The sequence below is a fragment of the Panicum virgatum genome, chromosome 9N, assembly GCF_016808335.1.
Source record: "Panicum virgatum strain AP13 chromosome 9N, P.virgatum_v5, whole genome shotgun sequence".
NCBI lineage: Eukaryota > Viridiplantae > Streptophyta > Magnoliopsida > Poales > Poaceae > Panicum > Panicum virgatum.
In genome coordinates, this window is record NC_053153.1 from 74,594,292 (window position 1) to 74,656,814 (window position 62,523).

Genomic DNA, 62,523 nt, shown 5'->3' on the forward strand with positions numbered 1-62,523 from the left:
TTGAAACTTGAACTCACCACAGAAATGTACCCCGTCTCAGGGCGCATCTTGATCTTCCAGAGATCATCTGGGTTATCGGGGAAATCCGCCACCGCACTCTTCGCCCTCCGGGCAGCAACGTCACGGGGGAGCAGCACGCTTGACGTCCTCGAGCCCGCATACGGGGCCTCGGGGGTGAGGTCGAAAATTGGCAGGTTCCTCTCCGTGAGAGGAATCACCCTCTGCCGGAGAAAGTTTGCAATGACGGCCGCCGTGTCAGCCCCTTCCTCGCCAGACGCTGCAATGTGTTGGTGAGCACCTCGAGCCTGGCCTGGTGCGTTGGGGGCGACACCCCCCAGTTTCACTTCTCCGGCCTCTACCGGAGCACCTTGTTGGTGAACGCCGGGAGCCGGTTGCCGAAGTTGCGCAGGTAAAACCACCCCCGGGTCCACCCGGCGTTATTGGTGGTCATCTTGCGGGGGACGTACAGGGACGACCTGAACCCGCGCACATGAAGCATGAGGCCGCCAGCGCGAGCGTACCTCTTTGGCTGGCCCCGCACGTTCTTGACGAAGAGCTCGCCGCGGAACAGGTGGATCCACAGATCCCAGTGTGCTTCAATTCCCAGATACCCCTCGCAGACGGCGACGAAGACCACCGCCTGTGAGATGGAGTTGAGGCTGAAGTTGTGCAGCTCCACTCCGTAGTATTCGCACAGCGCCCACATGAATCTGCCGACGGGGACGCCGAATCCCCGCTCATGGAGCCACACGAGGCTCATGACGTAGCCGTAAGGGGGATTCGGCTCGTTCTCCTCCAGCCGCAGGGGAATCCACGCAGGCCGCTCTGAGTTGTTGTTCATCGGAAGTAGCCTCTCTGCGACTAGCTGCTCCAAAACTGCCACGGTGGCGGTGGACTTCCCCCACGGCAACGGCTCTTGGACATCTGACATCGCTTCAAATCGCCGGGGAACGCGGGGAAGAAAACTCGACGATGGCTAAGGTGCGCTCTAACTCTCTTCTTCTTCCTCCTCTCGCTCTCGGCTTTGGGCTCCGGATGCAGGGGAGGTGGACAAGGCAGGGGAGACGAAGGCAAAATGGCCAGGTGAGCCCAAACAGTCCCCCCTTCCTCGCTTTTATCCAACAAGACGGGCGGATTCGCCGCCGCAGCCCGAATCCACCGCATTGAATGCAGTAGATTTTGCTGTCATCGACAGCTGGGCCCCACGACCGTGAAGTCCCCCACGCGCGCACTTGGCAATAATTACGGCGCGATAACCGACGGGCGCGGTGCGACTGTAGCACTGTTCCATCCGTCAGCCGCCGCCCACGCCTCTTCGCCTACCCAAGGCAACCACCTGAAAAGGCACGCCCCGTACCGCGCTGCGCGTACTGGGCCACGTAGCCCACGACTAGCGGTAGACTGGCGCGCACAACTGGCGACTCCGCGCTGTTTTAGCGAACCGTTATGGAATATTCCCCTCGGGGATTCCTTACCGTCGAAGGAAATCAATTTCGAGGCCTTACTGATCAGGGGTTCGAAGCCTGGCCCGTCGAGGGTTCGACAGGCGCCCCAGATCACTAGAGTCAGGGACTGCATGGATGTGCTGTACAAGCTACCCTCAAACACGGAGTTCGAGACATCCTACATAGTGTTCAAGGCAAGTCGAGGGTGCCTAGCAGGGGGATCCTATCGAGGGAGAGCATCGAGCCTTCGGACCTATCGAATGGGTCCGAGCCCCGCTTAGCGAACCTTTGCGAGCGCTTTATGTAACGTGTCCACGGACCACAAGCCGACCCTTATTGAACAAGGCACGAACGTCTACTTGAACCACCCGATAACAGCTCACTGAAGCAGCCATAGCTCGCGGCCCGGGCATGGGTAGCATGGTGTGCTTCACCCCTCCTCCCTGTGTGTAACACCATAGGTGTTAATCACCTATAATTAAACTAATCACGGCCATTAGTTCCAGAAATCACGCAACAAATCATCAAACAATAACTTTGCTTCTCAGCCTGGGCCGGACCGGTCGGACCGGTAGGGGCGACCGGTCTGACCGGTTGAACTGGGCTGAACCGTTTTGAGGGGCCCCACAACATTTAAACCACACACTCTCTCTCCCTCACCAACTCACTCCTCCTCACCGTGCTCAGCTCGAGCTCGAGCTCTCTCCTTCTCATTTCCTCACTCAAACCCTAATCCCCAAATCCTTCCTTTTCATTGGATTCCAAGGCCAGGGAAGGACCAAATCAGCATGGGGGATCGTCTTCTCCTTGATTCCATCCTTGGGGAGCAGGAGATTCGAGTTCTTCGTGCAAGAAGGAGCTCACTCAAGGTATTAAGGCTTGTGTGGGTCGATCTCTCCTTTTAGATGATTTTAGGCGATTTTCTCTGGTCAAACACGTCTAAATGTATCCCTGAACTAGTGCCTAGAAGGGTTTAAGGACTTGTGGGCGATTTACGCCGCGCCAAGGATTCCAGCTTTTGGTCTGGGTTGGACCGGTCCGACCGGTCGGAGAGACCGGTCTGACCGGTAGGGGCCCGGACAGTCCGACCATTGGATCGGATACTCCGGGTTTGTGGTAGTCTGGACATTCCGGGTTTAGGTCCAGATTCTCCGGACTTGAGAGTCCGGATACTCCGGGAATACGTCCGGATAATCCGGATTTTTGGTCTCGAGTCGCACACAGGCCAGACCGGTCTGACCGGTTTGGTATACCGGTCTGACCGGTGCTAGCAGGGCTGAGAGGGTTAAATCAGGGTTTGTTAGTGAAAATAGATAGAAATTGATTTGGGTATTGGTTACTTGTAATTTTTATAAATCATGCATGCATTCTCTCATGTCATATGCATATCCATACGTGTAACAGCCACGGCGGAGGAAATTGTGTACGAGGTGGTTGCGGAGCCACAGTAGCCACAGGGGCAAGCCCTGCAGCAGGAGGATCGTGAGGAGCCGGCCCAAGGCCCAATTCACCCTAGTACTGAGCAGCAGGCGCAAGGCAAGCCCCGGTGCAGACACTGTAAGGATCACCGGGGTGTCCGACCCTAGAGGGGGAGAGGGTGAATAGGGTCGCTAATCGCTTTTTAACCTAGGGCTCAAACTACTTGCATAAGATAAACCTAACACGTCCTATACATGCTAGTTATGACTAAGGTTTATCTATGCTACTCTCTACTTACCCCATAAAGACTTGCAACCTAGCCAAACTTAATCAAACCAACTAGGAAAGTAAAGGTACGCAAGATAGAGTAAATGCGGAAACGTAATACGGTAAGTAAAGAGGTAAGTGCAAGAGGGATGCAAACTCCCGAGTAGACACGGTCATGTAACGTGGTTCGGCACAAACGCCTACGTCCACGGGACACCGAGGCTCTTCCGATCACCGTCTTGCACTACGCCACCAAGGCGATGCCGGCAAGCAAAGGCAAGTGCCCACAAGACACCGAGTCTCGTGCACCACCACCGTCTCTCTCGGTAACCCGGCCGAAATCCACTATGGAGCTTCTCCACCAAGGAGGGGGTCTCCTCTTCCCCGCACAAAGTGTCGTTACCACTCCACACCAAGTCGGAGGGTCACACGACGGATCACAAGGATTGCTTGCCGCAGCAAGACTTCTCTCAAGCTTGCTCTCTCAAGAACTAAGCCTAAACAAGCACTAAGCACTCTCACAAGTGTGCTTAAGCCTATATGATGTACAATGAAGTTTTATGGTGGTTGGAGATGATCTTTGGCTCTTGTATATTTCCTTGGTCTCCAGCTACCTCAAATGAGCCATGGGGTGGCATATATATAGCCCAACCCTCCAAACTAGCCGTTGGGAAAAAGGCTGACGAAATCCCTTAACGCCGGTTAAACCGACGCTCTAGTTTTTGTCATCACCGGTTTAACCGGTGAGTGTATTTTCCTAGCAACTAGCCGTTACTGCTCCAACGGCTATTTTGATCAATCGACCGACGCTCTCAAAACTAACATCGGTTCAACCGGTGTATGTAATCTTCAATCGACCGACGCTCTCAAAACTAACGTCGGTTCAACCGGTGCATGTAACCTCAGAAACCCCCAAAAATGGAGTCTCTGGACAACTGCACCGACGCTTCAGAAACCAACATCGGTTCAACCGGCGTACTCTACTGATTTTGCCTTCTCTGAGTCCGTTGCACCGGTGAGTACAATTTCTCTATCGTCGGTTTAACCGGTGATAGTAAATTGTCTCTGTTTTGATCTTTTCGACTTGGATTTCTTCACGGTCTCTTCAATTCTTGTCACTTGGACCTAAGAGCTTTCGGGCCTAGCTACGCCTATCTTTTCTTTGTCATCACTTGAACCTAAAAGCCTGGGAATGTTCATTTTAACAATCATATTAGTCCAAGTGTTGTGTGTCATCAATCGCCAAAACATTATATTGAAATATGGCATGAGAGGCCATTTTCGCTACAATCTCCCCCTTTTTGGTGATTGATGACAACACAACCAAAGCAAACAAGATGAATTGCAAGAATATGAAATTGATACTAATTTGAAAAGTTAGAAACTACTTAGCTTGCTTGGATGACATTTCAATGCTCATTTTAAAAGCCCTTGATACCAATTGTAGAAAAAATTGTAGAACAATGGCTTGTGTGAGGTTTGAACCAAATGAGCAATGAAAAATTTTGTACCTTAGTCCATGGGATCATTAAATTGCACTTCTCCCCCACATTGACTAAGTACCTCCTATCACCATGCATCCTTTTGCATTGCATTTTCCCCCTATCACCATGCATCCTTTTGCATTGCATTTTCCATTTCTCCCCCTTGCTAATGGCATCATTTACTCCAAACTATTTGCTTGCTTTTATGGTACATTTCTCCCCCTTTGTCATCAAACACCTAAAAGCTTCATCACCACTAGCAGCAAAGAGCATTAGTAGCAAAAAGAAATTCACTAGTGATAGAGTGTTATACCAACTAAATTTGGCATATCTCTCTTTGTTTGAACAAGCTCCCCCTTTTTCAAAGCTTGTGGCACCTCCTATCTTGACATCCATTGTGATACCAATTGTGACTTGTAGGGGTAGTGTTCAAAAGAAATTGAACTCATGGAGATAGCTCTAGGTGACTAGCCATGCCTCCCTATATCATTTATCTCTTTAACTTTTGGGAGTTATGGCTTGGTCTTCGGGCCTAGCTACGCCTATCTTCTCTTTGTCATCACTTGAACCTAAAAGCCTGGGAATGTTCATCTTAACAATAATATTAGTCCAAGTGTTGTGTGTGTCATCAATCGCCAAAACATTATATTGAAATATGGCATGAGAGGCCATTTTTGCTACAGACACCTATATATGTATCTATTACTTGTGCATTACGTTTAGGAGTTGTTTGGACCCTAGTTGCATGATCCCTAGGTTTCCTTGAGTTATACTAGCATGTATAGGACGATAGAAATGCTATGCTTAATAAGTTCACGATAGAAGTCGAGTGACTTCTTGTCACTCGCGAGATATAGGATATTTAGAAGTCGAGTAATTTCCGGTTACTCGCGAGATATAAGTTATCTATATTTATATTACAGTCCCTGAGTTATTGAATGTGATATGGAAATGTGAGACCGGACGGGGAGTGATGATGATGTATAGGTATGACAGCAGGACCGGGTTCCTGGTTGTCTTAGCCCCGTCTGAGTCGGTTAAGGACCGGTCGTTGTCGGCAGTGCTGATCGGGGATTGAATTGTACTAACCACATGCCGGGAGTAGGAGGTAGTCGAAACTGGTAAGCCGAGTACTGCCTTGTTTCGAAAGTACAGAACTTCTACCCACCCCTTAGGGCGAGTCGAGTGGCCGCGGAGAATTGGGATGCATATGTTTACTTTTGGGGGTCTCTCGTAGGGCTCGGCTGACTATATGCAGGTGGGGCGGTTCTGTAGTTCGAGATGGGGAGGGGAAGGGTTGGTGCGTGTGGTCCGACGGGGCATACGCGTGCCGTGTTGGTTAGGTCTGCCTTGCAAGGTTAAATCGAATCGATTCGCCGTGTCTCGCGGATATGAGGGCATTGATCTCTTTGCTGCATCGTAGCAAAATGTTAGAATGTAAGTTATTTATGGATATAGAATGTAAGTTATATATATATAATCTTGGACACATTGAGATATTTGGATTGCACCACCATGTTTGCTATAGTTGATCTCTGCAAATATTAGATTAGGGTTAATTGAATTCCTATATAATCTGAGGCTAAAATACGAAAAGTAAGGAATTACTTTAGTCGCTTTTCTGCAAAATAACCACCAGCCAAAAGCCTCGCATGTCTAGATATGTGGGCTAAGTTATACCCACTGGTCGGGTAAGTCTTGCTGAGTATTAGTTGCTCAGGGTTTGTTGCCACCAAATTATTTCAGGACCCCAGGACATCGACTTCTGCCCCTGTTGTGTCAAGTTCATCTGCCGGGATGCAGAGGGGTGGGAAGTGGTGGAGCGAGACCCCTAGACTAGAGTTTTGGCGGGTTAGACCCTTGGGGGCTGAGTGTGCAGCCCCTCTGTTTTGCTGGGACCGGTCTGGGCTGAGTGTGCAGCCCCTCTGTTTTGCTGGGACCGGTCTGACCGGTCGGAGGGACCGGTTTGACCGGTGTCTACGTGAGGAACCCATGCACACCGGTCTGACCGGTGGTGTCAGGCTGAACCTCTAGGGGTAGTGTAGTATAGTCTTTTCCTTGGCATAAGTTTCTAGTTTTAATAGTTGGAAGACTTGTATATCAAGTTTGTATTTAGACCCGGTTTGTAAAAATTTTGTATTTGAAGTTGGTTTGTAAAAGTATGTTTTATCCTATTATGTCACGTGTTGTATTTTCAAGTATTCGTTGTGCTTGTACCATCTGCGCCCGCCTTCGCGTGGGACTACCGGTGTTGTTTCGATCGGGCCGTGGGTTGAGAAAGGATCGCCAAATTAAGCCGTTAAGCTAATGCGCCCGATGTGTTCAAATGACGGTCATTACGCTTAATTAGAGTTTTAATTTGGCGGTTCCGTCACACTGTGGAAGGGCGACGAGGGTCGTAATAAAAGTCGAGGGTCCCCTGAACATCTTCACGCAGGCCAGGGCTCGGGGGCTCCTCGCACGCCGCGGTCTAGGCCGCACCCTCGAATGGATCGACAACCGTCGATTGTGAAGTTCCATGTGTTTAGCCAAAACCCCCACTCTTAACGCGCGCCAGCCAGATGGTTCAACAGGACCCCAAGTCACTGCGCCAGCACGAAAAACGCCGAGGCCGGCTGAAAGGAACGCCGATGCCGGCTGAAAAGGAAGCTGAGCAGTCTCCCCAATAAAGCAACCAAGCAGGGCGACGTTTATAGCCCTTGGACGAGTGCAAGCACTCCTCCAAGGCCTCGGGGGCTACACCAAAATCCTCTACAGGCCTGCTCGAATGCCTTCAGCAGCACGACGGCAACATCCCCAGCAGCTGCGCCATGGTGCTCGAAGTGGCTATGATCTGCATAGACAACTCGGAGTGGCCACCTCACTGCTTCTCCAGCAACGAACCCCGATCCTGGACCAGACTCCTCCAACAATGCTCCCCGGAGCACCGTTGCGCCCCCGCCGGGCAAACCAAGACCACCGCGGACAGTACCCGAGTCACGCCCTCGAAGGGTTGAGCCTCTGCAGGGCTGATGCTCACCCCTACAAAGGCTCGGGGGCTACTGTCGGGTACCATGATTAGGAGCACCCTAACCAGGGGACTAAAATCGACATAAAAATAAAAACACACGTTAGGCAACCGGGCCCACGAAGGCCTACAGCCTCCTTCTAATCTGGAAAAAAGAAAGGACTCAAAGAAGCCCAATACGCGGAGCAGTACACAGTGCGGCCCGTCCGCACCCCCCTCAAACCCGTGGAGCAATCTCCGCCTCGCTCGAGGGCCTCCCGCCAAGACCCTCGACCGCACCCCGCGTCTCTGCCTCGTTCGAGGGTAGCGAGCCTACCCTCGAGAGAGTGGATCGACTCCGCCTCGCTCGATGCCATCCCTCGATGGGAAGGACGAACGGCCCTTCCGCTCACTCGCCCGCCGTACGGAGGCATTAAATTCCAACCACTACTCCGCAACACCCGGGTCAGACGGTGTCCGGCAGCCACTCCGCGCTTGTTTAATGTTGAAAGTATAGATGGTGGGAGTACAGCAGAAACCACCATGTTGGGAAAAAAAACCTCGCTTGTTTAATGTTGAAAGTATAGATGGGATTCAGTCTTTCTCACAGCTAACGGACCACTACGTACGGATGAGACAGAGTTCCGAAAGAATCTTCTAGATCTGCATGAGAATGTTTTTTTTCCTAGTAGACACCTCGAACAGCGGATTGGAGGTCCCAACTCCCGATCCCTCCCAACCCCTTCAATTCTCTGCAAACCGAACAAGCCATCGCTACAAAATGCAACTAGGCCTAGCAGATTCCTGAGATTGAATTGCTAGATTCATGAGATTAAATTGCTCGTTTGACTTAAACTCAGTTTACAGGCAGGACGGGGGAGAAAAGGACAATTCGTTGCATCAGCGCAACAAGCTTGTAGCTTACAGAAAATATCAATTTTGAATTTGAATGATTAGAACAACACAGAAATATTACGAAAGAACACAGCAATTTTGAATGATTAGCATGTCATGGAACACGTTCAAGTAGAACAAACACATCTAGAACCAAAAATAAAAATGTTGCCTATCATTTTAATAAATAGATACAGTTACATCAGAATAAGGGGCCACAGAAGGGTAGAAAAGGACACGAAATCAGAAGAGACTATACAATGCCCAAGAAGGCAGGTGGCCATGGAATACCATGTATGATATATCATGTACCAGGGAGCTATGATTATGAATTGTGCTATCGAAATTAAGCAAAGATCTCTCTGACAAGCCAGTCCAAGCTGGGATAAGCGAAGTAGAGGATCAAAAACGATGGCAGCGCAAACAAAAACGTCACAAGGACATACAGCACCAGAACAGCAGCACTTGCAGGGACAGCATAAAGGACTATCAGCAAGAAGATTATCACAAGTGGAAATTTGGCTGTCAGCTGCATGAAGCACACCATGAGCTTTTGGAGAGACGCACTGATGTTGTCGGTGTCAAAAATGTTACGGATGAAGTTTGTATCTCTAGCAGAAGAGCTCTCTGCTCGGATAACAGCATTTCTTCGGTGGTGATGACTGGAACTTGGGCCAGCACTGGAATGCCACGAGGAATGATGTTCATTGTGATTAGTGGAATGGAATTTTGCTCTCTCACCATTCATGCTCTCAACCATCCAGAGCAGAAAGTAGTTCTTGCGTGGGAACCTGAGGTTGCCTTTGTACACCAGCCGGAAAGACAACAGATTGCACCAGGGGCATGAGATGAACAGTGGCAGCTGGATAGGAAGGGAAGGAAACTTGACAACAGCCCAGTGAAGACCAAGGATACAGTTCTTGCACATTGTGTGGCCACACCACAAGACATAGGGAACATTCTCCACAAGGTTGAAGGATTCCCAGCATATTGGACAATCAAGGCCTTCCTCTCTGCTCGTACATGAAGAAACTTCATCATCAGAACAGTCTGGATTGGATATGCTGCATTTTGAAGGCTGCGCCTTTTTCTTTAAGCTTCCAGCTATGGCATTTGATGCAAAACTCCACATGATGCCCTCACAAAACAAACCTAAGAAAACAATGTTGAGTACTTACCTTAAGAGATAAAAATATAAATAGCTCCAGTATGGTTGACCACAAAATCCACTATAAATGATGTGCAAGACAAATTTCAGGTGCAAACTCAAGCCTAGCTTCTAAGGACAAAGTAATGTTTGCAAGCAGGATATTTCTTTTATTTCTAGACTTAACAGGTCATGAGAACTTGTGTTAAAAATCACCAGCAGCTAATTATATTATGTAACACATAGACTAAAAGAAACTGATTAACTGCTCCAGAATCGCATTTGTAGAACCGGAGAACCAGGGGGGGGAGGGGGGACATCCACCTTTGGATATTATAAGACCACATGAGCTTACACGTTAATCACAAACATATTTTTGTAAATCGTTAGAACAAATTTGACACGTAGGCATATGAAATGGAAGGAGCAAACAGATCATAAGGCAAGATATTGTCGACAACCCCATCATCGAAATGTAGAATAACAAAGTGCAAGATTGCGAATTTACCTCTACTCTACTTGTAAATGCACCAACACAAAAAAAACGAGTTATTTCAATGCATCACAACACAAATACAGCAATGGCGGACAGTTGCAACATGAAGTGTTCATCATCATAAATTATCCAGAGCCTATTTGGAGGACCTCTTGACTCAATGTAATGTCTTTTTTCAACAGGTTTGCTTAAGATAGCTTGTACAAGGAAAGAGCCAACAGGTAATATGCCTATGCCAAGCGTCCAGCTCAAAAAACTCAGTATCAACCCTGCTTAGGCAAGTGGGACTATTCTATGGTTATCCTCTTTAAACTTTCAATTAACACAATCGACAATCTAAACAGAACTCCAATTACATTTGGAAAGGATCTGAAGCCTTTTCGCCCACTCAGTCAACCTGGGATTACAACTTACATTTCTCACAACATTTGACCATGTCTACCGGATGCCCCCCAAATTCCGATCACCAGCAGCAACTGATATTTATCACAGTTACCGCTCCCACCGAAACATCAACCAACCCTAACCTAACCAAACTTTTCCCCATCCATGCCCCTCCTATCGTATGCACAAGGCACCCACTCCCTTGTACCGAACGTTTCGTATGCATACAACCATGGAAACTGAAACCGGGAATGTCTCCCTTCTCACCGGCGCTGACAACCAGATCGAATACGATGTTTGACGATTCAACTCGAGCACGGCGCGTGCAGCACAGCAACGAGAAATTCTCGACAAGTGTGTAAACGCAGGTAGGAACTTGACGCGAATCAGGTAGATGACCCCAGAATTAGGGGAAGGTGGAGGCGGCGGCTTACTGAGGAGAGCCCGGATCTCTGTCTAGCAGAGCACGGGGAAGGGGAGGTTTCGCGGGAGATCGGCTCCGGTGATCGGGGAGGAGTTCATCTCGGCGACGGCCGCCGCCCCACTTGCTGCTTGGTCGGTCGCGTGGTCGAAATCGAAGCCGAACGGGAAATGGCAGGCAGGGTCGCAGGGAGGAGGGGGGAAGGGCGGAAGAGGAGGACGCCGCCCCACTTGCTGCTTGGTCGGTCGCGTGGTCGAAATCGAAGCCGAACGGGAAATGGCAGGCAGGGTCGCAGGGAGGAGGGGGGAAGGGCGGAAGAGGAGGACGCCGCCCCACTTGCTGCTTGGTCGGTCGCGTGGTCGAAATCGAAGCCGAACGGGAAATGGCAGGCAGGGTCGCAGGGAAGAGGGGGGAAGGGCGGAAGAGGAAGAAGGCCCCAGTGCTGTATTCTCTCCTTTATTAATTCTTCACAGCACTCGCAGCTCTGCCCCCGTGCCGTGGTGGCGAGATCTGGGCCGCTCGCCCCCGGCTTTGGACGGCTTAGATGAAGCACTTGTGCTTCTAGGTCCAGGGAGCAAACTGGCAGGTGACATGATCATATCTACAATCTCATCGCTAATTTTCCATTAGAAAATTTCATCGGGGTCATGCAAAGGAGCCCGTCAGTGGGTAGTTGATGGCAGTGAAGGCTGAAGAGCGTGGCAGCGACCTGAAACGATATCTCTGAACTGAACCGAAGCCGGTCTTCACCTGCAAGATGGTGTTGTCTAGCTGAACGAAACGGAGACGAGGGCAACGGCAAACGCTCTGCCTAGTGCCGTCAGCGGTCACTCGGTCAGAATCAAAGATTCGATGCAGGTGTACTAGTTTGAGCACAGCCATAATGTAATGTACCACATCAATTGTCCATTAACAGATCCAAGATGTACGAGTCAGAAAGCTAGCTCCCTTGCTTATTCCCAAACGGCCAACAGCCCCAACATCCTGGCCACCGCAGGAGCGAAAGCGTCTCTGCATTATTTCCTCGTTGCTTCACTGGGTTCCATTCAACCGCTCTCATGAATCTCCGGGCTCCGGTACACATCACATGGTTACTTCACCTGGGGAGCTGAGACTTGTAGATGTCATGACACGACGACGAAGGCAGCAGAGGGCAGAGCCTCATGGAGAAGGCGTAGCGGGTCGGCGGCACTAGGTACTGCTCGTGCACGCACGGCGACCAGCTGTCGTCCCCGCCCAGTCCCATGTGCTTGTGGTCAAGATGCACCTGCAGCACACAAGCCATTTCACCATCACTCCCCGATCGGCTCGCAGCTCGATCAATGCCAGGAGCTCAAGAGCAAACAAACCTCGATGTCATCCCCCTTCACCAGCTTGTGGACATGGGTGGCTCGGTCGAGCTCCGTGGTGCCATAGTAGCTCGTGCTCATCTGCATCGGCGGCGACTCGCCGTGAACTGACGCGTAGAGGCCCAAGCCGTCAGCGTTCCGGAGCGCCATCCACCGGACATCCGCCCGGCCGCCGCACTCGACAGGGGCGATGTATGGCACGTGCAGGTCGTCCACGCTGCTCTCATGGACGCCGACGTGCGCAGCAACTTTGCGGTCGGGGTAGCACTCGAACGGGCCTCTCCCGTACCACGTCACATGGCTCAGGGTTTTCTCGACGTTGAACACGACGCCCACACGGGGAAGGGGAGGGAGATCGGCCTTGGGGTTTACCTTGTACTCAAGAACCACGTCGCCTGACTCGTATATCCGGCAGAGCATGGTCACTTGGAAAAGAGTGGACCCGGGAGCTTGTGAAAGAGCAGCATCGTCAGGCTTGGGTAGGTTCCCAGGAAGACCATAGTAGACGGTGGAGAGCTCCACAGTGTTGTCCGGCAATTCCTTCACAGAAAACTGGCTGCTGTAGAATGAGACGTTATCCAGGGAGGCTTCTCTCCACTGCGAAACATAGGGCTTGGTGTAGAAACCTCCTTTGTCGTTGTCGGTTGGTGCGCGCCAAAAGCATGGAAATATCCCCTTGCTCATAAGCTCAACACCGTTGACCTGTTATTAAGGGTAGCAACATGAGTATCAATCTTTGACCCCTTTTCCTTTTCAAGAATCTTCCAAGTTTTCTTAAACGGAGTAGTGGATACAGACAGGAAAGCGACGATCAAAATCCAAGGTTGCTTAGACATGGCAAGGGATGCAGTGAAAATGGTTCAATGATATTAGAAAAAGTTCAGAACTGTTGCATATAGATAAAAAAAACTGGTGGGGAGGATATCCCGTTGCAGATTTATGTTTTTATTAAAACTAGGCAATTAAGTCCGTACGTAGCAGGCAAAGTTGCTATAAGAATTGGATATGTATAGTTGCCCGTGTGTTAATTTGTAGGGATCTACGTGATGAAATCATGGACAGAAGGGTGATCCGACTCACATACGGGATAGACTAAGGTCAACCTATCAATAACACATGATGGACCAAACAAAAAAATTAGGTGGAAACCTTACTCGCTTTAGAAATATGTATGTATTGAAAAGGAAAGAATGCAGCAGGACATGTCAGCCGTTTATAATGACAAACACAAATCATGAAAGCATAAATCATCTTGCCAAGAGTTCATCACAATTCACAAAATCGCAGACCAGCTAGTCTTCTGCATCCCAATAAAATCTCAAACTTAACCATAAGTCGTGAATTGTTCTATGTAAAGCTAGTTGCCATTCAAGCTCTTAAATTTTTCTAAACAACATAGTGGTGAACACACCTGCGCATCAGACACTATGGAGATTAACCAAAAATTTATTAAAATATCTACAGTGCATGTTATGACACAGATTTAGCTGTGCACTTGACTTACAGTTTACACCTGATCTTTGTTTAGAAGAACCCAATAAGACCTTGTCTCAAGGCTTTGAGCCCTTGCCTAGATGAGATTTTGGCATATACTCCCTCCATTTCTAAATATATAATGTTTAGTTTTAAACTAATTAGCTTGTCATAAACTTCATATACTAACGGAGGGAGAATTGATGTTAATTGCCTACTATACAAGTGGACAACACATTTTGTAGCCTCAATGAACATTCTACATACCTTCCAACTGTCTATTGTTCCCAGTTGACTGTTCACTTTAATTTTCCAGGCATTATTCTTGCTGATGATTACACTATCACCAGTGCGTTCACAGGCCAGAGGGCTACTGGAGAATGCTATTGCCTGAAGAATGAAGATGATATTAAGCTGTAAGATAATGCAGAAAAAAAATAGTATAGTAAATCAGGCTGAGAAAACATACATGGGGAACAAAGCCATTTTTCTGAGGTAAACAAAGTTGTGCTGAAGCCAAGAGATGACCGTCTTTAGCCCATCGTGTTTGGTACCTCTGTTTCGCATTTACAGACAAAAATACTTCTTTGGCTGCATAAGTACTCCAAAGAGAAAACCAAGGTGACGACTCCATATTGATAAGGTGACTAGTCTGCGGTGCTAAAGTCGGAACATTCAATGAACCAGAGCCCAAGATGCAACCATCTCCTTGAAGAACCCAACTGAAGTCCAAAGCATCTGTTGTCTCAAAAAAGTGTCCATTTTCAATCTGTGCGATAATGATGGAACTATTAGATGCACAAAGCACAAAAGAACATGATTTGATGGCTGCAAAATACCAAACAGAGGTTACCTTAAGCATGTTATCTGCTGATGATATTTTGATAGGCTGGTAAAGGTATTTAACTTCTGCAACCAGCATAAATTTGGTCAACTAAATTTGGCATCCGGTGGCTTTGGAGACAAAGATATTAGTTTAACAAATTGATAAATAAGAATTAAGAAAGCAAAACATTTTTCCCTAGTATTTCCAGTTACCATGAACAGCTGGGTGAATAGACCGATCTGGCCAGACAATGCCATTGAGGCAAAAGTTTGAGTCATTTGGAGTATCTCCAAAGTCGCCACCATATGCCCAGAATTTGGATCCATCTGAATCATCCTTTAGTAAACCCTGAAAATAGAAAAGGGAAAAGGGTAGCACTGAGAAACAAACAATGGCATAAGAAAAGAAAGAAAATTCATCGATGATCCATTTTAAGGCATTTTGATCGTAGCAATATACTAGATTAACATGATAATTTTTTATACAATGATGAAAGTTAAAGAGAGTTTATAATGATAAATTCTCAATTTTTATCCATTAATCAAAGAAATAGGTCATAAGCTGACCCATCCAGTGAGACACATAAGGGCACTTGACTGCATGAGAGGCTTAGACACTAGAATCACACAAAGGTCAAGCGGGAAAATAGCCACAACCTGGTCGACCCAGTCCCATATAAAGCCTCCTTGGAGCCCAAAAGTGCTGTCTATGGCCATCCAATACGCATCAATATTTCCATTACTGTTTCCCATAGCATGCGAGTATCTTGAAAGAGAGGAAATTTTTCTTTAATCATACAGCTAATGTGAAAAAAAGACAAAGGGAATCAAGTCAATATGTGAGGCCAAAGTTAGCATACTCGCAGAGAATTAGGGGTCTCGTTTCAGATGGGTCTTTTGCTATCTTAATAATATCCCAGACACGCATATACATAGGGCATACAATATCTGTGGATGATGTTCTTGAACCACCTCCTTCATAATGGAGGAGTCTTGTCGGGTCCCTTTCACGAATCCACCCTAGAAGAATGATACTGTTAGATGAGAAGACAGGAAAAAAAAATGACTTGTCACAAGGAAGAATGTTATACCTGACATGGAAGCATGATTAGGTCCATAAGAAGATTCATTTCCCAGGGACCAAACAATAATGCATGCATGATTCTTATCTCTCTCCACCATGCCAACAACACGATCAAGCATTGCATTTGCCCATATAGGTTCTAGAGTAGGATGTTTGAAATGGCTATTTTCATCAAAGCCATGTGTCTCGATATTGGCTTCATCTATTACGTAAAGACCAAAGATGTCGCATAACTCATACCACCTCGAATGCTGGGGGTAATGGCTATTTCTAACAGCATTAATATTGTTTTGCCTCATCAAAATCAGATCCTGTTACAAATAGATAGATTGTAAAGACCTGAAGCTGAGCAGATGATTAAAGTAAACCAGAGAGATGATGAGATAAAATGCTATCCAATATGACTGAGGATATCAACCTTGATCATGCATGCTTCTATATTTGTCTTCCCAAGGCATGGATGGTGCTCATGTCTGTTGACACCTCTTAGTACAACAGGACATCCATTGACAAGCATTTGCTTGTGTGCCAGGACCACATTACGAATGCCCACTTGGCATGATTCACACTCAATAAGCTTCCCCTTGGCATCTTTAAGGAGAACAACAAGTGTGTATAAGTTGGGCTGTTAGAAGAGGAAGAATAGTTAAAAGACATGACTTTATACAGTTGAATTGTAATAGTATACTTTGGCAGTAGAATTTCCTTGGATTAAATTTCTTACATGTTCACTAGACCAGAGTTTTGGATTTTCGATTTTTCCACCAAGAACGTAACCATGAAAACCAAGACAAGGGTTTCGAGTTGCTTTTGGCTTCGGTTTCAAATTGGCCACATTAGCAGATGAAAGAACAGCATCTAAACTGTCAGATAGTACAGAATTATCATAGAGTGCTGCTTCAATAGACAAAGTTGAGACATGCTCCCGGTCTTGCTTGTGCGAATCAATTTCCACCTCAACCTGACACACCAAACAACTTTAGAAGTGAACTAAATTGCATAGTAATATCAGACTAAATATTTCCTTGACAAAGGCAAAAGCAGCAACTACAACACCTGGATTTTGGCACATGAGGAAACAACAATAGGAAATGAAAAATGTCTTGCCCTATAAAATGTGTTGTTTGATGTTGAAAGGGTGGGGCATACAAATCTAAAGAAGGCTAAGCAAACACTAAACTTCATAAGCATATAATGTTTGACCAGTAGCAAACACAAGATTCTAAATACTTGTCAATTTACATGTCCTTTGATGGTTTAATAATTGATTTGATAATGTTGTTGTTATGACTGGTGTCCAGTACACTAGAAGGAGGCCCATTGGTGGCTAGGCGCAGGAGATTAGATGGGCTTGGCCCAGTTATTTACCTCGTTTCTTTATAAACATTGTAACGTAATTTGTTTGGATTAAGCAAGAGCAATCATATCGCTCGGCTTCCCTCAGGGAGCCGGGAGAACCCCAAACCCTAGCCGCCGCCTGTCTCTTCCCCTCGCGCGACCACGGCGCCCAGAAGCCGTCGGGCGTGCATCGTCCTACGCCCTCCTCCCTCTCACGCCTACAACCTGCGACCTCGCCTTGGTAGGGATCCAATTCCTATCAATCTGGTATCAGAGATCTCTGGTTCGATCATGTCTTCTTCTTCTCCGCCCGCCTCCCAACCGCCGCCGCCACCATCGCCGGCCGTGACGCTTCCCCAGACGACCGGCGCCCCACCACCTCCCTCGACGGGCGCACCGCTGCCAGGTGCGCACGCGACCTCTGGGTGCTGACCGCCCCAGCGCCGCCCGCCCCGATCGTCTTCACTCCAGAGCAGATGACCGCGGCGATCATGGACCTAGGGCAGGCTGTGGTGGGCTTCCGGTCCTTCCTCGCGGGAGCCTATGCGCTGCAGCCACAACTGCCACCGGTGCCGCCTCCACCGCCACCCCCACCGCCTCTACCGCCACCCCCACCGCCTCTACCATCGCCCGCGGCCACGACGACGTACCAGTACGGGATGCCCTTCGACGGGACGGCGCCGCACTCCACATCCACCGCACTGCCTCCGTCCCAGGGCGTTCCCATCCAGCAGATCCGTTTTTCGCCGTCGCCTTCGCCGCTGCCGGCCTGGCTTACTGGGACGACGGCGCCTATCTACACGGCGCCTAGCCCGCAGCCGTACCTGCAACCGCCCCCGACCACTGGGGCGCCCATGGCGCACGGCGGCGTTCCGGCCTCGGGCGTCCTCTACGGCGGGGTGGACGGCACTCATTCCAGGCTCTAGCCTGTTTCCGCCGTTCCCCGCCATGACGTCGCCGCCGGACCACGAGGGCGCGGCCTTCTCCTCACCGTCCCAGGAGCCGCCGCCCCCTCGGTTCTACAAGCTGGAGTTCTCCACGTACGACGGCATGGCTGATCCCCTGAACTGGTTGAATCAGTGTGAACAGTTCTTCCGGGGTCAGCGCACGCTCGCCTCCGACCACACCTGGCTCGCTTCCTACCATCTTCGGGGAGCAGCCCAGACGTGGTACTACGCCCCCGAGCAGGACGAGGGCATGCCGTCGTGGGAATGCTTCAAGGACCTCTGCCGTCTACGCTTCGGGCCCCCGATCCGCGGCAGCCGACTGGCCGAGTTGGGTCGGCTCCCGTTCACCTCGACGGTCCAGGACTTCGCTGACCGGTTCCAGGCGGTGGCATGCCACGCACAGAACCTGTCTTCGCGCCAGCGCGCCGAGCTCTTCGTCGGTGGCCTCCCGGATCACATTCGGGTGGACGTGGAGTTGCGCGACCCCCAGGATCTTCAGTCGGCCATGTACTACGCTCGGGCGTTCGAGCGCCGAGCGACCGCCATGCAGACGACGCCACCGCCCCAGGCTGCTCGTCCTCCGCAGCGCCCAGCGCCACTACCGGCGCGCCCGCCGGGTAGTGCTCCGGCCGCACCCAACCCGGCGCCGGCGGCGAACCGCCCTTTTCGCCGCCTCACGCCAGCCGAGCAGCTGGAACGTCGTCGCCAGGGACTATGCTTCAACTGCGCCGAGCCCTATGTTCCCTGGCACGTGTGCCAGATGTTCTTCTACTTGGAGTCCGGGGACTACATCGTGGAGGACGAACCGGCGGCCGACGTGGCGGCCGCGGCCGCGGCTCCGGAGGTGGAGGCCGCGCAAGAGCCGGAACCAGCTAATGCATTTGTTGTCTCCCTCCATGCACTGGCAGGAATCCGTACGGATAACACCATGCTCCTCCCGGTGGTGATCCAGGGAGAACGTCTTCTGGTGCTACTCGACACCGGCTCCACCCACAAATTCCTCCAGGGTGACATTATGCGCCGCCTGTGGCTTCAGCTAGCGGGCGGGGAGCACCTCCGCGTCACCGTCGCCAACGGCGATCGCCTACCGTGCACGGGCGTCGCCCGCAACGTTCCCATCAGCATCGAAGGCGAGGCGTTCTCCATCACGTGCGTCGGCCTCAACTTGGGCTGCTTCGACTGCATCCTCGGCGTCGACTACGTCCGCACCTTGGGTGCCATCCTCTGGGACTTCGAGGCCATGACGATGGCCTTCTGGCGCAACGGATGTCGCATCTGCTAGCAGGGCGTGGGCGCCCCTACCCCGGTCGCACCTCAGCAGCGCGCGCTAGCGGCCATCGCGAACGCCTAGCAACCCATGCTGGATCGCCTCCTGCAGCAGCACGGCGCCATCTTCGAGGAACCGCAGGGACTCCCTCCGGAGCGACCGTACGACCACCGCATTCACCTCCTGCCGGGTAACGCTCCCGTTTGCTGTGAGGCCGTACCGCTACCCGCAGCTGCAGAAGGACGAGCTGGAGCGGCAGGTCACGACCATGCTTGCCCAGGGCATCATCCGACCTAGTACCTCGCCGTTCTCTGCACCTGTGCTCCTTGTCCAGAAGCCGGACAACACTTGGCGTTTCTACATCGACTACCGCGCCCTCAACGCCAAGACATCCAAGGACAAGTTCCCCATCCCGGTGGTACTCGAGCTCCTGGACGAGCTCTTTGGGGTTCGCTTCTTCACCAAGCTCGATCTGCGTTCGGGCTACCACCAGGTGCGAATGCACCCCGACGACATCGCCAAAACGGCGTTCCGGACGCACCATGGCCATTACGAGTTCCTGGTCATGCCGTTCGGTCTCTGCAACGCCCCGGCGACGTTTCAGGCGCTGATGAATGACGTCCTGCGCCCCTACCTACGGAGGTTTGTGCTGGTCTTTTTCGACGACATCCTCATCTACAGCTCGTCGTGGGCGGAGCACCTGCAGCACGTCGCCATCGTCCTCAACGAGCTTCGGGCGCATCGTCTCCACCTTAAGCGCTCGAAGTGCTCGTTCGGGGCGACATCCGTGGCCTATCTGGGCCACGTCATCTCCAAAGACGGCGTCGCCATGGACGCCGACAAGGTCGCTGCAGTTGCTGCGTGGCCGCAGCCGCGCTCCGCCCGGGGCCTCCGAGGCTTCCTGGGCTTGGCAGGCTACTACCGGAAGTTCATCCAGAGCTTCGGCGTCATCGCGGCGCCCCTGACGCGTCTTCTGCGCCGCGACGCGTTCTCCTGGGATGAGGAGGCCGAGGCGGCCTTCCAGGCGCTAAAGGGCGCGCTCACCACCGGGCCAGTCCTCCAGATGCCGAACTTCGACGAGCTGTTCATGGTGGACTGCGACGCCTCCGGCGTGGGGTTTGGCGCTGTCCTTCATCAAGAGGCCGGCCCCATCGCCTTCTTCAGCCGGCCGTTCGCTGTGCGCCACCTCAAACTGGCGGCCTACGAGCGGGAGCTCATCGGTCTGGTGCAGGCCGTTCGACATTGGCGCCCATATCTCTGGGGGCGCCACTTTCTCATTCGCACTGACCATTACAGCTTGAAGTTTCTGTTAGACCAGCGCTTGTCGACCGTGCCGCAACACCAGTGGATCAGCAAGCTGTTCGGCTTCGACTTCGCCGTCGAGTACCGGCCGGGGCGCCTCAACACCGTGGCGGACGCCTTGTCCCGTCGCGACGCCGAGGACGCGGTCGAGCTGGACAGCAGCCCGGGTGCGGCGTGCGTCCTCTCCGGGCCCTCCTTCGTGTTGATCGACGACATCCGCCGTGCTACGGCGACCGCGGAGGACGCCCAGCTGCTACGCCGGCGACTAGAGGCCGGCGAGCTGTCGGCGCCGTGGCGCGTCGACGACGGCCTTCTCCTGCACGGGCGCCGTCTCTTCGTCCCCGACCACGCCGACTTGCGCCACCAGGCGGTTATGCTCGCGCACTCTGTCGGCCATGAGGGCGTGCAGAAGACACTGCATCGGCTCCACTCCGACTTCTACATTCCCGGCGATCGTGCCCTAGTCCAGGACTGGGTGCGGTCCTGCAGTACTTGTCAGCGCAACAAGACGGAGACTCTGCAGCCGGCGGGGCTGCTGCAGCCGCTGGAGGTGCCGTCCCAGGTGTGGGCGGACATCTCCATGGACTTCATCGAGGGCCTTCCCAAGGTCGGGGGCAAGTCAGTCATACTCACGGTGGTCGACCGCTTCTCCAAGTACGCGCACTTCATCGCGCTCGGCCACCCCTACACCGCCTTCTCTGTCGCCTGCACCTTCTTCGACGGCATTGTACATCTACACGGCTTTCCGTCATCCATCGTCAGCGACAGAGACCCGGTGTTCACCGGCCACGTCTGGCGTGACCTCTTCAAGATGGCCGGCGTCAAGCTACGCATGAGCACGGCCTTCCATTCTCAGACTGACGACCAGTCCGAGGTGGTCAATAAGGTGATCGCCATGTACTTGCGCTGTGTTACAGGTGATCGACCGCGAGCTTGGGTGGACTGGCTCGCCTGGGCGGAGTACTGCTACAACACGTCCTTCCACACCGCCCTCCGAGCCACCCCGTTCGAGGTGGTATATGGCCGCCCCCCGCCGCCCATCCTGCCGTACACGCCGGGGACGGCCAAGACCGAGGCTGCGGACGCCCTCCTCCGCAGCAGGGACGACATACTCGCTGAGGTGCGCCAGCGTCTCCTTCAGGCGCAGCAGTTGTCCAAGAGGTACTACGACGCCAATCATCGGGAGCTGGAGTTAGCCGTCGGAGATTGGGTCTGGCTGCGGCTGTTACACAGAACAACCCAGTCCCTGGACCCCAGCGCCCGGCGCAAGCTGGGACCCCGTTATGCCGGGTCGTTCCAGGTGTTGGAGCGCATCGGCAGCGTCGCCTACCGCCTACAGCTTCCACAGGGCGCCCGCGTCCACGACGTCTTCCATGTGGGGCTGCTGAAGCCCCACCGCGGCGACCTGCCTGCCGCGCCGACCACCATGCCACCGGTCCTTGATGGGCGCATCCTTCCGGCGCCGGAGAGTGCTCTTCGGGCGCAGCTTCGCCGCGGCGTCTGGCGGGTGTTGATCAAGTGGCGCGGCCTACCTGATGAAGATGCGACGTGGGAGCCACTTGATGAGTTTCAGGGCCATTTTCCGAACTTCCAGCTCGAGGACGAGCTGTTTGCGCAGGCGGGGAGAGATGTTATGACTGGTGTCCAGTACACTAGAAGAAGGCCCATTGGTGGCTAGGCACAGGAGATTAGATGGGCTTGGTCCAGTTATTTACCTCGTTTCTTTATAAACATTGTAACGTACTTTGTTTGGATTAAGCAAGAGCAATCATATCGCTCGGCTTCCCTCAGAGAGCCGGGAGAACCCCAAACCCTAGCCGCCGCCTGTCTCTTCCCCTCGCGCGACCACGGCGCCCAAAAGCCGTCGGGCGCGCGTCGTCCTACGCCCTCCTCCCTCTCACGCCTACAACCTGCGACCTCGCCTTGGTAGGGATCCAATTCCTATCAGTTGTTGTGAATAATCATATATATAATTTAAGCAATAAATCTTTGAGGTTACATTAGCATTCATACCCAAAAGAAAAGGGTTAAGAATGGTGCATCAAGAACAAATCAATCAATTCCTATATAATTTGCATAACCTGATAACCCTGCCTAGATGGGGACAATAATTACCTCAATATCAGCTAAACTGAAATTCTCATCCATGGTTGCTTTGAAGAAGTAATCTGTAATAAAAATCTGCACAGAAAATTTTAGCGCTTATTAACCAAATTTCTGTAGAACATGAACAATATCTTGAAGCGAAATAGAAAATGTCAATGCAAAGTACATCAAGAGTTTGATGGCTAATCGCAGTTATTGGCTCAGAGAAAAGCTCAAGCTTAGTATGACCTACTATCAGTATGATGCCAGTGGAATAATGAGCAACAAACTCAGGTGATGTCTACCTTAGTTTTATGGACATAGCTGATATTGTGTGTATTGCTAGCCAGAAATGGCTTTACAGGACTAACGGATGAGTTAATGTGAAATACTTTGACAAACTCATGACACAGGCAACTATTCAAGTTTAAACAAGGTCATATTAAAACAAAATGAAGGTTAATATCCCATATATTTTTAAAAAGTTGCAAAAATAACAGCAACAAATTAATTTAATATCATTTAAGTAAGATTCAAGGAGTAACCTGAGGCTTTGATAGTAGTAGAACGTCCCTGTGAATACCAGATAACCGCCAGTGGTCCTGATCTTCAAGATAAGAGCCATCACTCCACCTCATAACTTGAACAGCAAGAACATTTTCCTTGTCTGAATCACAAGGATGGCAGCAATCTGTAACTTCAAACTCAGCAGGAAGTCTGCTGTCCTGGCTGCATTGACACATCAAGCCAAAACTTAAACAAAAAATTCATTAATATCTATAATAACAAAAATAGGTCAGCTCAGTTATGAGCATTATAATGACACATTCTGCACAATTAAAAAACTTCAATGATCTTCTGAACTCAAAAGCATCCGTAGCCAAATATTTCTATCATCTAGACTAGCACTCCATAGTCAAAAGTACAAACAGCTGGTAGCTGGCAGCCTAATACACCTAAATCACAGGCAAAATGGACTCATCATAACAAATTTTGGCACTTCTTAACCAGAAATTTCGATGAAACATAAACAATTTCTTTTAGAAGGGAAATAGATTAACAAAATAGCAAAATGGCAGTGCAACATACATGTCAAGAATTTGATGTCTACTTGTGATACCATTGTTAATGCTATGTTCGTAAAGAAAACATAATTTCATTCATCTAAGCATTCAGAGAACACAACAGGAAAGCAAAATTATAAGGTTGGGAATGTTGGTGTGTATAGATTTGGCCCATCTAGAAGCCCATGTAATTGCTACTACTTTGCCCACCCTATCTAGGGTTTCGAGGAATAGAAGGAAATTAACCCCAAATATGGTATCTAGCCTCTTTCCTCTCCTCCCACCCACCCTCTAGACGCCGCCGCCGCCGCCCCTCTCCTCCTTCCCTCCCCTCTCCTTTGCTCCCGGCGGCGCGGGCGCGACCTTCCCCTACTCCACTCTCCTCTGCTCTGGGCTTCTGGCCGCCGGCGCCGTGGCCCGCCGCCCCCTGGGCTCCTGCCGCCGCCGCCGCCACGGCCCTCGCCGCCCTGCATGATCCGGCCGCCCTGGGCGCAGGGGGTGCGGACGCCGCGCGCGCCGCCGCCGCCGCAGCCAGCCTGGGCGCGGGCGGCGCGGGCGCGGACGCCGCCGCCGCCGCTGCAGCCGCTCTGGCCGCGGGCGCCGACGCCGCCGCTGCCGCCGCCATGGCCGCCCTGGGCGCGGGCGCGGGTGCAGGGGGCGCCGCTACCGCCGCCGCTGCCGCCGCCGCCATGGACGCGCCGTTCGCCGCCACCGCCTTCCGCGGGACGCAGCCCCTCGTCACCGGAGCTGCTCCGGCCGACGCTGCTCTCGCCGCGGCCCTCTTCGCCACCAAGTCTGAGGCCGCGGCGGCTCAGGAGCGGGTCCGTGCGGCTGCCCTCGCTTGGGAGCGCGAGCGCTCCGCGGCCGATGCTCTCGCTCGCCGGGTTGCTGAGGCGGAGCACTACTTCCTCCGCACCGGCCAGCGGCCCGCCGTCCCCTTCGTCGAGCACGCCGCCTCTTCTTCCCACCAGGCTCCGCCCTCGGGTTCTGGACCTCGGCCCGCCCCGACCGATCCCATGGTCGCCTAGCTCTCACCTTCAGGCCGTCGGCGTCCAGAACATCAAGACCCTGGTCTCCGTCCTCCTCGACCCTACGTCCTCCTCCTACGGGCGCTGGCGGGACCAGGTCCTCCTCGCCCTCCGCCGCTACGCCCTCGACGACCACGTCCTCCTCGACACGCCGGCCGAGGCGCGGGACGTGGTGTGGCTGCGCCTCGACAGTGTCGCCCTGTCCTGGATCTTTGGGACCATCTCCCTAGATCTGCAGGACATCGTCAGGACTCACAGCGGCACCGTGCGAGAGGCCTAGCTGGCGCTCGAGGGGCAGTTCCTCGGCAACGCCGAGTCCCGAGCTCTCCAGCTCAACGCCACCTTCCGCACCTTCGAGCAGGGGGACCTCTCCGTTGGGGAGTTCTGCAGGAGGATGAAGGGCATGGCCGATACTCTTCATGACCTCGGGTGCCCGGTGCCCGACCGGATCTTGGTGCTCAATGTCCTGCGGGGTCTCAACTCCACCTACAACCACCTGCGGACATGGATCAAGCGCCAGAAGCCCTTCTCATTCCTGCAAGTCCGGGACGACCTCGTTCTCGAGGAGATCACCAGGGGTCCTGCGACCGGCTCGTCCTCCTCCGCCTCGCCAGCCACCTCCCTCCTTGGTGCTCCTCCCACCGGCCAGACCGGGGGTCGGGGAGGGCCATGCTGGACATCGGCGGGCGCGGCGTCGGCGGGGGGGGGGGACGTGGTGGTGGCGGTACTGGTGGCCCTGCTTCTGGTGCTACTGGTACCAGTGGTGGCTCTGCTAGGGGCCCCGCTCCTGCTCCTGCTCCTACCCCTAGAGGTACGCCCTGGCCATCCTTCAGCAACCCATGGTCAGGGCGCATCTCGATGTGGCCGTTTCAGAGTCAGGGAGGGATCTCTCGCCCACAGCAACCGGCGGCCATGTTCACCGGTGTTGCTCCCCTGTTCGCGTCGTCATGAACTCCACCCGCTCAGCCCAGTCAGCCACCCACCTGGCCTGGGGGGTGGGACCAGGCCGCGCTGGCGCAGTCCTTCAGCACCATGGGGCTGACTCCGCTCAGCACTGAGTGGATCGCCGACTCGAGTGCCTCCTTCCACACCACCCCAGACGCCGGTATCCTCTCTACTGTCCGACCCCCAAACCCCTCTTGTCATTCTTCCATCATGGTGGGTGATGGGTCCTGTCTTCCCGTCACCGCCGTGGGTTCTGCTCCTGGTTCTTTCCGTCTTCTTAATGTTCTTGTTGCTCCTCAGATGATTCATAATCTTCTTTCCATTCGTCAGTTTACTTCTGACAATTCTTGTTCCATCAAATTTGACTCCTCTGGTCTTACTGTGAAGGATTCGGCTTCCCGACGTCCGCTCCTCCGATGTAACAGCTCGGGGCCCCTTTACACCCTTCGTCTTCCTGCTTCCGCTGCCTCGCCTTCGACTTCCTCTTCGTCTGCTGCTTTTGCCACGACGCCGTCTTCCACCACCTGGCACCGCAGGCTTGGTCACCCCGGCCGCGACGTTTTGGCTCGGCTTTGTCGTAGTACTGATGTTTCTTGTACTAGGGCTCCGGCTGAGCACCTTTTTCATGCGTGCCAGCTTGGTCGTCATGTTAGACTTTCTTTTTCTTCTTCGTCTTCGCATGCGACACATGCTTTTGATCTTGTTCATTGTGACCTGGGAACTTCCCCTGTATCCAGCATTTCCGGATATAAATACTATCTGGTGGTGGTTGATGATTTTTCTCATTACTCCTGGACTTTTCCTTTGCGCACCAATTCTGAGACCTTTACCACCCTCCTCCACTTCTTCGCCTGGGTGTCCACTCAGTTCGGCCTCACCATTAGGGCCGTCCAGTGTGACAACGGGCATGAGTTCGACAACTCCACCTCCCGCTCTTTCTTCCTCTCGGGGTGTTCAGCTGCGCATGTCTTGTCCGTATACCTCTCCTCAGAACGGCAAGGCTGAGCGGATGATTCGCACGACGAACGACGTCATGCGCACCCTTCTGATCCAGACCTCTCTGCCTCCCCGCTTCTGGGCTGAGAGTCTCCACACCGCCACCTACTTGCTCAACCGCCTTCCTTCAACAGCTTCTCCTGCTCCCACTCCATACCACGCTCTCTTCGGTACCCCTCCTCGATACGACCACCTTCGGGTCTTCGGTTGTGCATGTTACCCTAATATCTCCGCCACTGCTCCTCACAAGCTGGCGCCCCGCTCGACTCGTTGTGTGTTCCTTGGTTACTCCCCTGACCACAAGGGGTACCGATGCTTTGACGTCACCTCTCCCCTTGGCGGATCCTCACTGGCGTCGCGCGATGAAAGAGGAGTACGCGGCTCTTCTGGCCAACCAGACGTGGGAACTCGTGCTGTGTCCGTCTAGTTGCAACGTGGTCACCGGCAAGTGGATCTGGACGCACAAGCGTCGGGCTGATGGCACACTGGAGCGCTACAAGGCTCGCTGGGTTCTCCGGGGTTTCACCCAGCGGCCTGGTGTGGACTATGATGAGACCTTCAGTTCAGTGGTGAAGCCCGCTACGGTGCGCACGGTCCTCTCGCTTGCGCTCTCTCGCTCTTGGCCTGTGCACCAGCTGGATGTGAAGAATGCGTTTCTTCATGGCACTCTGTCAGAGACTGTCTACTGCTCTCAGCCAGCGGGATTTGTGGACTCCAGTCGTCCGGACATGGTCTGCCGGCTCAACAAGTCTCTCTATGGTCTGAACAGGCTCCTCGGGCTTGGTATTCTCGGTTCGTCACGTTCTTACTGACATTGGGGTTCACCGAGGCCAAATCTGACACGTCTCTCTTCATCTACCGACGTGGGGATGAGACTGCCTATCTGCTGCTATCTGGCGATGATATTGTGCTCACAGCTTCCCGTCAGCAGTTGCTTCAGCGCGTCATCTCCTCTCTGCAGCAGGAGTTTGCTATGAAGGATCTTTGTCAGCTCCACCACTTCTTTGGCGTCACTGTTGAGCCTCGCCCGTCTGGCCTACTCCTTCACCAGCGGCAGTATGCCCTCGATATTCTGGAGCGGGCTGGGATGACTGATTGCAAGCCCTGCTCCACCCCTGTCGACACTCAGGCGAAGCTGTCTGCTGATCTGGGTGATCCTGTGGCTGATCCTACTGTCTACCGGAGTCTGGCCAGTGTCTTGCAGTACCTCACCTTCACCAGGCCTGATCTCACCTACGCTGTTCAGCAGGTCTGTCTCCATATGCATGATCCCCAGGAGTCACACCTTACTGCGCTGAAGCGTCTCCTCCGCTACGTCCGTGGCACTGTGGACCTCGGCCTGGTCCTTCACCGCTCATCCTCTGCTGAGCTGGTTGTCTACACCGACGCTGACTGGGCTGGCTGTCCGGACACTCGCCGCTCCACTTCCGGCTACGCCGTCTTCCTGGGCGGCAACCTGGTCTCCTGGTCGTCCAAGCGGCAGCCGGTTGTCTCCCGCTCCAGTGCCAAGGCGGAGTACCGGGCTGTCGCTAACGGCGTGGCGGAGGCGTCCTGGCTACGACAGCTCTTGGCAGAGCTCCACAGCCTGCTCGCCAAGAGCACGCTCGTCTACTGCGACAACGTCAGCGCTGTATATCTCACCACCAACCCCGTTTAGCATCAGCGGACGAAGCATGTGGAGATCGACTTGCATTTCGTGCGCGACAGGGTCGCTATCGACGATGTTCGGGTACTCCATGTCCCGACCACCTCCCAGTTTGCCGACATCTTCACCAAGGGACTACCCTCCTCGACCTTCTCGGAGTTTCGCTCCAGCCACAACGTAGCCAGTGGCTAGTTGTGGCTGCGGGGGGGTGTTGTCCCTGTGTGTGCTTTCTTTGTTCTCCAGTCTTGAACTCCGCTGCGCCGGTAGTTCAGACTGCGGGGAGGTGTTGGTGTGTATAGATTTGGCCCATCTAGAGGCCCATGTAATTGCTACTACTTTACCCACCCTATTTAGGGTTTGGAGGAATAGAAGGAAATTAACCCCAAACAGGGAAGAGTCTCCAGTTGTACAAATAGAATATGAAAGGTGTTATTTTGAACTAGATTGCTGATAAGACCCATATGTATAACATGAAACATAAATTTGTTGGATCCCACAAAATAAACAGCTCATGCTGCCAGATTATCTTGTATTTAGAAATGTTTAAGGACAAAATGCCAAATATGAGTCAGATTCAAACAGTGATAAAAATAACAGGCTTCACAGGATCCATTAGCAGTAAATACGTGAACATGGAGTTCATTTTGCCAATGGTGTTTAGCTTAATAAATCATTAATATAGTAGATTACAGATTAAGATGGAGTACAAGGAAAACAATTCAATGAATTTCGTTTTTCCATACCTGTACCCAATTGGCACCCCATTTACCCAAGCAAAAAACGCGGAATCGACAGCTTCAAAGTGTAGCAAGATCCTCCGACCTATCAGAATTCATAATCAACTCAGAATTGTAAATATCAGATACAACAGTGTTATGCATCTCGAAGAAAGGAAAATAAAAATAATATAGCAAACAAAATAAATAGAGAAATATGCGTAAGTGTAACCAACACAGAACAGCACGTCCAAGGAGATAGCAAGCTATGCAATAACCACGCAAAGCCATAAACTCCTCAAGAGCCGCAGAAACATGTCAATCCTAGACACAGAACTTGACAACAAACCTGCCACTTTCAGAATTTTTTTCAAGTTAATGGACCAGATATCCCCTCAAAAGTAAACAAATATTTATGTTGACAAGGTCATTGGAATCATAACTGGCATAAATGAACTAACTTCCTTGAGGATCTATTCACCTTATAAAAAATTCTTAGTATTAAGCCTATTTATGTTAGTTAAAATGCAATATAGGCTTTGGAAAAGTGAGGATACAAAAATAGGGTAGCAGCTAGCACCAACCTATCGCGTGTGCAGTACAAAATAAGAATATTACAAAATATTATGTGAAAAAAAAAGCATACCTTTCCACTCTTTTGGGATGTGAAAAGCTGTCCTGTAACAGCCAGTGGGATTATCAGTGGGCACAAATGGTGGATTTATTGGGAAAGGATATGTGATATTGGTGTAGATTGGACGGTCAAACCCATGCATTTGCCAATTTGAGGGTACTGCAAGCAAGTTAGTTTTAGCTTCAGAGTAAATTTCAAATATGTACAGAACATGATAACCAACAAGCACTTTCTCAACTAAAAAGTATGCTGAAAAGGCAAGCCAAGTTGTAGCACCATGCCTGGCAAAGCCTCCCAATTTGAATCATCAAAATGAGCATCATAGAATTTCTCTGGAACACTTTCTGCTGAAGGAGCCAGAAGAAATTTCCAGTATCCACTTAGAGATTTAGTATAGGGTAAGCCCTTGGACCAAACAGCAGCACTTTCTAAAGCACTGCGAACCGCATCATCATTCCAGACAGCAGTGTCAGCATTGAGATAGTTCACATTCCTTCGCTCATGCCAATACTTCAGGGCTCCTATCAATAGGAAAGAAAAGAAAGAAAATCAATCAAACAGTTGGAAATAGAGAGCAATTACCGTTGCAAGATTAACTCCGCTATAGAAAGACTGACTTGGATTCTACCTTCCAGCGTATCCTGTGAGCGCAATGGCACATGCGCCTCCCGCTTTCTCCACTTAAAGAATGATGGGTCCTCCCAAGCTTTATATGAAAGGTTTGAGGGAGGAAACATGGCACTGGCAGAAGCTAATGCCATAATGGCCGCACAAGGGCGCCAATTTCCTCAAATGAACTGTTACAGACACGTGTCCTGAAAAAAAAACATGAAACTACCAACTCATAAGAATTGCAGAACTGTATAAGCATGGCACTTGAGAATGCTGCAATTTGGAGCGTGCAAAGCCAGTTAATTGATTGCAGAAGTTGATATTGAAAGAAATAGCTGGGGCTTTGAACAAGGTACAGTGGCGGCTCTATAGAGTACCGGACCACACTGGCTGGGATAACAGCTTCTGCAATCAATTTAACTGGCTTTGCACGCTCCAAATTCCAGCAACTGATATTTATCACAGTTACCACTCCCACCGAAACATCAACCAACCCTAACCTAACCAATCTCTTCCCTATACATGCCCCTCCTATCGTATGCACAAGGCACCCACTCCCTTACCGAACGTTTCGTATGCATACAACCATGGAAACAGAAACCGGGAATGTCTCCCTTTTCACAGGCGCTGACAATCAGATCGAATATGATGTTTGACGATTCACCTCGAGCACGAGCGCGTGCAGCACAGCAACGAGAAATTCTCGACAAGTGTGTAAGCGCAGGTAGGAACTTGACGCGAATCGGGTAGATGACCCCAGAATTAGGGGAAGGTGGAGGCGGCGGCTTACCTAGGAGAGCCCGGATCTCTGTCTAGCAGAGCACGGGGAGGGGGAGGTTTCGCGGGAGATCGGCACCAGTTATCAGGGAGGTGTTCCTCTCACCGACGGCCGCCTTATCGGGGAGGGGGGGAGGGGGGAAGATGAGTATGGATGGAAATGCGTAGTGTCAATGGGTTATATAGGAGCCGACTCGACCCAAAATGTGTCAATAGGATCCAAAATGTGTCAATAGAGTTGGTACATATTGACCCAATGGGTATTATAGGTCGACCCATTTGTGATATTAATGATTTTTTATTTAATTTATTGGTTTTCTTCATTCTTTTGAATAAATACAACTTGTCCAAAGTTGTTAGATTCTATATATTTCATAATATAGTGAGGAATATCATATGTTGGAAGTGAAAATAGATAAAATTAAAATAATGGACTGCTAGTAACTATATTTAATTTGATGCATTGCTAACAATCTTAACATATTATTGTGATATATTTTAATCTTGAATCTTATCTTTTCTAAAAGTGTTGATAGTATTTATGGTTTAGGATTATAGACAAATATTTGGGTCGGCCCATAATACTCAATGGTCCATCAAGACCATAACATCTAAGAGAAACTTGGCCAGTAGCGCGATTCGCCGCGCCCGTCTCTCCATCCACTCATCAGTTTTATTCTATAATTTTTTACCCACAACAGCTCTGTTGTCGGTCGAAACCCACCAGCAAGTAGCGAAAGGCAACACGAAGAGCCGGGAGGCTGCCGGGGCGCTGGCTGGCATCGGTCCCTCGGTCAACGGCCCAGATCCTGGCACACGCCGATGCTTCCGGAGATGCAGGGCATGCCACCTGACCTATACCTGATCAGGAAGGTGCAAACGTGCTTTTGATGGTTTGCCTGCATGCACAAACACGTGTAAACATTAGTCCGAGCCGTGGTCGGCTCCTCGAGACGACTCTTGCATCGGCTTTAAAGAGCCGATCGAGTCCCGGTGTCAGATCAGATCTGCATATCTGGGTGTTAATAGATAAGGCAAATAACTGCAAAAACTGCTTCAATTAGATCTAGTTAATCCAGTCCACGACGGTAAAAGCTTCACTGCTAGATCGGAACATCCTACACGTAATTAGGCCTAACGAGCGTAATAGATAACCAAACCTTAACCAGAAAAGAGACCTAAGAATAAGTGAAAGCCGATTCCCGGATCAATCCCTATTAAGATCAAAGCAAAGCATCTAATACGTCGCCGGATCATCCAACCCGTTTGCAAGGCCTAACCTAGCAGATATTAAGCCGATTCTTAAGTATAAGAACAAACCATAACAGATTAGATCTACTAGATAAAAAAGAAGCAGTGTGTTATCTTTACGCGACTAATTTCTATGCAACGAGAATTAGCGTAAGATTAATACATGATCACGCGGAGATAACATGATATTCATAGATGATAAATAACAAGAGCATGATAGATCTACTAAAGGTCATGCTACAAACATCAGGATAACTAGCACTACTCGCCATAAAAAAATGTTTCAATACGAGTAATACCAAGATAAAAGTAAGAACAATGTTGCACTGATCGCAAGAAGTGATCAGGGCAGCATGACGCTTACTTAGATGAAACCCTAGAATTAGGGGTTGCGGTGCGCCGAGAATTGTTGTTGCGAGACGTGATGACGTTCTTCTTTTACGAATGTCATAGGGTACATATTTATAGTCCGGAGACTTGGAAAACAATCTAAATTAACGTGTCCATATTGGACTCTATCTCTAACTCAAACTAAACTTAAACCTAAATGTACATGGCCCAGATGGCCCGAACGCCCACGCAGGAGCCGATTCGTAAGCCTCCTTTAATTTCTGTAATAAGCCCAACTCACTTGCGGGCCATTAATTAACCCTGTTAATTTATGGCGATAACAAGCTCCTTCCCATTCGTCCCCCCATCTCAGAGCGCGCCATGGCTCCTCCGTCGCCTCGGCTATCTCCGGCGGCGGAGGGCGGCGGGCGGCCGTCAGCGCAGCCCTCTTCCCTCGCCAACCTCCAGCTCTATCCCTCCCTCCTCCCAGCCTCGAGCTCCCTCCTGTCTCCCTCCCGACCTCGAGCTCCCTCCTCCCTCTGCAGTGTGGCGATGGCAGCGGCCATGGCGGCGCGGAGGCCCGCGCACGGCGGCGGCACGACGAAGGCCCGTGCGCGGCAGTGGTCCGGTGGAGGCCCGCCTCAAACTTGGCCGCCTCGAGCTCAGCCGCTTCGAGCTTGGCGGATCTGCGGGAATGGCCGGCTCTGCTCCCTCTCTCGCGGCGGAGCTCCTCACGACGGAGCCGGGGCGGCGGGTGGAGGCGTAGTCCTCCTCGCAGTCTCGCGAGGAGCTCCGCCGGCATGTACCGCCGCTGGACGCCGCGGGGGCGTCCCGCGATGGCCCTCATCTGCCGCGGGGGTACATGCCGCCGCGCATTCCCTCCCCTCCAGAAGGTCGGTCCGGCCTCGATCTGCCGCCGGCTCCTTGCTCCGCCCGGTGAGCCGTCACCCGTGGTTGCTTCCCCGTACTCCGTGGGTCTGGATCCGCGAGGCCGGCGACCCTTGTGCTCCGTTGCATGCCCCTTTCTCTGTTCACTGGCATCGGCCCCCCTCTCCATCCGGCCCCCGTGCGCCCTTCAACCCCCTCCGCCGTGGCGCCCCCGTTGGTCGTTGCATCGGCCACCATCCTCCTCGGCACTGCACGATGGCGACGGCAAGATTGATGACGGCCCTCACTCGAGCCCCCTTCCTCCTCTGTGCAGCCGCGCTCTGTGCTCTGCCGCGCCGCTAGGCGCGGAGCTGGACGCGGCGGTGCGCGAAGCGGCAGCGCCCCGTGGAGACGGATCCAGCGGACCCCGGCGGGATCCACACGCTGGCGAGGCGGTGCGGCAGGTCGGTGCGTGTGGGCACGCAGGGAAGGCAGGAAGCGCCAAAATCGATGGCTCGTGTCGATTTTCCCTCTCCCAGGCATGTGTCGCCTGCGGAGGGCTGGAACGCTCTCGCTCCTCCCTCTCCAGGGTGCATAGTAACTAGAGTATGGGTCGACCCATGACCCCCTAGAATTGGCCTCGAGGCCATGGGGCCGGGTCCAAGGCCAGGGCCGGGTCGGCCCATTCCCATCTTGAAAGAGGAGGAAGAATGCCCCAGTGTTGTGTTCTCTCCTTTTTGCACCACTCACAGCTCTGTTTCTGTGCTGTGGTGGCGAGATCTGGCCCGTTCGCGCGGATTTGGACGGCTTCGATGAAGCACCTATTCTACTAGGAGAGACGTAAACAGATCGGATATGAACGGATATCAGTGATATTGTATTTTTTCACATTTTCTATCGGATTCGGATTCAAACGCCGATAGACTCTGGTACATATACAAATACGGATTGCTTCAATTACGAATACGAATAGATGTGTATCGATTGGAGCGAACCAGATGCGGTTGATATCATATATGAATATTTCTTCGTATATTGAGTAAAGCAACATTTACTCATATCGCACGTGTTATAACATTCGAACACCCTACGAGTCTAAATATTAACTAGATTATGCTTAACAAAACAAATTAACAAACAATTATGCTTAAAAATAAATTAACAAATAGTTGTATAATATTTCTAACTAACTATGTAGATGAGAGAGATTCGATTACAAAAGATTCTAAGTTTCTAACTTGCAATATAACTTAGATTGGAGATTATAACTTATTATATTGATGATACTTTACAAGCACTCAATTTATATGTTCAAGGAGGCCAGATTCAAACTAAAATCATGCTTTATTAACCAAATTAACAAAAGATTATGTACCATTTTGGGCACTCAATGACACGATATTGATATTCTAAATTATTATATGCATAAATATGTAGAAGTAGTCAAATTATTGCTAAAATTTAAAATATTATAAGATATAGAGTTTTCTTTTAAAAAAATAGATGGACCAGGTCTATTTTTTATTGTTGAATTATTGCCAGTGTTTAAGTTTAATTCTCGAACTAGGAATAAATAAGATTCAAATTCAATATAGCACCAATAGATAGATTATGTTTTTTTAAAAAAAATTGGTACTAATTTTATATTTGTCTGATGAGAAATGAATTAGTCATAAATCTGTAGAGATTAATTTAGATTTTGATTAATGTATATATCTGGAATAATACAACTATCCGAATCTAGCTAGTATCTGAATTGACTATCCCGGTTATCCGACTAGATATTGGTCATATTGTATCCGAATTTGGTATCCAAATTAAATATCCGATATACTACCCGGATATCCGAGAAAAACTATCAGAATTGATATCCACCACCTCTCGGCCGGCTGATCGATTGAAAAATATTCATACCATTTACATCTCTACTTCTAGGTTCAGAGAGCAAACTAGCACGTGACATGATCATATCTACAATCTCATCGCTAATTTTCCATTAGAAATTTTCATTATCGGGGTCATGCAAAGGAGCCCGTGAGTCGGTTAGTGGGTAATTGATGTCAGTGAAGGCTGAAGAGCTTGGCACCTGAAACGATATCTCTGAACTGAACCGAATCCGGTCTTCACCTGCACCATGGTGTTGTCTAGCTGAACGAAACGGAGACGAGAGCAACGGCAAACGCTCTGCCTAGTGCCCATTGCTCTCCGAGACTCCGACCCATGTCTGAAGTCTGAACTGTGAATGCCGGGCCTGAGCCCAACGAGATCCAGGGAGCATTATTTTTTCAAAAAAAAAAAGATCCAGTGAGCATTTCTCCCGATTAGTGAGTGACAGTCTGATGCATTTGATCCTCAACTGACATTCTCCTGGATCCCTCTGCTGTAACTACACATTGCAGGCAGCAGCATGCATTTACTTGAACTCGCACGTTTTCTCTTCACTCCTCAGCAAACTGAGAATCACAGAACGAAGCACGTTCTGATTTTACTCCAGTTCGTCGGTAAAGACCAACGATTAGCAGCACGAAACACGATAAACGATCGCTTAGTGCTATAATAAGATACTACTGTTCACAAAGTAGTATGCAGCTGATGACTCTTCACAAATCCTATGGTTTACTTGCTGCTGTCTTGGGACAACGAAAATATGAGGGCCAGAGAGAGCGGCACGACGACGTAGGCGCCCAGCCTGAGCAGCTCCTCGGTGTCCTTGGAGATGGCGCCGATGCGAGACCAGTCGCCGCTGTACCTGCAAGCACCGGAAGCCACTCGCTGTAAGGCCGGACCAACAGAGCAGGCAATGCAATGGCGCGTCGAAGCTAGCTCACCCGGCATCGACGAAGCCGAGGGCGAAGAGCCCGACGCCGGACCGCAGCAGGACGCTCTTGGAGAGCAACAAGCTGCCTCCGGCTGGGCTGTCGTCGTCGTCCGCTGGCTTCTTCGCGCGGCACGGCCGGAGGCGGCCGCGCGCGAGCGGGTGCGGCAGCGCGGGCGCGGGCGCGGGCGCGGGCGGAGGCGGGGTGGGAGCGACGGTGCTGGCGCCGGCGTGCCACCGCAGCATGCCGTTCGGCTGCGCGGTGCGCACGGAACCGCGGCTGGCTTTATCTCTCTTTCTCGTCCACACGTGTGTTAGCACTTAGCAGCAAAGCCAGCAGAAGGCTTTTGTACCTCCCTGTGGCCAGTTGCTGAAAGCGCCTCGCGCCCTTGCCGACAGAGCATGGTGTCTCCAATATTTTCAAGGGAAATTGGTCTGTGGCACATCCCAAAATAGTGAATTTGTGTACAGCACACTCCACTCTTTAAAATTGTGCACAGCACACTCTATTCTTTGATTTTTTGTCTCCAACACACCGCACCACATAAAAAATCTTCTTTGCCCTTGCAAACACCGGGCCCACCCGGAAGCTCTTTCCCTCTCCCCCCTTCCTCCTTCCCCTCTACAAGCCGCGCCCGCGCCGTCCTCGTCACCCTCTCTCCCTCCTCTGCGGCGCATCCCCCCTTCCGCGCGGGGCCATGGCGGCCACCTCGCCGCGCCGCGGACCTCGAGCTGCGGCGGCGCACGCGAGGAGCGGCCGCGGACCGCGAGCTTCGGCGGCGTGCGCGGAGCGGCCGCAGACCGTGAGCTCCGGCGGCTTGGGGAGGTGGCTGTCTCAGCCCTCCTCTGCTCTGGCATTCGGCGCCCCTCCTCCTCCCACACCCGCGCCATCCATGGCGAAGCGGACTTGGCGCCCTCCCTCCTCCCGAGCCGCCGTGCCGCCCTCGCTCCCTCCGCCGGAGAGGGCGGGGAGGCAGCGAGGCGGGCCGCCGTGCCGCCCCCTCTCCCTCCGCCGGCCCTCGTCCCTCCACCTCCTATCCCGGCGGCCGTGGCACCGGCGTCCGCGCGGGCGTGGGCGGCACGCAGTGTGGACGGAGCAGACGGGCGGGCGTGGGCGGCGTGCGGGCTCGCCGCTGCGGCGGCGCCCCTGCTTCGGCTCGAGCTCGTCTCGCCGCGGCCCTGCCCTGCTGCTGCTCCAGCTCATCGCGGCGGCGGCAGCACCCCTTCTCCCCTCTCCCTCGGGGCGGGACGGTGCAAGCTCGAGCAGGGGCGGCGGCGGTGGAGGCCCGCGGCGGGGCGGCCTTCACGCGGCCTGGCGTGCGGATCGAGCTCGGGCCCGTAGCCATGGCACCGGCGGATTCCCCGTGGAGCTCCCTCCGCTGGCGAGCAGGGGCAGCCACGGTGGCGTGGCGAGCAGGGGCGGCCGTGGTGGCGCGGTGAGCGGACGCAGTGAGGCGGCCACGGCGTGGCGGGGCGGACGCACCGCGGCGAGGCAGCCGCGTCGTGGCGGGGCAGCCGCGGCCGGGCGGACGCGGCAAGGACGGGGCAAGCACGGAGGTGAACGCTATGGCGCGGCGGGGAGGAAGGGGGAGAGGGAGAGAGCTGACGGGTGGGCCCGGTTTTTGCAAGGGCAAAGAAGACTTTTTATGTGGCGCGGTGTGTTGGAGACAAAAATCAAAGAATGGAGTGTGCTGTGCACAATTTTAAAGAGTGGAGTGTGCTGTTCACAAATTCACCATTTGGGGATGTGCCACAGACCAATTTCCCTATTTTTCAATGCCTGCTGTCAAAAAAATATATTTTCAATGGCTGAACCACGAGGTTGTCGGTGGGTGGGGGTTGAGTTGACGGCATTAGGGTTTCGGCTTGCCGAGCTTCCAACGGCCGGCGCCTATAGGGGGGGTTGACGGTTTGGCCGGTGGTGAAGGCGAGCTGGTCCGATTGGGCAGGATCTTTGGTGGACAGTGACGGGGCGAGAGAAAGCTGGCGGTGAGTGGACAGGCAGCTCCCTCCGGCAGGGGTTGTGGACGAGGGGATGGATGTCAGAGGAAGAAAAGAAAAAAGAGGTGGAGGCTCATGCGACAGCTCAACTCTCAGTCGCATATGCGGGGCATAGCGCCCGATATGCCGGTCCAAACAAAGGCCATGTTTGGATACTCTAACTTGGTTAGAAGTTAGAGTTAGTTTCTAGCTCTAGACTAACCCTGAACTAACTCTAACTCAAATGGTGTTTGGATGAAAGGGTTAGAGTTAGATTAAAGGCACTTTTTCAATTATTTGCCTCCTTTAAACCTTCTTTGCAACCGGATCTGTTGTGGCAAGTTTTTGCGGTGGCGGACTTAGAGGCTGCGACGCTTGTGGGCCGGCGCTCGAGGAGTGCCACTTGGACAGCCCGTCGGCGCTCGGAGGAGCAGCACTTGGACGGCGAACGGCCAACGCGGGGGCGGACGCCTGGAGCCGGTGCGACGTGGGGCCTCGTTGCCTGCACTGGAGGCAGACCTCGCCGACCCAGGCTCGCTGCGGTGCGCCGCGTGCGGCTGCCACCACCGGGTCCCCGAGGCGGCGCCCCTCCTCGCGCTACCCCCCTCCACCGCCGCTACCGCAGCCGCTCGCCGCGCGCCGTGGCGAGGAGGCGCCCAAGGACCACCTGGCGGCCGCGCAGAGGGGCGGTGAGGGGGAGGGGGTAGGGCGGCGCTCGGAGGAGGGGCGGAGAGGGAGGGCGCGGAGGGGCGGCGCCACTCCCCTAGATCGGGATTGGGCTCGGAGGCGGGCGTCGCTGCAGGCCTCCGCCAGCGGCTCGGCGACGACGAGCACCACCACCCGCGAGGGGCAGACGGCGAGAAGGGAGCGGGCGCGGGGAGGGGCGTCGAGGGGGGGGGGGCGCTGGCGGCGCGCGCGGACAGGTGAGGGCTGCCGCAGAATGATCCGAAGAGGGGAGAGAAAGAAGGGAAAAAGTGGGGGGCCACTCCAATCTAACCCAAATAAGCACCCCTTGGAGGGGATAGTTTTTTTGGGGTGGGTTAGATGCATCTAACCCAATCTAACCCATCTTGTTTGGATATTTTTGGGTTAGATGACCCCAATCTAACCCAATCTAACTCTAACCCATGGATCCAAACAGAGCCAAAACTTGAGTACTCCTACATGGGGTGTCAAACTTTTTACTACTACCACAAAATAGTTTAATTTTTTTGGATCTAAAATTTAGGTAAGGCTATCTAGTAAGGGGGTGTTTAGTTGGTGAAAAAGTTTGAGTTTGGCTACGGTAGCACATTTCGTTGTTATTTGACAATTAATGTCTAATCATGGATTAATTAGCGTCATTAGATTCATCTTGTATGAATCAGTTAGACTATATAATTAGTTATTTTTTCAACTGCATTTAATGCTTCATGCGTGTGTCCAAAAATTTGATGTGACGTGTACTGCCCAAATTTTTTTGGGAACTAAACGCCCCCTAACTCTATCAAAATTCAGATCGCGTTGGAGCTCATCCCGGACCGCCCCAGGAATAATTGAGGTCGCGCGGCGACTGCGATGAGACGCATCATAGAAGGCCCACCAGTGGCCCACTGTCGTTTTGACGACCTCGCGTTGTCGTTGTCGTTGCCGCTCGTTGCGCTGCCGGGATTAGGGTTCGGGGTTGTTAGGGTTGAAGGTCTGGAGGCTACCGAACTTAGAGATGATTCGTAGAGGCCGCCGAACTGGTGGTGGAACCAGTCATGGTGGCAGCGAGGCGGGAGGGGGGTGCCGCTTGTTGGGGTGGCGGGAGATTGCAGCCGAGCAGAGAGCAGAGATGGCGGCGAGGATGTGATGCTCGGACAGAATTAACGATAACCACTGTGGAGGATGATGTCAGAGGTGTGAAGCGGCGTCGGATTATGGAGGAGGCAGTGGTAGGCGGAGGAGCTAGGTCAGACCTTCCACTCCTGTGACGCACTCCCTGCGACTACGAGTAGCGACCGGCCGCCCACTACTTTTATAGTTGCAAATTATTATTAATGTTATGGCTAGGCTAGGGGCCTCTTTGGATACAAAGGATAATCCTTAGCCCTCGTCCTTTAGCTCCAAATTATTCATCATGCATCCAAACATGTGGGATAATTTTGAACTAAAGTAGATTATCCATTCCAAAATCTTTAGTCCCTCCAAGAGGTGATAATGGGGCTAATCTTGCATGGTCCCCACAACTTGGACACGAGAATAGAAGAGAGAGGGTGGATATTAACGCATGGATCCAAACAACCCACCTTAAACTAATACTTAGCCTACCAATTCAAAGCTAAACATTATCTCTTAAAATTAGGCATTGTCTACTATTCCAAACATAGCCAATGTTCCAAACAGAGCCTACGCTCGGGCCGACCTGTTTTTTTAGTGCAAAATCAGGAGACCAGCTCAAAATGACAATCGGACCGGCTCAGCCCGTGGGCCTTGGGCCGGGCCTCATTTTACTCCAGTCTAGTCTGGCCCAAACCAAACACCGACCAGCCACACCGCACGCCCCCCCCTCCCCCAACTGCCTCCCCTCTCCTCCCCCCTCTCCACGCCGACCAGTCCCCTGTTCATCGCCGCCGCCCTCTTCCCACGACCGCATCGATCCATCCCTCGCACTATTTTTTTTTCCGCCCGCACGCCATCCGGGGCTCCATCATCCCGGCTCGATTGGCGCCGGAGGGCGGCTGCTCCGTGCTCGGAGCCACCCGTTGCCGCTGTAGCCCGCTGCTGTGGGGGTGCTCCGCGTTTGGCTGCCGCTGGTGTCGGAGTCTAGGATTTTGGCTCCGTCAGGAGAAGGCGGAGGGTGCATTGGTTGGCGCGCGCATGGGGATGGTGCCCAACTGGCTCCTGCCCAATGCGTCCGCCGGGGTGACGCGGCGGCTCGACCCCGAGCGCTGGGCGGTCGCGGAGGGCCGCACGGCGGAGCTGATCGCGCGCATTCAGCCCAACGCGCACTCCGAGGGCCGGAGGCTCGCCGTCTATCACTATGTGCAGCGACTTATCATGAACTGCCTCTCGTGCCAGGTATAGTACCTGGTTACCAAGTGGTCCGATTGCTCCCCGCAGGTAGTAATAAGGATCAGTGTCTGTTTGAAGTAGAAGGCTCTTGTATATGACGATGAGCACTGATGTGTGGATGGATAGATGAGACTGCTATCGTAGAACTGACTAGAGTAATGGTTGCTCTACAGATAGGGCAATAGTCAGTAGGGGCGTAAATTAGTGACCCTTAGGTGCACCTCCAACCCTTTTTAGTTGAAATATTTGTACTACTTCTCCAAAGTGAGAACCTATTTTGAAAAAGTAGTACAATATTTGAACTAATGAGGGTTGTAGGTGCACCTAAGGGTCACCAATTTGCACACCTAATAGTCAGTAGCAGGTGATGCTTCGCTTTCTGTTTCTCAAATGTTTGTCTGACCTACTGAAGCTGATTCAAATGAGGGATGCTGGTCACTTGACACCCATGCTTCATGACCTGATATTTGACAACCTGTTTATATGATAGTTTCAAACAGTGGGGATGGTTGGCAAAAAAATGTTTATTGGGGGAAGAGTAGACATAGAGATACTGGACACTGTGTAGTCGAACTTTATTTCCTATTATATACGCATTACTATGACATGGGGTGTCACACAGATCCACTACCATGTTACTGAAATTTTGTGGAACCGCAGAGCTACCTCTCCAGATAGTATGATATGAAAAACTTGCATGCCTTAGCCATATGTGGATGTCTGATAATTCTAGCTTGTCTGATTGGAAGCATTTGCTATAACTCCTATCAGGTGCATTGAGATAGCACCTAACTCTTCTTATCTTAAGTGTTCAATTGTCCAGTTGATTAAATGTGCTTCACAGAGAATAGATCTCTTTATCTCTACAGGTTTTTACCTTTGGATCAGTCCCTCTCAAGACTTATTTACCTGATGGTGACATTGATGTCACTGCATTTAGTAATAGTGAAGAATTAAAGGAGATCTGGGCAAACCTTGTCCGGGATGCATTGGAGCGTGAAGAGAAGAGTGAAAATGCTGAATTTCATGTAAAAGAAGTCCAGTATATTCAGGCCGAGGTACTTTTCCCAGTGATAATTTCAGAGTGTTTTTTTCCCCTTTTGTTGCTTACTATGTACATATAGTACAGCTTCATTTAGCATCGTTCCTGCATTTAACAGTTTCATTTAGCACCGTTCCTGCATTTACTACTTTACGATTGAGTTGAAGTTATTACCAGAAGTTGAGACAGAACAGAAACTAACACAATATCTTAAGCTAAACTTCAGTTTAGTAATATGCTATTGCTCCTTGAACACAGTTCTTGGCACAATATGGTGTAGCAAAATTGCTATGCTATTTCCAGAGGATTATGCATTTGAAGACACTAATTTGTACACAAAAATGCATCCAATGCCATTTTCTCGCTCCCCTCTCTTATCCTCTTTTGGGGATTGTGGCACCTTCAATGATTTGACACTTGTATTATTTTGGTTTTCATTAATTTGTGCCTTTCTCATATGTTTCATGTATCATGCCCAGGTCAAGATTATTAAGTGTCTTGTGGAAAACATTGTCGTCGACATCTCATTTAATCAAGTTGGTGGACTATGTACACTTTGTTTTCTTGAAGAGGTGTGTTCTTATTTTCAAAATCTAGCTTAATTGGTATACGCAGACAATTTCTTGAAAGTTTACCATTTATATGTTAATACTGTAAAATTTTATATTGAGTTGAATAACATTGCTTGTTGCATCTAGTACCTGGCTCAAATATTCTTGATTTTTCTATCCCTACCTCTTGTAATGTTTCCGCATTTTAATAGATCGACAACTTGATCAGCCGAAATCATTTATTCAAGAGGAGTATCATATTGATAAAGGTGTGGTGTTTCTACGAGAGTCGTATTCTTGGAGCTCACCATGGTCTTATATCTACTTAGTACTTACGCATTGGAGACACTGGTTCTGTACATATTTCATATATTCAACAATTCCTTTAGGCTGTGTTTGGTTGGAGGGTCCAACTGGGTTGGGACGGGTTCGACCCAGTTGGACCCGTGTTTGGTTTAAGGTTCATGCGGGTTGGGTTCAGCCCCAAAGAGGTATATGCCGCGTAGATGCGGGTCGGAGTGGTCCGCCCAAATCGAGCGGACCACCCCGATCCACTTCAACGGCGTCGGGCGTCCGTCTCGCTCGGCGGCACGGAAGTGCTGGGCAAGCAGAGCAAGGGCGGGTGGCGCAGAACTCCGGCATTGGAAAGGCGCGTGCTGGGCGGCGCGGCGCGGGGCGACCACGGCCCGCTGCAGCACGCCGGGGGGTGAGGCCGCGCGGGGCGGGGCCGGGAGCGAGCAGCGAGCCGGCGAGGGGGCGAGAAGCGAGGCCAGGCTGGGTGATGAGCATCCGCTGCGAGTGGCACCGGCGAGCACAGGGCGGAGGGAGGAGCGGCGCTCGCAGCGGCCGGCGGCGGCAGCGGCTGCTTGCGGCGCGGCCAGCAGCATGCGGCGCTCGCAGCGGCCCGCTGCGGCGGTGGTGTCTCGCGACATGCAGCTCGGGCGGCGCTGTGTTCAGCGGCCGGAGTCGGGCGAGGCAGGGCCGGCGGAGCCAAGCAGCAGCGCGGCCGCGGCGGCCCGAGGCGCGGCCGGCCGAGCCGAGCAGCGGCGCGGCCGCGGCGGCCCGAGCCGAGCAGCGGGACGGCGAGCAGCACCGGGACGGGACGAGCAAGTGGCGGCCGGTGGACGGCAGGGGCGAGCGGCACCGGGACGGGGCGAGCAAGCGGCGCGGCCGCGGCGGCCCGAGGCTCATCCGGCGGACGGCGGGGGCAAGCGGCACCGGGGCGGGGCGAACGAGCAGCGCCGAGCAGGATGTGCCCATGAGGAAGAAGAAGGTGCACCCTATGACATACGGGTCCCACGGCTAATAGCACTAACGGTGTCAACTTGTCATCCATCCCACTTCATCTCATCCTCCATACCAAACAGAAAACTAGGTAGAACCTATCCCTCCCAACCAAACACGAGATGGGTTCAATCCAACCCAAAAAATAGGGTTGGATCCAACCCATCCCATCTAGTCTCCGAACCAAACACATGCTTACTGGACCTCTTGAGGTGACTTACTCTCTTGTCTTTCGTATATCCTGACATGATGCCAATGCTTATTTTCTGTTTGTGCATGTGCAGGTTTTGTACCATTTCTTAGAATTTTTCAGCAACTTTGATTGGGAGAAATTTTGTTTGAGCTTGTGGGGCCCAGTTCCTATAAGTTCACTTCCAGATATGACTGGTAATATATATGTGCCACTTTGTTTTGGTATATCAGTGATTTAGTTTTTGATCATTCATGCTATGTCATGCAGCGGAACCTCCGCGGAAGGATAGTGGTGAATGTTTGCTGAACAAGCCCTTCCTGGATACCTGTAGTTCTGCATATGGAGTTATGCCTCACACCCAGGATAATCAGGGGCAACCATTTGTTTCCAAACACTTCAATGTTATTGATCCTTTACATGCAAACAATAATCTTGGAAGAAGTGTCAGCAAAGGTAACTATGAACCTACGTCCAGATCATCTTATAGGTGAATTGAACATAGTAAATGTTTTTTGGTTCATCTACTTCTGTTCAATTGATGGTGTACTGTGTTTGATTGAATGATTTTCCCTGGATCTGGGAAGTTTCTCTTTCACGGTATTAAGATCTTTTGATCGATTTCCTTGATCGCTACTTATGGAACCATTCCAAGTCTCCTTTTCACCATGCATAAACTAAACCAACAACTAGGATAAGCACAAAAATGAAAGCTTTTGAATGGGATTCAATGATATCTGTAATTCATCCATTGTGCATGTGTTTATTGATTGCTAGCCTGCCTCCTTGGTTAATTTCAGCATTGTACTGATATGTGCACGAGTGGCCAGCAAATCAAACCACTGAAGATAAGAACTGTCGTTCTTTGCAACCTGTGATAGGACCTCCTTGAGCAGTATTGCCATAGCTTCACCTGCCAATACTTTTATTCATACTTACATATGTTATTCGGGATAGGGTCGGAGTGGCACCAATTGAGGAGAAACTTACCCAGCATCGGCTGAGATGGTTTGGACATGTCCAACGAAGGCCTCCTGAGGCGCCGGTGCGTAATGGGGTTCTTGAGCGGGTCGATAATGTAAAGAGGGGTAGAGGTAGACCTAAACTGACGTGGGATGAGTCGGTTAAGAGAGACCTTAAGGATTGGAATATCTCTAAAGAGATAGCTTTGGATAGGAGCGCTTGGAGACTAGCTATCAATGTGCCTGAACCTTGAACTTATTTCTTTCGGGTTTCATCTCTAGCCTACCCCAACTTGCTTGGGAAAAAAGGCTATGTTGTTGTTGTTGTTGTTGTATCTTGACATAGCGTATATCTAGACACATAATAAAAGCTATGTATCTAGATTTGCTAAACGACCTACAGTATGGAATGGAGGGAGTATGTGGTAATTAACAGCCGAACTCTATCTTACTGTAACTGTCAAGTACTTAAATACTCCGAAAAGTACTCTTGAGAATATTTTGTCTTATTGCCCATTTGATGCTAATGATAGATTCAGTCTCCTAAGAAGATACAAGTTTATGGATTGGATGACTACCACTGTTTTTGTCATGTTCAATTCAATACGAAGTTTTATCTCTACAAGGAGAACAAAAATATATCACCTGTTGAGTTGATATTTTGTTCTGCAGGCAATTTCTTTAGAATACGCAGTGCTTTTGCATATGGGGCGAAAAGGCTTGGAAAGTTACTTGAATGCCCAAAAGAAGATTTAATTGCTGAATTGAATCTGTTCTTCACAAATACATGGATAAAACATGGGAGTGGAAGTCGTCCTGATGTGCCTACCCCAAGTCTGGTTGATGTGCAGACTCTGAAAGTTGTCCCTTCTGTAGTGTCAAACAGTCACAAAAGTGTAACAGCATTGAAGAAAAAAGTTGAAAATCCTAGGCTTCTTGCTAATCAGTATAATTTTCATGCGGATCAAGATAATCTTACTGAAGTTGGTCACAATTATCCTTATCCTTCTTCTCAGTCAATTCAGAGAAGTGACCTACACTGTCGTAATCTGCCAAGAACAGTCAATCCTTCCGTTTCTCATGCTCAGCACCAGAAGGTTTACGCAGCACAAGGAAATGCCAAGGTCTCTGAACAGCTTGAAAGAAATAACTCAGCTGGATTGATGCAAGGTGAAAGGGATAAGAGAGTGCCAAATGGTCTCAATGTCGATGACAGAAGTGGGCAAATCAGGTCTAGATTTTCAAGAAGCCAATCTAGCCCTGAACTGACAGATTCTTCTGTTGAAGGATTTCGTGGTAGGGCGAGAAATGTGGTTGGTATGGAAAAACCTTTGAAGGTTGATTACAGCAGCAGAAGAAATATCATGGTTCCCGAAGTGTCTAGCAACCATAGCACTAAGTCTTCACAGGATGAACCAATGTCTTCCTTGAACTCATCTCACCCTAGTGCAAAAGCAGTTTCTGACTCAAATAGTGTTTCCAGCAGCTATTGTGAAGATAATGGTATTTTGATGAATGAAGAACGTCCTAATGTCCCGAATCGTTGGATATGGGCCATGATGAACAAGTTCTGGTTAATTTAATGGAATCCATGAAGTTGCATGGGTTCAATGGACAGATTCAATTGCCAATGCAAATACCTTCTAATCTGTCAGTATCACATTCTAATATACTGTCTCCAACTGTTTTTTCACAAAAGCATCTGACTGCGGTTCCACCAACTAACTTAATTGGGGCACCATGGTTGCCAAATATGCAGTTCCTCCGTGGATTTGTTCCACCACCAACCCAATACATACACAATCCAAATTTTGCACCGAATGTTGGAGATGGTAGTGAGAGTGAGAAGCCTATGGCATCAGATGTAAGTCACGATGCTGACAATACTATGCATGAGTATGGTGTTGGATATTCTAGACAGTTTGATTCTGAGGCGAGAGATCCTTGCATCTATGATATTGATGGCAAGGAATGCTCCTCTTTGGGTAATTGTGTGCACGGTGGCCCCTTGGAAAGGCAGACAGAATTTGCTCTTGAGAATAATGGCGTAGTTGATGAAACCTATACTAGCATGTTCCAATATCAAACAAGTAGAGAAGCCAATGCAGATTGCTCTAAGAGTAGTGGTTATGTGAATGTTCCTTTTTCACATGCCAGTTCTTCCACAGGCAAAGCTCTGGATGCATGTTTGTGGGATGAAGGAACTGTAAATACAACAAGATCAGACAAATGGGGAAGAAAACCTGCTTTTGTGGCACCAGGCATAACCACGCATAGTAAGACCGGTCGGATGATGGGAAATACCACTGAGCATTTCCCAACTGAAGTTGATGATCCCCCCAGGAATATGACAGTGGTACCAATCATTAATGAAGCTTCTGAGATAGTAGCAGTGCCTGATTCTTTCTCAACGCAATGAAGAACTTGTCAAGTACTGAATGATTTTGATCCATCACAAACTAGCATGCCTAATCCACTATTTGCACCTTTTCTTATTGGTTCCCCATAGCAGAGGCAAGCTGATAGCTCTGGACTGACTTTTGTTCCAACAGGTCCACCAGTTCCTTTTGTTGTGCTCCCATATGTTCCTAGGAATGGCGATGGTTCTGGTCCCCAGTTTGAGAGAAGCGAAGGAATTGATAAGCTTCCTGCCGATATTGCAGGTCAACATTTTGGTTTGCTCAATGATGTTCACCAACCAGATTCCAGTGCTACCTCATCACCATCATGTGGTACTATGACTGAGCTGTCTGGGGAACACAAGCCTGACATCTTGAACAGTGATTTCGTTAGCCATTGGCACAATTTACAGTATGGCCGACTCTGCCAGAATGCCCGTCCCGTAGGTCCTGTTCTATACCCTTTTCCGGTCCCACAAATGTATTTACAGGGCCGTGCTGCATGGGATGGGCCTGAAAGACCACCGGCAGCAAATGTTAACTGGACGCAAATGGTGCCCCATGGTCAACGAGTATTTCCTGTGATGCCTTTGCAACCTGCTACGGAAAGAGGTACCGGCGTTCTCCAGCACTATGGAGAAGATGCACCCAGATACCATGGAGGCACAGGAACCTACTTGCCAAATCCTGCAAGAACCTAATGTATCTTTCAGCGTCTTATCTCATGCATAGATAACTTGTTAGTAATACTATATTAGAAAGATGGAAACTTAGCAACTTAACTTTACTTATTATCAAAATTTGTACTGATTTCAACATTTGATATGTGGGTGGTTGTCCTACTGAGTTGCTAGGATTTATCCAATGTAGCCAAATCCTTGTGTTCCACCGAGTGCCTCTTTAGATGATTCAATTGCTCAACTGAGGCTTGTAACTATCCTTAGTTGGATTCTGTTAGGCCACTTTAGTAAATTTTGAAATTTTAACTTGCTAATAAGATTTTTTTTTCTCGAATACGCAGGAGAGCTGTGTATCATTGCATTAAGAAGGAAAAGGCCAAAATGGCCATACAACAACCCGCACACCCACACACCCGAGGTCCCAGCTTACATGTGAGGTGCGCCAGGGTAAATGAAAATATGACCTGGATGCTTAGACCTACTGCCCCTGCTAACAGCCAAAGTTGGCTTCATCTCGTGCAAGGTTGATAGCCTGAGAAACTCTAGGTGATACTCCGTTGAACACGATGTTGTTCCTCACCCTCCAGATTGTCCAGGCCCCTAAAATGATCAGCGAGTTCAATCCTCGTTTGGCTTCTTTGCCCACCATGTCAGACACTTTCTGCCACCATTCAAAGAAATCCTCTGTGTCGGCCTGTGGTGGAGGAACAGAGAGACCCAAGCGACCCAGCAGCAAATGCCAAAATTGCCATGAGAAAACGCATTGCGTCATGAGGTGCTGGATGGATCATTCGGTCCTCCTGGTCCCATAGGAGGCAGAGGGCTGGGTGAGGAAGACCTTGCCTGGCTAGCCGGTCCGCCGTCCAACAACGATTGTGTGCCACTAGGCAGAGGAAGAATTTGCACTTTCTTAACTCTACAAGTTAGATTCATAGGAAGATTCCCTTTGCATCATAATGAATATCATAGGGCTTGGGCTCCGGAGTCTGGACACAAGGAGCAAACTCTTTTCTATCAGGTTTGAGTCGCTTAGTGAATTTTTTTCTGTGCTACCTTGTTTTAATTATTAAGTCAATGTTGATCATTCTGAAGCTTTTATGCTAGAAATAGTTTTCTCGAAACCAGCTGTATAACAATCCTGAAGCTTGTATGCTAGAAACAATTTTGATAAAGGATGCATCCCAGATAAACTTGACTAAGGTCATAGTCTTGAAAGTATTCTGAGGTCCAGCAGAAACATCCTTTTCTTTTCAACCAGGCATTGTTTCTTTGAAGGATTCTTTATTTCTAATGGTGTTTATTCAACTTGAAGCTCATGTGTTTCCCAGAAATAGAATGAAATCATAGCACAGTAACTTTGGCATTCAGGACGGAGCTTCTTTAAGGCCAACCTAGGCTGTGCTCCCCTTCATTGTAGCAACTTCCTAAAACAAGCAGTAATATTTTAGCTACTCATTTATAAGCTTTAGTGGCAAACTCCACCACTGGCGACATTGATAATGATTAGTGGCACCATAAGAATGTACAATTGATTACTACTCCCTCCATTTTTAAGCAAATGACGTTGAGATCATAAACTTAATACAATGTTGAGAGTGTTTAATAACCAATAATGAATCATCAGCTAAATGTTATGTCTAGTTGTGGGACATGAAGAAAAATTAATGAGATCTTTTCATGACTGAATCAAGACATTCGGAATATGGGTACTGTAGGTTTTCTTTATGGTAGTTCTTCTGTTCCGCTAGGCACAGTGATATCTTTGTTTCACAAGTGATAGATTTATTAAACAATGGTTTATGAAATTGATAGTCTGGACTGCGAAATACTAAGCCGTCAATTCTGTGGCTTCTGTCCAGAAGGTTCCTTCTAGGGACCGGCACTTCAATTCAAGAAACTGCAGAGGAGATTATAACGGTGACAGGACTGACTATAGTGACAAGGAAGGAAGCTGGATAAACTCAAAGCAACAAAATCCAAACCGCAGCTATGGACGTAGCCAGTCAGAGAGGTCTGGCATGCGGTCTGATAGACAGGCCAATGATGAAAGTCAGCCTCATAGGCCACGGCGAACTTATAGAAATCACTTGTACAGGCATGAGGCAAGCTCTCAATATCTTGTGCAGGGCCAATCTTTTGGATCCACATGCTCTATGTGTAAACAAGGGAACATAAAGCATGTGGTTTATACACCACAATCTACATCTTCAAATGGTGCTGGTGCTTTATCTGGCCGTCCAGGACCACCATTTTCTATGGTGTACTCATATGAACCAGGCACAAATCATGGTGCGTCCTCTTCTGGACCAATTGAATTTGGTTCTCTTGGGCCACTTCCTGCAGCAGATGGTGATGACATACCACGGTCGGCACGCCAAGTGATGCAAAATGGGTTTTATGGGCCGAGGCATGGTCCATATCAGTGGCGGACCCAATGGGTAGTCCAGGTAGGCCCAGGACTACCCAAAAATTCAGCCCAAAAAGCTTTTAGCGCTTAAAAATTAAAGTCCAGGCTTAACTAATGGCCCAACAATCAATCCTAGCCCAACAAATAGCCTCTTCCTCAGCCCAAGTTCCCCCGTCTCCCAATCTCGGGCTCCCTCTGACTCCCCTTCCGCCTCAGCGCCTTGGCGTTCCGGCACCGGGCGCCGCCACCCGCGGTCGCGCGCCGGCCAGTTGCCACTGCCCGCCTGACCCCAGACGCCCGGCCTCCCGCGGTCCCTGCTGCCTGCTTCCTTGCTAGGTAAGCGCGGCGCGCGCGCCTCCCGCCGGCGTCGTGCGCAAGTCTGCACAGACGGCAGCAGCAGCTTCCCTGCTGGGCAAGCGCGGCACGCGCACCTCCCGCCTGCTGCGGGCCTGCGCGGCGCGCAGCCACGGCAAACCAGCACACCTGCGCCAACAGCCTCCCACACACCCGCGCGGCCGCCCCGATCGTCCGGCGCCTCTGCAGCTGGCTGCCTAACTCGATTGCACAATTGCACTCCCCTCAATGGTCAGTACTCTGTTCCTGTATTCCACGAGACTGATTCTGTGATTTCATCTCAATCTCACTTAATGGAACCATGGTTCTTAACTAATTTGTTGAATTGAATGATTATGAGGCCTTTATACTTATGTTATTGTAATTTTTGATCATTATATACCGTAATTTTGCCAAAGTGCTATTAGAGTATACCGAATTACACTTAGAAATTTTTTTGCTAGGACTACCCTAGTTTCAATTCCTGGGTCCGCCACTGGTCCATATAGCGGCGGTTCCTCTCATTCCTCTCCAGATCAACCGTCCTCACCTCAGCCTCGCAGGTAGTTCAGCATCACTGTTTCTATTTTCAATGTTTTAAGTACGAGCAGTCTGAAAAATCCAAATCATAACTATATTAGGATATTTATTTTATATCTGAAAAAAACATGTCATGCTTTCGTATAGATAAGCAGAGTAAATGCATGATAACAGTTGCCACTAGTAAGTTTCAACCTTAGCTAAAATTGAGAGAAAATGAAGGATCACTGAAAATTTAAATTTTTTGCATGCTCATGTGTTGAAGAATATGTATCGAAAAGATAGTCGTCATATTTCATGTTATTGAGGAAAAGATAAAATAGTATATGTAATCCACAGAAATAAAGTTCTGAATCGTTTAATTTAGTTTCCTTTGCTCAGTGGATCTTTTAGAGTTTACACTGAGAATAGATCATTCTGCCATGGTTACTAAGTCACCTTATTATTCCAGTGATAATGACCAGACCTCTAGTAATTAGTTTATTGGCGCCTGTATCCAGTTTCAAAGGTAGAAATTAGCGCATAGCCACATTAAACTAGTACCACATCTGGGAATATTTTTGCCATGGGTAATTATGCCATCAGCTATGCAATTTGCTTCCATGAATTTATTTATGTATTTACGTTTAAGTATTCAGCAGCTTTTGCTGTCACCAAGCTGAAATTTGTTTCTGTTCACTTTTAAGGTAGTTGAATGATTGCATGGTCACTTGGTTTTGGCATCGAAGCCCTGCAATAGCAACATTTTGCTCCACTACTTGTGATCATGTCCTGCATTGGGTTCAGATGGTTGGAGCCGTCAGCAACCAACAACAAAAACATGGGCCCTAGCTGTTTTCATGGTGCTTTCTGATTTAAATAGTGAATACCATCAAAAGAGTTTACCGGTCCCAGTAATTATGGAGCTTCCTGGAATTGAAGTGACAATCTTCAGAACAAATCATGGAACTGTCAAACCCGGAATATATCTTCGTGGTTCGTGCAGAAATAAGAATTGAACCCATATATGAGCAAGGACGAATTAAGAGTTCCAGCCTTCTCAAGGACACGGTATTGGGTTGAATGGAGCAGGAACAAGCATTTCTGCATCAAAATCAAATACGACGATGTTGATGAGGCATTGGGTTTTAACTACCATTATCTGGGCATGTATAACTGAAAGCTAATATTGAGTTGTCGTTTGTAGTTAGGAACTTAGGATCAAGTCCATGTAACAAATACAGGAAACTTTCAGTCAAATGTACCAGGAATTAGATGAGTCCTAGGTAGCAAATTCTCGGGGTGTTTCAGCTGGAGGGACATGACTCCAGGATACTCTCACGCAGAGTGAAAAATGATTGTCTTTTCCTTATTCGTTCCATATGTGCGTTTAGGACGGTTAATTAGTGATATTTAGGTGCACCTTCGACCCTCTTTGTTCAAAATTTTATACTACCTTACCAAAATGATTTTGAATTAAAGAGGGTTGGAGGTGCATGGTCACCAATTAACACCTCTACGTGTGTTCTATGTGTTGAATATCTACCAATGTCTTCGTCTGGGCGCATTCTGGTGCATCAATTGCTATCTACTCCAGCAATGTCGGCGGATCCAATTTGACTCGATTAACGCGTCCACATCCTGCGCCCGGTGAAGTCGGCCCCCGTCGCTGCGATCGCTGCTATCCTCTCCTCCGGGCATGGACATGGGCTGCCGGCTGCCGCTGCCTGCCTGGATCAGGAATTTGGGATTCGGGGAGGCATCAGGAATTTGGGATTCGGAGAAGCAGGAGTCACTCCTACCACCGATGGCCTTTGGCTATGGAGGGATCGGTTCGGCGGCTCAGCTTGTTGGCAACGAAGAAGCATGCTGCCGCCGTTAAAACCGTTTTTTCCTGGCATGACTGCAGGGGAGAGGAGGGGAGAAGTCAGGGAATCTATTCATCGTGTGCGACTGCGGTATCGCTAGGATCCGCCGCCGCCACGTGATTATGGTGGTTAAGGTTTGGGGTTGCTGCATTCAAGGGAATAGATCTATAGAGGATCGTTTGGAGTTTATCGGATTTGCGGTGGGACTAGTCGAAACGGCGGCGAGGCGGGACAGTGAGGGCGTCCCCCACAGCCCCACGGGGATTCCTAATTCGCGCGCGCGCCAGGAGCTCAACCAGCAAACGATTTCCGACAGCTCAAAAAATTCCATTTTTGGATTCCGCGTCGTTCCCTTTGGCTTTTCGCTTCCGTGGTCAATTAGGCTAGCTCCACCCGCACTCGCAAGTCTCAACCACCCGGCCTCGCACCCCCGCGTCATTCCCGCAGAATTTCTCGCATTTTGATTTTGCACGCTTGACGATGCAATTAAAAACGACACCAGACACCAGCCCCAATTTTTCTTTGGGCGACTTCGCCACCCACACTCCACATACGTTACTGCATGCAGGTTAGCATAGTTATATGTATAATTTATATACATAAATTAGTATGCATAAAAAAGTATAAAGAAAAAAATGTACTTAGATGTTTCACAAAAGAAGGAAAAATATTATACAACAAACTTATGTAGCTAAAGTATGAAAACATGTTTATATGATGAATTTATATATATCTTTTATGAGAAGAATCATATAAACTTTGTTGCATAACTTTTATGGGAAGAATCGTATATATAACATTCCCATCAAAACTTTGTTGCAAAACAAATTTGAAGAGAAAAAAAGTTGTGCAAAAGATAGTTCTCAGAAGGGAGAAATATTGATATAACTTATGCAAAATAAGTTAAATAATTATATAAAAAGTTATGTATATAAGTTATGTATATAATTTATGCAGAGAGAAGCCAAAACTAATATAGAAAAAGAAAAGTAACATAAATATAATTTCTCTATTAACAAAGTTATGCATCCGTTGCAGCAATTTTTTGGGAGGAAAAAAAAAGGAAAAAACAAGCATCCGGCCCACCGCTCACCGTGCTCGTGCCGCGTCGCTCCCAACAACTCGGCGGGCGGCCCAGGTCCGCCGATGTGATGGATAAAGATTAAAGAGGGAAAAATAGGATTGAGAAAAGATGAGACGAGTGAAGCGGGAAGGAGAACAAAAGAAAACAGCTAATATTTGGTAGGACCCACGCACATGGGAGTGTGTGGAGCAACTCGAGACGGTCCGAAAATCGAGCGCTGTGATGCTTGCTCGCGCTCGCGCGCAGAACCGGAATCGCGCAGCCCCACCGGGGTGACAGGGGAGCTTCGGCTAAAACTGGAATCGTGAGTCGTGACAAGATGGTGAGGGAGCAGCAATGGGTGGTTTTATGTGACGGTGGCACGACCACTCGCGCATGTTAGAAATAGATCTCTCCGAGAGATGGCGCTTATGGACAAGGATCAGAAAGGTGCAGCAGAAAAGGAAAAGCAGGAGAGAAGGCGAAGGCTATTCACGAGCACTGTGGGTAAGAAAAATAGTGCAGGTGAGAAAATATTTTAGCTTTTCTTAAAAATATTTTCTAACTCATATAAATTACGAGTCGATTCGTTTCTTTCGACGATTTATGATGCATGCGGATGCTGTGTAGCTGCTGATGGATTGTTGCAATTATAATCGCAATGCTGCTATAGTTAGGTCGTTCTTAATAATGCTGGTGAAATCATTAACTGAGTTGTGCATGGAAAATCTAGAGTTGTGAGGACGTGGGAGCAAAGAGACAAAATATCAGTTACTCAATGTTAAGCTCTTTGGCGTATTCGGCCGGACAGAACCGGCTGGACTGGAAAGCAAACTAGCTCCAGCCACCTCTCACATCCTGCTCTATCCAGCCGGTCCTATCCAGGCGAACCGTCTGCTTGCTGACGTGCTAGCGACCTTATTTTTTCTCATCCTTTTACTCTCTTTTCTCCACGTATGATAAAAAATCACACCAACAAACCATATGTACATATTCTATCTTTATAATGTATGACACGGATCAACTTGAATGCAGCGGTAGATCTAATATGTGTTGGGGATCGCCCCCTCGCGAAGGTGGCCGAACCCGAAGGTTCGTCGAAGGTCGTAACCTTCGCTAACCACAAAGGATCATTCCTTCTCTCTTGATTGGTGAGAGCAGGGACGATAATCACTCCCGGTTGCCGAAGGTTGGAGGAACTCGTCAAGGTCCTGCACCCGAAGATGACGTCCAGAACCTTCGGGACACAATGGTCGACAAGGAGGTGACGAAGGACAGGGGTGGAGCATCATGAAGCTTGCCGAAGGTTCCTGCCGAAGGTTGCCGAACATCATGCAACATGTGACTCGAGCAGGAGTGTCCAATTCGGACTGTCCTACCTACTTAAATTACCAAATACCCCTGATGTAATCTCATGATCTTCATAAGAACCGGAGGGGCATTCTTGGAATGTTGTAATAAGATTGGGGGTATAAATACCCCCCCCCCCAATATTGTACGAGGTCGGACATTTGGCAAATTATAGTGCAATCTCGATTGTGCAATTTATTCCCAAGCGTTCACTTTACTATCTGAAGCTTACTTTTTCTATTCCCTGTGCGGTGATCGTGCCAAGGATCCCCACAGACGCGCCCACCCATGTTCTTAGCTCGAAAATCACCTTACGATGGCCCCACAAAGAAAGAAAACCACCAACCCAGGCGCATCAGCCGCCGAAGGTCCCAACCTTCACGAAGTCCCCATCGGACAATCCCTACCCAATGAACTAACCTCCGCCCAATTGGCCGAGAAGGAGAAGCGCACTCAAGCAGAACATGCTATCGAGGCAAAGAAGGCCGCGGCAGCAGCCAAAAAAGCAACAGCAGCCTCAGAAGCAGCAGCAGCTGCAACAACCGAAGATGAAATACTAAACAGCCCCTTCCAACTTGAAGATGACTAGCTTGAACAAAACCTACACAATGAACTTAACCTTGAGCTTCGCACTCTAGAAATGAAGAAAGTCCATCTGGCCAAACAACTGGCGACCAGAAAGAGGGCAGCCGAGCAAACCCAGAAGCTAGCTGAAGCCAAACACAGAGTCGCAGAAATGCAAGCAGAAATCCAGAAAATGCAGGAGGAAGTTGGGCAACTGCAAGAGTTACCAAACACCCACGCAACTGCTGAAACCTCCAGACACCTCGAAGGTCATGCACCTCGAAGGTCATGACCTTCGCCAGACGAATCACATTCACCAAGATCAACACTTCCAACCAAACCCTCCATTTGATCCAACATCACCGCTGTCAATCACCTTGCAGCGCACTTCCTGGCCATACGGCTATAAGCCAATTCAGCTACCAAAGTACGATGGATCAGTCGATCCTGCACAGTTCATAATGACTTATGAAGCAACAATCGCCTCAGCTGGCAGAGACGACCCTATCATGGCAAAATCTTTTGTCATGGCGTGCGAAGGTCCAGTTGCAAACTGGTACTCTTACATTCAACCCCTCTTGATCCAAAGCTGGGTACAACTCAAGGAAAGACTCAAACAAGACTTTAAAGTCTTTAAGAAGTTAACTCTCAACACCTTGCAGCAATTCAGCTGCATACAAATGGACAGAGAAACGCTGCCTGAGTACCTTCGGAGGTTTGTGCAGAAAAAAGCGCAAACTCCAAACTTATCCGAGAAAGATGCAATAGCAAAATTCATCGAGGGCCTCCTACCAAGCCAACTGGCATCTCACCTCGACAGAGAGCCACCAAGAAGTCTGTCAGAATTATATGCGGAGGTGGAGAAGTATACAAAGTCCGAAGCAGATCACAAGGGAAGGGTCGAACAAAGAAAGTTAATGAGGCAACAGCTGAGCTGACAACAAAACAATCAAACAAACACCAATCAGCAAAACCAGTACATACTCCCTGTCGAACCTTCTAAAGATACAGATCAACCGGAAGAATTTGATCCTTACATAATCCCACCACCCACACAACCTCCGAAGGAGCAAGTCAACATTAGCTCCAAAGAACACCACCAAAGGGGCAGGTCCAACAGGGGTCGCGAAAAAGGGAGAGGCCGAGGCCGCGGACCTCCGCATGGCCCGCAGAAACTATACTGTCACTTTCATGGGGAAGATGCTGGCCACAGAACTAATCAGTGCTCCGTAAAGAAAAGGACACTTGAAAGAATGGAAGCTGAAAAGAATGCCAAACTCATAGCGCACACCAGCTGGCCTGCTCAGCAAACACAGCAATTCCAACCTCCGCAACCAACTTTTAACCCTCCTTTCCAAACAGTGCCAACCTTCGGCTACAATCCATATCCGATCAACTGGCAACCCCCGCAGCAAAACCAACCAAGGCTGCCTCCCCTGCCCACAGCTCAAGCAACCCAAAAAGAGCTGCCCCCACCTCCGCCAGGCCCCCCACTCAAGCAAGAAAACCAAACTAACCAAAATGCCCAGCCTGCAGCACTACCAACCTTCGGCATGATAATGCCAATATCCGGAGGGTCATCCCTAGAATTCGAGATCAAAAAAACAAAGAAGAAACTACTTTCGATAGGTTCATTCCATCATGGTGGATGGACCTGTCCAGAAAACGCAATGGTCTCACATGCCCATAGTGTTTTCTGAAGAAGATGTAAACCTGCTCAACTTTCCCCATACATATGCATTAGTCATCGAAGCCAATATACAAGGCTGGACCATAGGAAAAATCCTGGTCGACACGGGAAGCTCCGCAGATATCATCTTTTCAAGCACCTTCGACCGCATGAACATCGACCGCAACCTTCTGCAGCCAGCGGATGTCCCGCTCATCGGCTTCGGGGGCAAATGTGTAAATGCCCTCGGAAAGATAACTCTTCCAGTATCCTTTGGGGATCTCTCAAACCTAAGGACCGAACCTGTTACCTTTGATGTCATGGAAATGAACTACCCTTATAATGCAATCTTCGGCCGTGGCCTCATCAACAAATTTGAGGCAATCGTCTATCAGCTCTACTTGTGCATGAAAATGCCAGCAATCAAAGGCGTAATCACAGTCCGAGGCAACCAACAATTGGCCAGAGACATCGAACGGGGTGTCGCTCCCGGACAAAGAAACGTCCATCTGGTTGAAGCTGACAAAAAACCCACTCCACTCAAAGAGCAAAAAAGGGACAAGGAAGAAACGTTCCAGCAAGAGTGCAGAGTAAAAAAATGCCACTTGATAAGCACTTACCAGACAGGCAAGTAACAATCAGCGCGGCCCTCGAACCAGACGAAGAATGTGAACTATTGGAGTTCCTTAACAAAAACAAAGATGTCTTCGCTTGGTCAACCAGCGACCTTCGCGGCGTCAGCCGAGAAATCATAGAACACAAGCTGGACATTGACCCGAAGATAAAGCCCAAAAAGCAGAAGCTCCGCAAAATATCTGACGACAAAGTCGCAGCAGTCAAGGCAGAAGTTCAAAGGCTTCTCGATGCGAAGGTTATAAGAGAAGTAAAGTACCCCACTTGGCTGGCCAACAGTGTGCCAGTAAAAAAGAAAAATGGCAAATGGAGAATGTGCATAGATTTCACTGATCTAAACAAAGCTTGTCCGAAGGACGACTTCCCCTTACCAAGAATCGATAAAGTTGTTGATGATGCATCTAACAGCCAACTAATGTCACTCTTAGACTGCTTCTCCGGGTACCATCAAATCTGGATGAAGAGAGAAGATGAAGAAAAAAACAAGCTTCACAACCCCTTTCGGAACATACTGTTTCGTCAGAATGCCCGAAGGTCTGAAAAACGCCGGACAGTCATTCTCACAAATGTCCTCAAAAGTCTTGGCCCCTCAACTCAGAAGAAACGTACTGGCCTATGTCGACGACATAGTGGTCTCCAGTGCAGAAAGGAAGAACCATGTGGTAGATCTGGCCGAAATCTTCGCCAACCTTCGGAAGGCAAACCTCAGCCTGAAACCGGAAAAATGCATCTTCGGAGTAGACAAAGGCAAAGTCCTCGGATGGCTTGTTTCAACAAAAGGCATAGAGGCAAACCCAGACAAAGTTAGAGCACTTCGAGACATGGAAGAACCACAGTCTGTGAGAGATGTGCATAAATTGACATGCAGAATCGCAGCACTGAACATATCCGTCCCTCGTTCAGCAGATCGAAGCTTACCGTTCTTCAAAACTCTCCGAAGCTCCAGTAAATTCGAGTGGGGTGAAGAACAAAAGAAAGCATTCAGAGAATTGCAAAATTACTTGGAAAACCTGACCAAGATGACCTCACCCAACCCTGAAGAAGCTCTCTTACTTTACACATCCGCTTCACAAATGGCTGTCAGCGCAGCCCTGGTGGTGGAAAGAACAATCGAAGGTCGACAAAAATAGCTGCCTATATACTTTTCCCGCAGAGGCACTTTCGGGGTCCAAGTTATTCTATTCTGAGCTAGAGAAAATCGCTTATGCCGTTGTCATGGCATCAAGAAAATTGAGACACTACTTCGAAGGTCATAAAATTATGGCAATCATGGATCAACCATTGCACAACCTCTTCCATAACAGAGAAGCATCTGCAAGAATAAGCAAGTGGGCTTCGAAACTCGTGGAGCATTACATTGATTTCGAGAAAAGAACAGCCATTAAATCCCAGGTCCTGGCAGATTTTGTTGTGGATTGGACCTCTCCAACCTTCGCGGCAGAAGACCCAATCGAGCCGTGGACAGTACACTATGATGGCGCATGGTGTAACGAAGGAGTCGGCGTTGCGGCAATCATTCAGTCACCTTCGGGTGCGAAGCTAAGATATGTCGCGCGCCTAGAATTCAGCAATCCAGACCCCTGCACAAACAACACCACAGAGTACGAAGCACTGCTGCTAGGCCTCAGAAAGATGAAAGCTTTGGGTCATCCAAATTTTGTCATCAAATCTGACTCGAAGGTCATCACCGACCATGTGGAAAAAGAGTACGAAGCTAAGAAGCCAGAAATGAAGATGTACCTAGAAGCTGTAAGAGCCATGGAAAAATATTTTAAAGGCTTCACATCTATCCACATCCCAAGAAGCCAGAACGAAGAAGCAGGCAAGCTAGCAAAGGCTGCTGCTCGCAAAGAACCACTACCTCCGGACGTTTTCTACGAGAAAATTACGAAGCCCTCCACAAAACAAGAAAAAGCAAAACATATCAACACCATTGCAAGCGAAGACTGGTGATCACCAATCATGGCATACCTTCGAGGACACTTCGAACCTTCGGACGAAAAAGAAGAAAAAAGAATGTTCCAAAGGGCAAGAAGCTACACATTATCAGAAGGCGAACTCTACAAATCTAGTGTAGTAGCCTTTTGGCTAAAATGCATAACAGCGGCCGAAGGTCAGGAGCTCCTGAAGGAAATACACTCTGGGTTTTGCGGATCTCATATTGGCATAAGACCTCTGGTCGCCAAAGACTTCAGGCAAGGTTTCTTTTGGCCATCTGCGTTGAAAGACGCCGAACAGATAGTCAAAACCTGCGTAGGATGCCAAATGATGGCACCTAAATCAAACAGACCTTCGCAACCAATATAACTCATGCCTCCGGCGTGGCCACTCCAAAGATGGGGCATGGACTTGGTTGGTCTCCTATCAACAGCTCAAGGCAACTACAAATACGCTGTGGTTGCAGTGGAATACTTCACAAAATGGATAGAGGCAAAACTACTAGTGAACATCACCTCTGAAGCTGTCAGAAAATTCTTCTGGCAAAATGTAATCTGCAGGTTCGGAGTGCTAAAAGAACTAACCGTTGATAACGGGAAGTAATTTGATTCTCAACTGTTCAGAAAATTCTACCACTCGGTAGGAACAAAGGTCATGTTCGCATCAGTTTATCACCCTCAGTCCAATGGTGCCGTGGAAAGATCCAATGGCTTAATTTTCAACGCCATCAAAAAATGCCTATTCGGACTGAAAAAGGGCAAATGGGCAGACGAACTACCGAAGGTCATCTGGTCCCACAACACAACTGAATGTAGAGCATCAAAATTTACCCCATTCAGATTGTTGTATGGAGCCGAGGCCATGAGCCCAGAAGAACTCAAACACAAAAGTGCCAGAGTTCTAAACAACATCGAACCTTCGATAGAAGCAGATCTCACAGAACTCGACATCTTGCAAGCTTTGGAAAATTTAGAAGCATACCAAGAAGAAACAAGGAAATGGCGAAACAAAAAAGTAGTCAACAAAGAAATCGCCGAAGGAGACTGGGTTCTAAGAAGAAAGCCAAACGCCGAAACTATCGGCAAGCTTCAATCCAAGTGGGATGGACCCTACATTGTGTTATACTTCAATAGGCCAGGATCTTACCACTTGGCGGACATCGAAGGAAACGAGCTACAGCATTCCTGGAATGCTGACAGTCTCAAAAAGTATCATGTCTAGAGTAAAAGTTGTAAAAGGCTGAGCGGCAAATAAGCACGCTCAGACCTTCGCGTCATTTTCCTTTTCTTTTGAGTCTAGGACCGTACTCTTTTCCTCACAGAAGGGAACTCCAATTCGGAGGTGAGGTTTTTGATGATGTGGTTCCTATGTAAATTTCCCAAAATATATGAATAATTCCCTTCAAAAAAATGTCTCATGTCGAAGCAACCACAGGGTCACAAACATCGACCTTCGCATTTGCACCAAGGCTGAAAATAACTAAGTCAGCACAGCTCGTAACCGTAACAAGCTGTACATACTTATCTTAAAATGTATACTATACACTAAGAAAGCCAAGGGGCTGTCGACTCGAAACACGAGTCGAAGCCAAGAAACCATCGGCTAAAAATTAAAGTGCAAATTACACATTAAAACACCAAGGGGCTGACGACTCGAAACAAGTCGAAGCCAAAAAACCTTCGGCTAAAATCAAAATTGTACACTATACAGAAAAACACCAAGGGGCCGACGACTCAAAACGAGTCGAGGCCAAGAAACCTTC

The 62,523-nt window shown here is 49.9% G+C and overlaps 3 protein-coding genes and 1 pseudogene across 7 annotated transcripts; 1 reads left to right on the forward strand and 3 right to left on the reverse strand.

Annotated features, from left to right (window-relative positions):
- Positions 1-8,573: 8,573 nt before the first annotated feature.
- On the reverse strand, positions 8,574-11,102 carry LOC120690732. Its single transcript, XM_039973518.1, has 2 exons — positions 10,957-11,102; positions 8,574-9,647 (listed from the first exon to the last, which is right to left on the reverse strand). The coding sequence occupies exon 2, from the start codon at positions 9,625-9,627 to the stop codon at positions 8,842-8,844; it is 786 nt and encodes a 261-aa protein (XP_039829452.1). The 5' UTR covers positions 9,628-9,647; positions 10,957-11,102; the 3' UTR covers positions 8,574-8,841.
- Positions 8,629-31,200, reverse strand: LOC120690731 (beta-galactosidase-like). Of its 5 annotated transcripts, none has more exons than XM_039973513.1 (18): positions 31,044-31,200; positions 30,270-30,456; positions 29,923-30,162; positions 29,654-29,800; positions 29,035-29,113; positions 23,159-23,342; positions 22,644-22,709; positions 16,399-16,635; positions 16,093-16,299; positions 15,682-15,985; positions 15,451-15,610; positions 15,248-15,356; positions 14,804-14,939; positions 14,619-14,674; positions 14,235-14,534; positions 14,033-14,155; positions 12,293-12,994; positions 8,629-12,210 (listed from the first exon to the last, which is right to left on the reverse strand). In XM_039973513.1, the coding sequence occupies exons 2-18, from the start codon at positions 30,400-30,402 to the stop codon at positions 12,040-12,042; spliced, it is 3,354 nt and encodes a 1,117-aa protein (XP_039829447.1). In that variant the 5' UTR covers positions 30,403-30,456; positions 31,044-31,200; the 3' UTR covers positions 8,629-12,039. The 5 variants fall into 5 exon arrangements, with proteins under 5 accessions (XP_039829447.1, XP_039829448.1, XP_039829446.1 ...); XM_039973514.1 differs by having other exon boundaries at positions 30,270-30,475; positions 31,044-31,182; XM_039973515.1 differs by having other exon boundaries at positions 11,744-12,210; positions 30,270-30,438; positions 31,044-31,174.
- Positions 31,201-35,818: 4,618 nt separating this feature from the next.
- LOC120693093 lies at positions 35,819-36,614 on the reverse strand. Its single transcript, XM_039976497.1, has 2 exons — positions 36,307-36,614; positions 35,819-36,227 (listed from the first exon to the last, which is right to left on the reverse strand). The coding sequence occupies exons 1-2, from the start codon at positions 36,537-36,539 to the stop codon at positions 36,095-36,097; spliced, it is 366 nt and encodes a 121-aa protein (XP_039832431.1). The 5' UTR covers positions 36,540-36,614; the 3' UTR covers positions 35,819-36,094.
- A 4,200-nt stretch (positions 36,615-40,814) lies between these two features.
- LOC120692390 lies at positions 40,815-53,051 on the forward strand (annotated as a pseudogene).
- Positions 53,052-62,523: the final 9,472 nt, after the last annotated feature.

What these genes read in the sequence shown, in the direction of transcription:
- LOC120693093 (XM_039976497.1), bottom strand. Translation starts at nt 36,539, where the DNA reads ATGCTGCGGTGGCACGCCGGCGCCAGCACCGTCGCTCCCACCCCGCCT. An exon ending in CTCGGCTTCGTCGATGCCGG is followed by an intron (nt 36,228 to 36,306) that starts GTGAGCTAGCTT and finishes CGGTGCTTGCAG; the next exon opens with GTACAGCGGCGACTGGTCTC.
- LOC120690731 (XM_039973512.1), bottom strand. Translation starts at nt 30,402, where the DNA reads ATGGCATTAGCTTCTGCCAGTGCCATGTTTCCTCCCTCAAACCTTTCA. An exon ending in AACTCTGGTCTAGTGAACAT is followed by an intron (nt 16,300 to 16,398) that starts GTAAGAAATTTA and finishes CTCTTCTAACAG; the next exon opens with CCCAACTTATACACACTTGT. An exon ending in TGAAGGGGGATGACATCGAG is followed by an intron (nt 12,211 to 12,292) that starts GTTTGTTTGCTC and finishes TGTGTGCTGCAG; the next exon opens with GTGCATCTTGACCACAAGCA.
- LOC120690732 (XM_039973518.1), bottom strand. Translation starts at nt 9,627, where the DNA reads ATGTGGAGTTTTGCATCAAATGCCATAGCTGGAAGCTTAAAGAAAAAG.